The 70,512-nt window shown below is 51.9% G+C and overlaps 3 protein-coding genes and 1 pseudogene across 4 annotated transcripts; 1 reads left to right on the forward strand and 3 right to left on the reverse strand.

The window, feature by feature from the left end:
* Positions 1-2,006: 2,006 nt before the first annotated feature.
* Positions 2,007-7,426, reverse strand: LOC101202711 (Nuclear pore complex protein NUP98A). The gene is made up of 11 exons (NM_001324127.1): positions 7,259-7,426; positions 6,396-6,743; positions 5,553-6,047; positions 5,109-5,324; positions 4,324-4,832; positions 4,155-4,224; positions 3,989-4,049; positions 3,508-3,646; positions 3,222-3,335; positions 2,900-3,077; positions 2,007-2,806 (listed from the first exon to the last, which is right to left on the reverse strand). Exons 1-11 carry the CDS (start codon positions 7,275-7,277, stop codon positions 2,190-2,192), a joined length of 2,766 nt encoding a protein of 921 aa, NP_001311056.1. The 5' UTR covers positions 7,278-7,426; the 3' UTR covers positions 2,007-2,189.
* Positions 7,427-15,965: 8,539 nt separating this feature from the next.
* Positions 15,966-17,782, reverse strand: LOC100273374 (Tetratricopeptide repeat (TPR)-like superfamily protein). Its single transcript, NM_001147813.1, has 6 exons — positions 17,156-17,782; positions 16,922-17,053; positions 16,651-16,838; positions 16,471-16,582; positions 16,248-16,382; positions 15,966-16,166 (listed from the first exon to the last, which is right to left on the reverse strand). The coding sequence occupies exons 1-6, from the start codon at positions 17,774-17,776 to the stop codon at positions 16,089-16,091; spliced, it is 1,266 nt and encodes a 421-aa protein (NP_001141285.1). The 5' UTR covers positions 17,777-17,782; the 3' UTR covers positions 15,966-16,088.
* Positions 17,783-49,676: 31,894 nt separating this feature from the next.
* On the forward strand, positions 49,677-50,716 carry LOC100276575 (ribosome inactivating protein pseudogene; annotated as a pseudogene). Its single transcript, NR_157025.1, has one exon. The product of NR_157025.1 is annotated as a ribosome inactivating protein pseudogene (transcript).
* A 1,947-nt stretch (positions 50,717-52,663) lies between these two features.
* On the reverse strand, positions 52,664-55,729 carry LOC103651649 (uncharacterized). Its single transcript, XM_008677332.2, has 2 exons — positions 54,690-55,729; positions 52,664-54,589 (listed from the first exon to the last, which is right to left on the reverse strand). The coding sequence occupies exons 1-2, from the start codon at positions 55,545-55,547 to the stop codon at positions 52,751-52,753; spliced, it is 2,697 nt and encodes an 898-aa protein (XP_008675554.1). The 5' UTR covers positions 55,548-55,729; the 3' UTR covers positions 52,664-52,750.
* Between the last annotated feature and the right edge of the window lie 14,783 nt (positions 55,730-70,512).

Genomic DNA, 70,512 nt, shown 5'->3' on the forward strand with positions numbered 1-70,512 from the left:
GGTGTTTTTAAAATGTTTGCAACGGTCCACTATTGAGTTTGAAATACTGAACCTCAAACTCCTTGTCAAGGTACACCTCGTGTAGCGATTTTCTGACTTTCCTGAGTGAGGCGGCGTTGTTGGCTTTGGTAGGTCTTTCTCATGATCATGTTGTTTGGGTCTGAAAATGTTGAGTCGTGTCTCGTAATGCTATAATAACAATAACATCATTTTCGTGAGGATTTGCTTGTTACCCCAATGTAGTAATCATGTAAGCTTCATCAACCTAGAAAGATTTTGTAAGAATAAAGGGTTTTTTTTCTTTTTATGCATTTGTTTTATAGATAAATAGATGCACAATACTTGTTCTGGAGGTATCTACTTGCCCTTTATCAAAAGTGCCATGTTCATTTTGATTTATGTGCCAAATAGATTTAGTTTCGACTGAGCTGATAACAGTGGTGTAGATTATGCTCTCGACAGGCAAGTATAAACTCAACTAATTTTTCATAAACTACAATGTTGTAGCACACTAACACTATTTATTCCACCTTTCCGTCGTTTGTATTTTAGGGTCATAACCATATTTTTTGATTCTCACGACCGATTCAGCTCCCTTAGCAAGAGGATAATGGAGCGATATTTGGTCATGGAACAGACCTGCACTAGACTACATGGAGTTGTACCATTCTGCTCGCAAAGAGCTAATACCTTTTACCCAAGGGAAAATCATTTTTTATATAAATAATATTTTTTGTGTGTCCATTTTTCTTTTTGTGTTAGTGTGAGCAAGATTGTAGGCGTACCAGCAACTCAGTAATGTAAGTTTGTTAATGTTATTTTCTAATTTATTATTTTGGAACCGGTGTCGGTAGTATCTGCAAGTCCAGTAACCAATATGGTTTTCTTAGATGAAGTGACAAAATAATATGAGGGTTGTTAACCTAAGATCGTTGTTTTCATGGTTTAGTGTTATTGCTATACACATGTTTTCTTTATTGCATATTTTATTTGTGTATTAGTATTTTATCGAATAATTTGTGTGCCGTCGCATCGCACGGGCACATACCTAGTTAATATCATATAAAATATAATATGATCATGCTTTTTTTGTCAGAGATTGAGATCCATTGGGTATCCGATACCCGAACGAGGATGGGATCAATATTATACCCATGATGAATATGAGAATAAAAATAGGTGTAGCTTCATGAGATACCTATGAAGTGTCTAAACCCGATAGGGAATTTTCATTGACACCTCTATTCCTGAGTGAGGGCTACAAATGTGAGTTTCCAGTGAAACTGGTTACAGTGGAAAAGTGAAAAATAAAATAAATAGATAAAAGAAAAAGAAAGAGGAGCCTCTATTGTCCATCAGTATCCAGGTACACCTGGGATGTCGTTCTTGGGCAAAGTCGCGCTTATATTATGTTATATTATATTTGAACTATTTTAAATTGTATTGATCATGCCGTGCGATGTTTGAACTGTTTTAAATTCCGTTGCTCAAAGTCGCGCTTATATTTATTTATGTTATATTTGAAATACTTTAAATTGTATTGCTCATGCCCGTGTTAGGTTTGAACTATTTTAAACTCCGTTGCTCGGTTAACTTGTGATAACTCGCATAAAAATGGTGTAAGAGACGGTTTCGTTGTTTTGAAGCTTTACCTTTTTAATTATGGATCATCTGTTAGAAGTGAATTATTTTGAGGTCTCTTTATGTGTGATCAATAGATAACTTGGTCTCTATGGTAAAGTCAAATGACTAAAAGAATATGTTCATAATGAAGTTAAATTGAACAGTTTTGTCGTAATGTGTATCTCAAGCATACAAATATACATGGAATATAAAGTTATAATCATTTGACATACTACTATTATGACTTTTATAGCAACATACTAAAAATATGAGCTCCTTTAGATTTTTTTTAACATAATAAATACCCCCTCCAATCTAAATTACATAGTATATATCTAAGTGCCTAGCAAAATTCATGTGTTTAGGGAAAAAATCATGTGTTTAGAAAAACTAAAACGTCTTATAATTAGAATACGTTCTCAGCAGCAGAGCAGTGCAATTTGCAAGCATTTTAACAGCAGCAACATTGTACAAAGCAGCACAACAGAATCAAGCATGATACTATTTGACAAGAGCGTAAAGCGTGCAACTTAGTTATCACTGCTCCATCAAAACAAACAGAATACTTAACAACAAGGGAGCCCATAGGCGCTGAAATGCTTCACCCTGAACTTCCACTCTCCCTTGGCAGCATCAAAGGACACAAACTCCGCGCCCTGCTCCTCCGCCTTCTTCATCAGCATCTCCCTGTACCTCTCCACCCTTGTCCCCTCACAGTACTCCTCCCCAGTCTTCTTATTTACGCACTTGATGTTCAGTAGAGTCACCTCCGCAGCCTTGTTCAGCCCCTCACCCACAGGGGGCTTCTTGCTGTCGTCCTTGTAAACAACCACCTCCCGGTTGTTAAACTCCACTATTGACTCCAGATCCAGGCACCTCACGTCCGTCTCCCCAAGAAAAATGATGCTGCCGTAGCCATGTCGCCCCACAACAAAGTCCCTCACTCGACCGCAGTAGCCTGCCTCCGCACGTTCTTTGGCCGCAAGCTCCTCTATACTAGGCTCTGTGAAGTAATCTGCACGTGGAAGCTTAGGCAATAACCTCTCGACTGAAGTAGCATTCCCATTCCCATGTTGAGCCATGGCCCTAGCCTCATGCTGATTGTCATTTTCCACTGCAGGAGGCCTGCTGCTTGGTGACATGGCAGAGGCAGACTTACCACGCTCACTTTCAATGGAAGCATCTGCACAAATTAATGAGATCAGTAACTGACATTTGGCCTTTGCTGGGGACAATACTTATATGAAAATTCCAGTACTGCGATGAAAAGAATTACCTTCATATTTGTTCAAATCAGTAGCATTCTTCACAGTCAATTGTCGGTCAGTTTCTCTCCGCGAAGGCCACTGCTCAATTGGACGAATTACCAGATTCCTTGGGTTCTCTCTAGGGACAAAAAAAGCGTCTGCCTTTGGTGTTGCTGGAGATTCTTCATCATCAGCAAAGAATGGAACCTATATGAATAACAGAAGAAACTGAACAACATGTTCAATCGTTCAATGCTTTGTCAATGGCTTCCAAAAGCTCCATGAACAAAACGTAAAACGAAATTTTGCACACAAACTTATTATATTCTTACAGGTCAGGTCATTCATTACCTTGCCATCAGATATTGGATTATATTTTCTCGGCAGCAGTTTTATCCTTCTCTGTGCCAAATGCCTAGGAAACGCCATGGACAATGATCTACTTGGAAGAAGCTTCTCCACAACCTGCAAGGCAGTAAGAAGTTACAATCGAGCAAACCCCCTTCAGATGTAGTACCTGCTTATGGCACCCTTAGTACCACACCTTCCTAATCAACAACCACCATCTTGCTCCTATCTCTACTGTCCACCTTCTCTACATAAACAGTTAGAAATGCTAAGGAGAAACAAAACTAACCGGCAAACTTGATATTCCATATTGAACTGAAGGTGAAGATCCACCATTTCCAATGGACATGTGAGGCATTGCTGGAAGCATCCCAAATGGATTTGAAACAGGAGCAGGCTGCATGACCATACTGGACAGGGTAGGAGTTCTGGGTAAAAATGCAGCAGGATAGACCATGTTAAAAGAAAAAAAAACAGGAATCATTGCCAAAAACTCATTTCTGAATTATGATCTATGCCAAAACCATGCTCTTAGACTACAGATATAAAATAACAATCCAGCAGTCTCATGGCATCAAATATAAGCTAGTCTCCATGAACCATCAAGGTTTTTTCCCTTCTTTGCCTACACCATTCTCCACATTAGACTGATCATAATATTGTTTTTCCTTCACCTTGTTATAACTCATCAGCGTTTTAAAACATCAAAAGAAATTACTAAATAGGAAAGGAATAATGGTGTGCATTTGAAAAGTAGCAGAAGATCATACGGCTGTCCCATCAAGGCTTGGTTTGTAGTATTGGAAAAACCAGGGAATCCACCTGTAGAAGCTGATGTATCCATGCATGCATGCATTTGAACATAAGTTAAGCCCAAATTAGTGTTTGAAGATAAATTGTAAAAAAACAGAGAGGTTTAAATATAAACCTACTGACCTGGTTGAATTGGAGGTTGGAAGGAGAATAAGTTCGAAGTTTGAGCAGGGGCCGATGGTTGAAATGTTGGCTGAATCATTATAAGCAAAATAAATTAAGTACTAATAAATAAGAAATGATAACAAGAATCTAGTAATAAAATATGAGGACAAAGACATAGAATGCTTACTGTTGAAAAAAGTGAAGGACCGCTGCTGCTAAACAGACTGCCCGGATTAGTTGAGCCAAATAGGCTGCCAGAGGAGAAAGCCGGTGTACTTGATGTCGGTTGAGCAAATGCTGAGGGAAATAATGGGGCTGATTGAGTGTTAGCGAATAATGAGCCAGTGCCGAATGGACTTGGATTATTTGTCACTGATGTGGCAAATAATGATGATGTAACAGGAGCTGGATTGGTATTTCCAAACAATGATGGCGAATTACTTGCTGAAAGTGTAGAAACACCTGTTTGCCCAAACATTGTGGTACTAGGGGATGATGTGAATGGGCTCGAACTTGTAACTGATGCATTGTTAAATGAGGTGTTGAATGGTGAAGTAATAGTTGGAGCAGGCTTAGGAGCAAATGGATTGTTTGTTGAAAATGGATTGCTTGTCGAAAATGGGTTTGGAGCATTCTGTTGTATTAGTGACGGAAAGCTAGGTGCCACTGCTTGAGTTCCAGAAGTGTTTGGTCCACCTGCATGTCCAAAGAATGATGCACATGTTTCACAAAAAAAAAGTACATGGACCAAAGAAACCTAGCAATAATATAATAAATAATTAATAAAGGGGATAGCAGTTATTTGTCAATTCTATTCAGGATTCAATCTGTAACATAAGCCAGGGTATAACATAATGGTTACTCCAGTTCATACAAAACAAGTACGACAAAAGAATAAATGGAACTAAAGATGTGGTTAAAGAGTGTTTGCAAATCAAGCAAAACCCTTGATCTCCAAATAATTTTCCTCACCCTTATCTCCACGCTGGTAGTCTTCCCACCTCAATTCTTCATGACTCTTGTCTTTGTATTCAGGCATTGCCGATATGGAATCAAGTTTTGCAGCAGGCTGAGTACCACTAGTAGCACTGTCAACATCTGGTGTTTGAGAATAAGGTTTTATTCTGGTTCCTCCAGCTTGATTAGCAAACTGAGGTTGTCCAAAAGCTGGTGCTGCTGTCTGCGAGCCTGAAACTCAAAGGGAACAAACAATTGGTGAAACAGGTAAAAAAAAGATGGCCTAGCCAGTGTAAAAACAGTTAAAAAGGGAGATCTACAATAAAATAGGCCTGCTGGATTTAGAAAGAACAAAACAATCAGTAAACATCATATGCACTCAGAGTCTCAGACAATAATTCAGTGAGCATTATATCATAGCTAGCTAAACTAATGTGAACATCCAATGGGAAAACCTACCAAATGCAGGAACTGGTGCACCAAAGGGTGAAGGAGTTGTTCCAAAGGGAGTGCTGCCAGAAGAAACTGTTGTTTGTCCAAAAGATGGTGAAGAACCAAAACCGAACACGCTAGCTGATGTGCCAAATGAAGGTGTGCTTGAAGATCCAAAACCTGTAGTAGTACTACTCACACCGAATGCTGTAGTCCCTGAAGTTCCAAAACCAGTAGCAGATGTGCCAAAGGCTGTAGAACCAAACACTGGGGTGCTAGAAGCACCGAATAAAGATGTTGATGTTGAACCAAATGCTGGGGTAGTCGTGGCACCGAAGGCTGGTGCAGTTGTGGTGCCAAAGGCTGGTGTACTTGTACCAAATGCAGGAGTAGTCATGGTACCAAATGCCGGCGTCGTTCCAAATGTTGGTTGTGTTTGCTGGAACGTGCTACCAAAAGGACTTGACTGGCTAGGAGATGATCCAAAACCCCCAAAACTTGGCTTCTGTCCGAACAAAGACCCTATAACATGTGCAGAGCAGAGATATGACATCACAAATAATACAGCAGATCATGTTAAGCCAACCTAGTAAAACATGAACTAGCATAATTCTGCATGAGTAGCTACTGAAAACAAATGTAGCATGCAGATTGCAGAGAAACGCAAAGATAAATAAAACTTGTATGATATGAGAAAAATTGCCAATGGCTCATGCTGTTTCCAGTGCATAAGAAGCTATTTGTTTCCTAACAAAAAGAACAATTACACATAAAACTGGCATCATTAATTAGACAATCTATAAAATTGCTTCCTATGACAACCTAGTATGATCAGCATGGTGAACCAGCGATAGAGAATATAGTACATACCAGAGGATGTGGCACCAAAGGCAGGAGTGGGGGATGCACCGAAGGCTGGTGTAGAGCTCCCGAACTGAGAGGAGGATGGGGTGCCAAACGTGGGAGTGGATTGCTGCTGACCAAAGGCACCAGTGGATGTTGTGCCAAATGCGGGAGCGGATTGCTGCTGACCGAAGGCACCAGTAGATGTAGTTGCAAAGAGCGAGCTTCCAGTCTGTGCCCCAAAAGGCGTGGTCGGGCTGCCAAATGGTTTTGGGGCAAAGGGATTGTTGGCAGCAGTGGAAGACTGGCCAAATCCCTGGGGAGTTCCAAACGAGTTGTTGTTACCAAATGGGCTTGTGGATGACTGCCCAAATGCTGCAATTGAGATAGAAGGTGAGAAGATAATCAACATTGCAAAAAAGAAACAGAAAAAAAAAAGTATGCTCTGTATACAGCCATGTAAGCGTTTGCAGCTTACAATCAGTCAGGTATTGCATTGTATGAGCTAGCATATATATAAATGAAAACGATGAGCACTGAAGCGTTGTTCTGTTTTGTTTGTAAGGTAGATAAAAGAGACAGTGAGGTCCGGACCCTATCGGGTCGTCCATATGCACATGGAAGCTTAGGTTGGGTGTTCCATGGATCCTGGATGTTGGGACTGCAAGCAACCTATTTGATTGAAATAGATAAATGAAACCCTAGTTTGCGAGGCATATGGGCAATCCATCGAAATATATGTAATCGAATAGTCAAACCAAAGGGAAGGAAGCGCAACAGTAGCAATGCATACATACATAGGAGAACAGAATCGAGGATTTAAAAAAGTCATGGAATCCAATGTGATGAAATCGACGAGAATAGGAGGGGGTTAGAGGGTGAGCGCTTACGATTGGTGGAGCCGAACATGGCTTCCGAATGCCGAAGCTTATTGTCTTCTAGCTTGAATGTAGCGCCGACGCGACTCGATCACCGGCGGAGGCGGAGGCGGTCTGGGTCTAGAGCTGCGAGGCTGCGACTCTTGCCTCTCCCTCTTTCCCTGTCTCTCTTTCGTCAAGACTCAAGAGGAGGGGACGAAGCCCGAAGGGGATCCCAACTTTTTTAGATTTTAGCCCTTTTGGGTTTTTTTTACACAACTATACCCTTTACAGTTTCATTTCAAAAAATGGACCCCAACCTCGGCGTCATCATCATTGGCGCCGAGATAACACACATCGACGCCAGTACCATTGGCGCCAACTTTTCCTACGTGGCAGCCGATGTGGCAAGTCCCAGGGGGTCGGCGCCATAGATCTTGGCGCCGACCCCCCTTGACGGTGGGGTCCGGTGCTATCCAGGGGGGTCGGCGCCAAGATCTATGGCGCCGACCCCCTGAGACTTGCCACATCGGCTGCCACGTAGGAAAAGTTGGCGCCAATTATGTTGGCGCCACTATGTGTTACCTCGGCGCCAATGATAACGGCGCCAAGGTAAGGGTCCATTTTTTGAAATGAAACTACAAAGGGCATAATTGTGCAAAAGAAACCCCAAAAGGGCTAAAATGCAAAAAAGTTGGAAGGGGGTCTGTCTGGCGAAGTGGCGATACGACACACGAGTCTGTCCCAATGAAGGGTGGGCCCCTGGTTGCACCGCGACTTTATGTATACACAACACATGCCCTATTTTGCACAGCTGCTGCTTGTTGAAAAAATAGCTTATCTGATAAGCTGGTAAAAAGCAGTTTCTGTTTGTTGGCTGGTTTTAGTTCATTTTGAGAAGCAGCTGAACTGATAAACTGTTGCAGAAGCTATCTGTTTGACAGAACTTCTGCTTAAATTTATCAAGAATCTGAAAATAAGTTGTGCCAAATAGGGTCATAACATCCGACGTTAGATGTACAAAAACTTTTTAGATCAGGTGAAACAGTCTGTTTTTTATCTCAATACAATACTAGGAAAAGTGTACTTGCTTTACAAAACTAGTCTAATACTCGTGTGTTGCAACGTTACCCGATAGGATATGATCTGCGATCACACGTTGATTTTGAAGAAATACAATGGGTTCTTTGTAAAAAGATGACGCGAGACGAACGTTGAAAAGTGTACTTGCGACACGCACGTAATTACAAAATTTTACATGCAATATATTTACATAATATCAAATTTATTGGTTTAAAACATATCTAAGAAAGGCATAATCAAGAGTTTTTGTTGATTGGTACATTTATCTCGGCTAAATAACTCCATGTTGTAGATCTCTAACGATTTGATGATGGGATTAAGATAATTGGATCATGTCATGTTGTGCTTGTATAGGAGCTAGTAAAGTTGTTATTGTTGTCGTGCAACGTGAATTATATATTTGCAAAAGACACGTTAAATAATAATAAACCAATAAGCGTTAGAGTAGTAGAGTTGTTATTGTTGTCGTGCAACGTTAATTATATATTTGCACAAGACACATTAAAGTAATAATAAATCAATAAGCGTTAAATTAATAAGCTGTACGGTAGTAGTATTCGTTACCTCGTTTTCTCTTGTTTCACGCCTCGTCGTTCAAGGGGCAGTGAGAGAGGAGGCGCCCCGCACGCTTCGTGACTCGTGAGGCCCCGCTCAACGACCTCAAGCAGTCTGCCCCGACACGGCAGTGGCACGGCAAGACACGACACAATTAGGATAAGACCCGTTTGATCTGTTTAACAGTCGTATCGTGCTAACACGACACTAGTATCTGAAACCAGACACAATCACGGCACTAAGCTCTCTTAGCCGTGTCATGCCAGTACGGTCGGCCCGAACAGCCGTAGTGTCAGGGTCAGTCTGAGCACTACACAATAAATCAGCATCAAACTTACCATAATCTTGTACATTCACAAAAATACAGTTAAAAGCATACTAAATAGCTAATATTGAACTGTTTAGTACAATGGCTGCCTCATTAAAAAACTATCTACGTAAAAACTCACCCTCGTGATAAAACCCTAGATAAGAAAAAAGAGTACAACCCACAGCTTATTTAGTGTTCTTACATATATCATAGACATTGTTTAAAGTTGTAGTATAGTTATAGGCACAGGCACACAACCATAGTTCAAAGTTCAAACTAGCTAAATAAGATCAGTCATCCACATGTGGTTGTGGTATACATGTCCAATGGGCCGTGCCGGGCCGGCCCGGCCCGGGCACGGCTTGGCCCGGCACGAGAGGCACTAGTCCAAGCCCGGCACGGTTTGGTATCGTGCCGTGCCGGGCCGGCCCGCGGGCCGGCTAACGCGGCCCAAGCCCGGCACGGTTATTCTTACACGGGCCGTGCCGGGCCGGAGGCACGGCGGGCCTGTCGTGCCGGGTCGGGCCCGGTCCCATAAACAAAAAAAACACTTCAAAATTCAGAATTTAAATGTTATATTCAAATTTATTTTAGATTTAATTAATTATATTTATAATTTTAGATACATATTTAGACAAAAGAATTTTAGATACACATATAAACACATATTACAAGTCAGAATGCTCTCATATAATAACATATCATAAGTATTATAGCTAAAAATAGACTGACCGTTATAAAATCAGTCCCTCAAACGGGCCGTTACCGTGCCTACCAATTAACCGTGTCGGGCCCGTGCCTGCACCGCGGGCCCGACGGCTAGCCCAAGCCCGGCACGGCTATTGAACCGGGCCGGCCCGGGCACGCCTCTAGTCGGGCCGTGCCGTGCTCGTGCCGGGCCACGACCGTGCCGGGTCACGGGCCCACTACCGGGCCGGCCCGTTTGGACATCTCTAGGTTGTGGATCAGTAGGTGTCTGAGATTGAGATGTATGAGAGGACACTGGAGTGTCAACTGGAACTTGTTCATCATCAAGATATAGCTGAGAGAATGAGTCTTCAAGTTCTTTATCCTCAACAGTGTGTTGGGTCCTTGCATTCCCTTCCTCCCAGTCCTTGATGCAGGTCAGCATCTCGACAATCTCCAAGGTCAGTCGACGCTCCTCGATAATCCTGCCAATGAGACTAAAAAGCACATTCTGATGAAATTGTAAAGACAAACACAGTTAGTACATCCTTAGCCAACATAGAAAGAGATGGGTAGGTCAGGTTGTGATCATGCCACCACGTTAACAGATTAAAGTCATCATCATACTTCTGTACAGTAACACTATCCAAATATGTTGATATCTTAGAACCAGCCCTAAGAGATGCACAATTGCTTGCTGCTTGCATCAAAGCACTAGCTGAAGTGTGTCTAGATAGAGAAGCAAATGGAGTGGGGTTGGAGAAGAACCTGTTCCACCAACTGGGGTTGAAAACAAATCATCATCATCACCATATATCATACCCCAATTAGTCCTATTATCCTTTTTCCAATTCCCATGCAGAATTAACATAATGCACAACAACACTCAAGCAATCCTCTTTAGCATTCCCAGACCATATATCAGATGTCACAGCAATAGAGGAAACATAATTTTTAAATGTGTCAACAAGCTTAGCACGTGATTCATTGTAATACTTTTTAATATCTCTAGTGGTTGTTTGTCTAGAGACAACTGAAAATCTAGGATTATGAGCCTTTTTAATGTACTCTTCAAAAGCAGATGATTCAGCCAAGCAAATAGGTAGATCAAGCCTACATATCAAATGACACATCTCAGACCTAGCAACATCAGCATTGTACTCCCACAATCTAGCACTACCATCAGGATTAAACTGGAGCAGGGACTCGGCAAAGGCAGTTCTGCCATGCTTCATTTTGCATGCATTTCTATGACGATTAAGATGACCAGTGCCACCAGATGATTTAGCAGACAAAACACACTTGCAAACTTTGAACTTAGCCTGACACCTAACCCTCACACCATCAACGACCTTATATATTTTGACAAAGTCATTCCACACATCAGATGTGGAAGCTCTATTTCTTACCCGAGAACTAGTAGGTGTGTTGTCTCCTCAGCATCGGGCACATCAGTGTCAGGATCTATGTTGATGGGCTCCGTTGAAGGAATAACAGCCTCACTGCCACCAATTTGGTCAGCCACGGTGTCGTCGTCGGCCATCAATCACAGATCACATAGCACAGGGCACCAGATTAAGAACTTATCAAAGTCGGAGCACCAGATCGGTCCCTCACTACTACAATCACAGAACAAGAAGACAGTTAGATTAGGGTTCGAACATAGATCACAAGCACAGATCACAAGAACAAGCACCAGATTAAGAACTTACCAAGCCAGAGCACCAAATCGGTCCCTCACGGGCGGCTACAATCAAAGATCAAGAAGGTAGTAGAGTAAATTAGGGTTTAGGGTTGTTACACAGATCACAAGAACAAGCACCGGATTAAGAACTTACCAAAGTCGGAGCACTAGATCGATCCCTCACGGGCAGCTACAATTAGAGAACAAGAAGGTAGTAGAGTAGATTAGGGTTTAGGGTAGCATAGATCACAAGAACAAGCACCTGATTAAGAACTTACCAAAGCCAGAGCACCAGATCGGTCCCTCACGGGCGGCTACAATCATGGAACAATAAGGTAGTAGAGTAGATTAGGGTTTAGGGTTCGAACACAAATAACAAGCACAGATCACAAGAACAAGCACCAGATTAAGCACTTACCAAAGCCGGAGCACCAGATCGGTCCCTCATGGGTACAATCTCAGAGCAAGAAGGTAGTAGAGTAGATTAGGGTTCGAGCACAGATCACAAGACCAAGCACCGGATTAAGAAGTCTCAACCTAGTCGGAGACGTCGACTAGAGGAAGAAGACGACGAACACCGAAAGCTTACCGTAGCCAAATCTGTGACTGAACCACCAGCCAGGCAGCCACTAGGTGAGGGGAAGCCAGGGGACGTGAGGTGGAGCGGTGGAGGACCCTACCGGAGGCTGGAACTCGAAGGCAAGGCGGCGGCGGAGTCGAATCGCCGCCAAATCGCAGACGGAGAGAACGAGGGAGAGAGACAACGAGCGCGAGTGGGTGACTGACAAGGCGGGACCCGAGGGGGATGGGGCCACGAGAGTTTAGGTTACCCGGAAGCGAGCCTAAACGTGCTTTGGAGCTAATGAGGTCGTGACTGTGCCGACCCAGCATGCTCGGCACTCGACCCACACACGACGCTAGCCATCGGGCCATGCCGGCACGAGCCCGGCACCGACCGTGCCATGTCGTGCCTAGGCACTACGGACCGTGCCGTGCTCTAGGCCGACCCGATTAGCCCGGCACTATTGGCCATCTCTAGTTGCAGCGCGACGCCAACATCGACGTGCCAGGCATGGGTAGCGGCTATGATAGTCCTGCCTCGAGATCGTCAGGTCGGGGCGCGTCGCAGTGCTCCGATCCCCTTCGATGCTAGCGGCTGTCGTCGCCGCTGTAGGGCCATATGTCCTCACCACGGAGAACATCTCGAGGATGTTGGACAGGTGGGCCGGCCGAAAGGGCCATGACGCGTCGGATGTTTCATCGTCGCATCGTCCGCGCCGACCGTCGCTGGTGGGCCGGTCTTCGAGTACGGGAGGAAGCCCGAAGCCGGTTGTATGATACCTCCGGACAACTTGTATCGATGTCAAAAAATTCCTCACCACAGACAACTTGTATCGATGTCAAAAAAATTCTTTTGCATTCCTGTCGTGTCTTCGCGACGGTGGGAGGAATAGACAAAATCTAAAATTTTAACTTAAACGACATAACTTGATACAAGATATTTATACAAGTGGCTTCTCCTGGAAGAAGTTATTGTATCGTAGTAGAACGAAGTGTTCTACCCCTGGTAGAATCATGCCTATTAGTATTCGCCTCGGTCGTTTGAGCCCTCTGGTCGGGCTCTTTAAGTCTGGTTGCACGTGCGCGGTGAGGTACTCAAACGTCATCACTATTTTTCTTGTGCCACACCGACCTCTAGCCTTCGTAGCCTGAGCCTCGGCGCGACTCATCATGTTATGGGTCCGGTAGACCACCAGGTGATGCAGGCCTAGGCTCGATAGGCCATAAGTGGGTCGCAGGCCTACGACCTCGCAGGTCGTGAGTGCGGTTCTAGCCCGAGTTTGCGAGTGATCAGTGGAAAGAGGACCGACTTCCATGTTGTGGCTCGGCGCCAATCGTATTTAATGTGTCCAGTCATTTATGGCGGGCCAGTCCTGGGTCGGGTGCGGAATTTACTCGAGTGGCTTCCTATCGATTCACCTGACCCTGAGCTCGGTGCGTCAGGGTTACTCGGGGGCAGGTCCTCCGGGGCGAACTCTTCCTCTGCCCTCCTTCTGACTCATGGGCCCAGGGGCCCGAGGATCTTATCCTCGATAGAACTCTAAGCAAGAAGAACACCTCTTCCTTATTTCGATTGTTCTTATTTCCGTTCTAAAGCTAACCCGGGGTTGAAGTTTGTGAATTTAGTTTTAAAATTTAGATTTTTCTTATTCACCCCCCTCTAAGTGACTTTAAACCCTATCTAGTAATTTAATGCAAACAACAAATCAAAAAGAAAAAGTTTGGGGAGCCTTCATGTACCTAGAGGGAGAGGGGGAGGCAGAGGGGTGAGGGTAGGCTTGGAGAGGATGTTAAGAGATGGTGAGCGATGAGCAGTGGCAATAGCACTGTAGGGGGCGTTGATGATGTTGGAAGCGATATGTGACTAGGAAAAGAGAGGGAGGCCACACGTGATGACCTGTATTCCTCTGTCGTGCCAGACGGTGTGATACGACAAATATACCATGTCACATAAAAATGTAGCTGATCTATCATGTTGTTAAACTAGCCATGCTAAACGAGTCAACACAATACCAAAGTTTTACCATGTGAGGGCTTGTTCGGTTAGACCGATCCAAAATAGGATTGGAGGGGATTAAATCCCTTTCTATTCAATTTTGACAAGAAGAGGATTTAATTACCTCCAACCCCCTTCGATCTAAATGTAACCGAATAAGCCCTTAGGGAGATTGACACTATCACACGATCAAAGGGTTAATTTTGAAAATAAAATTGGCATTATTTTTAGAAATATATTTGTAAAAAGATTAAAATCGATTATAGTTCAACTAGAGGTCTAAACACGTTTGTTTAAAAAGGCTATAATGAAAAAGATGTCACCAATCTATCTATATATACTATAAAAGATTCATTTTTGCTTGTATCTATCATAGCCTAGTTCTAGTGAATACCCATGATGGGTGGGATCAACAGACACCTTACGCACAACCACGTCCAACCATTAAAATTGAGTCCTCATCATCGTTATCTCATAATTCTATCGTTTACCCTCAGAGGCAATTGAGATCATCTGCCTTATAATTGACACTTGCAAACCCATGTGGAGTATCCCCTCAACAAAGATATCATCCACATTTGCATCGCAATGTAGCTCTTCCCTACTTCTAGCAACCAACTCACTAAACGATGGTCAACCATTGAATAACATAGCCTCGATTTCAATAAAGGAAACATTTTCATAATCATATTTGTCCACACTATCTCAATGATATAAGGTTACTGATTGCCCATCTATTTCGTACAAAAACTTAGTCCCTTCAAATGATTTTAGATACAAACGACTAAATACCAATTATGTGTGATGCAATTTTTTCCTTTTCAAAATGATACCACTTTTCCTTAGTTTTGGTTTTCCTCCCTTCCATAAGGCAGATTATAAGTCATTCTAAGAGAATCGATCTTAGAAAGTTGACGAGTGAGCTAAGGCTGGATCCAACGGTACCCTCGAGCACTCCCCCTCGGCGGACGCTCTCCCTCTATTCAGTGAACTGCTCATCACTGAATGGCCCCAATCGTTTCCCATTTCTTCTACCCGATCTTCTACCCCTCCATCGCGTGTGTCAGATTTCCCCTCCCTATACCATTTGAAATGGAGCTCCCCCTCCTCCCTTTTAACGTTGTAAAAATCTTTATGGTGTTGTACTATTTTTTTATGGTAGTTAGTATAGAGTAGAGATATAGGGAGAATGGTTGGAGATGGGGAGAAATAGGGGAGGAATAAAATAGGGAGAGATATTTAACGATGAATAGAAAGTACAAATAGTGGGAGAAAAGAGAGGGAACGATTGGATTCAGCCCAACTAAATAGTCGCATACCATCATCCTTTCCAGCAACAACAGTTTTAGATTTCCATCGATCTCTAGATAAATGTGACTCATCCCTTGGATGGGGCCATTGGAATTAATTTTCATCAGAAATTTGGCATGACATAAATAGGTCTTCGATCCAGCGACCCGGCATTCACCATGCGGTCTCATGCACGAACAGCTCGGTTATGATTATCCACACTCTGTTTTACACAGTTGTGATTCTTGGCAAAACTTATTATTTGTAGAAATGAACCTTATGCAAACAAAAAAAAAAGAGTTTGTTTCTTAAATCGTAGTTTATTGTCTAGTCCAAAATATTGTTGTAGTAATACCAGAGACCTACATTTTTTATCCTGCAAATGTACTTGACACTTGACAGTCCAAAATATTGTTGTAAATTGTAATACTACTACTAGAGAACTGGTAGGCTGTTCGTTTCAGCTTAAAGTCAGCTGTTCGGACTGCTACAGCTGCAGTCTATAGAGACAAAACACTGTAGAAACCAGTACCGACTCCAAATGTACTTGACATGGATCAGAGAAATAAAATCAGTGGATAACCAGATTTTCCATACACGATGAGAAACCACAGCATGATTTTCCCCCTCTCCATTTCCGACAAGACTTGATCTGACATATACTGTTATAATAAGAAGAAGACAGAGATGAATAGGGTTATTGAGAGAGCAACTGAACCCGCCTTCTTAGCTCTTCAAAGGCATGCATTGCTTCGCAGTCAAGGCCCCCAGCAAACTGCACACATATCAGGTTGAGTAGTATCCATCAGGTTAAGGTTTTGGTTTTGATTTTGAGCAGCATGCAATGCAAACTGACCTGGTGGACTCTGTAGGTGAAGCGCACGCTCTGAGCAACCAGAGCAGCCTTGTTCCCCGTCGTCCCACTTGCATCCAGTTCCTTGAGGACTGTCTTGGTATACAGTTTCGCAAGACTCACCGATGCCAATCTCATCTGCACAAAAAAACCCACTACGTACGTACTTAACATGTCTTGTCTGTTATACAGATATATAGGAATGTAAGTAGAGCTAGCTATCGACCTTTGAGGCCATCCCTGAATCAAGCATCCAGTTCGTTGGAATCCTCAACTCTTTGTAGGACGGCATCGCCGATCTCCTTAGATCCACCAGTCTGCTCATGCTCTTCTCCAATCTGAATAATATCTTGGGTTAATTTTATAAGTACTTGTGTACATATAAAATGAAGTATTGGAGACATACTTATCTAGCAAGCTTGAAATCTTCCTGAGAGTGCTACTGCTACCACCATCGTCTTCGTCTCTTCTTAAGGAGGAAGAGATCTCTGTTAGAAGACAGTTGATGTGTCGGTATTCAGATGCCGCTTCACGAAGCGCATCGGCTTTCCTCTCAGGCCAGTTGAAGTGCTTCAAGACGGCTGACTCATCAGTCTGACAAAAAAAAAAGGAATTAAGTACATTAATTGGTAGCAAAGCAAGCGTAGATCATCAAAATAAAAACTCTTTATCTTCACCAGAGTCGAGAGTTGTTGGTCCAGCCAGTCCACAAAGGTGAGTACTTGTTCCACGCCGGTGTAGGTACTAGTGTGGATTCTGTCGATGAGATAGTTGATGAACTCGGCTTTTGTTTCCACGTCTGCTTTGATCTACGTAGCACACATAGTTTGTATGTGATTCAGAAAAAAAAGATAATGGCGGCATGTATAATGATTCTAGAAAGAACACAGGGAAAAGGAAAGGCACCGCACCGCTAGCAAGTGCCTGGAGCGGTTCTGCAGCTCGTCAACGATGCTGCTATGGCTGCTACTTTTGTCTGTGCGCTTTGACGGCTTGTTGCTGGCCTGCAGCGAGTTGTACATGTCGACCAGCGCAGTGGCCTTGCTCGCCGGGCTTGTGCTCGGAGCTGAAGGGAAACGGACTCCTCGCTGCTTTAGGTGCGGTGGCGGTGGCGGTGGCGGCGGGGGCGGCGGCGGCGGCGGTGCAACGACTACTCCGGAAGCCGAAATCTTGCTGGGAGGTTGTGATCTGTTGCTGGCTGCAGCGTCATGGTTGGTCCGGAGCTCTGCGTTGAGGCGGAGCAGACGCTGCACCTCTTTCTGCAAGGCATCAACCTCCCCGCGCAGCCGCACCACCTCCTCCTCTGCCGTCTCCGACTTCCACACGGGCATAGGCACGGCAGGCTGCCTCCTCGTCGCTGCCATGGTGGTGGCGGCGGCGGCGGCGGCAGCCGATCTTGGTCTGGCCTTCACCCCTGGGCCTGGACCTGGAGTAGCAGGATTGACTTTGGGCGATGGTGCTCTTGATGCCCGCGTTTGCACAGCTGCCTCAGACTTGGAACGCGTGCTGCTGCTTGGAAATCGTTGCTTCATGCTCTCCCGCTCCCTCCTGGCCAACACCAACACGAGGCAAAGAGAAATACTAGATGGTTGGCTTGGCTGTAAAATTGGGTAAACTGACGCAGACAACTGAATCTTGAAGAATGCAGGCAAGAGACCAAATTCAGAATGGGAAATTAGTTGAGAATTGCCTTGGTTGTTGCAACTTATACAGCTCCAACAAACCACAAAGCTAGCCAACTGTTGGAAACTCAGTGGGAAAGTAGGTGCATGTGGATGGAACAACACCAATCCCTCCCTTGATGATGGCTCAACCATATATCAACACACAACCGTAGCTTAAACAATCTGGAGCAGAAACAAAAGTGCAGAGCAGTCCTAATCATATGCCACTTATTTGCACTCAGTGAACTAGTTAGTGTTCTCTGGAGCAAAAGAAAACTACTTACGTGCAGTGCGGTTGCTGTTGAGCAACGGGTAGAACAGCAGTCAATACTGATCACCTAAAATCTTCTGATGGTTCAACTGAAAACGCACTCAACTGAACATTTGTGGTTTACATTTTTTTTTCCTATCAAACTAGTAGCTCCAGGGCAGAACATGAAAACAATAGCTAATTCGAGTACAGCTCATACATTTTGACAACTGACCAATAGGTTCTGTTGTTCCAGACTTATGTTCAAAAACTGATTCCGGTACACGCCAAAATCATAAAGCTACCCAATCGGTTCTATATGCCTGTTTTGTTAAGTGTTCAAGTTGTGAGACAATTGAATATTTGGGTCTACAAACATGGTGCTTCGCAATATTGCCATCATAAACAGTTAAGTCGCAAAAATAGAACTATAAACATGGTCTAGTTGATTAAGCTGCCATAATCGTATTCCCTTTCTTTTTATAATCCTTTCACGTGTATTTCTTCCTCATGAGACAGATTTACCCTTATCTTAGCACGGCTCGTTCGAAAGATCTCCCTGTTCGTGCAATGGTGCTCGTTTGAGATCTCCCTGTACGTGCTGCCGAACTGGCCACGAAGGCCACCGCACCCCGTCTGCCACGGCTGCCCCCGTGCCGGTCCCTGCCGCCCTCACGCCGAGCACGGCCCAAACTCTGCGTGGTTCTCCCTTACGCCATGGCCGCGTACTCTCCTCCCCTGTCCTCCATGATGGAAGCGCAGGCCAGCCGCTCCGCCGAGCACCAACTCTCTAGGCACCGTCTCGATCTTCCCCTGTCGTCATGCCCGCTGACTCCGCTCCCCTGTCTCCCGTGACGATGGAAGCACACGAGCTGGAGACACCGGCGCCGAACAGCAGGCTGCCCACGGCCACGCTGGCCTCGGACGAGCTGGTGTCAGCCTTGCCCACGGCTGGCCATTCGACTGAACAGCCTGGTCACGACTGCCTGCGCGTGGCCGGCACATTGTTTGGGCGTATGGCATTGTTCGCGTATTGCTGTTCATACCACTGTTTTGTGTTCGTGCGACTGATGTTCTCATTCATGCTGCTGCTGTTCCTGATGAGCGCATATGTCGTGCTGTGTCACGTCCTGCTTTTGTCTGTTCCTAATCTCCTCTCGTCCAGCGGCGCTTTACGTACAGAGAGATCTCACGTACAGGAGACTAACGAGCAGAGCGGTAACATGCAGAGATAAATCTGTATCACGAGGAGGAAATACACATAATAACTTGTTCGTTTATTCTAATTCCATGTGTATTAGAGTGTATTGGAATGAATTGAGATGTAATTTGATTTGTTATGGATTTAAACCGACTCAATACCACCCAGTCTATATGGATTAACGGTAAAACGAACAAGTCCTAAATGAATTATAAAAATGAAGAGAATACAATAAATGGCAGTGTCGGCGTTTCGAGACAGGGGGTCCCTAAGCCGACGAGTGAGTGTGCTGCGTGCCCCAGCCCAGATGGGTCGAGCGCGTGGGCGAGCGCGGAGGGGGGAGAGGCGAGGCGGCCGGAGCCGAGCGTGAGAGAGGTGGAAGTCCCGCGGCCTTCGTGTTCGTCCTGCGCCCAGGTCAGGTGCGCTTGCAGTAGGGGGGTTACAAGCGTCCACGCGGGTGAGGGAAGCGAGCGGCCCCAAGAGAGCGCCTGTCCCGTCCTCGGTCCCGCGCGGCCAACCTTCTCTGAGAAGGCCCTGGTCCTTCCTTTTATAGTCGTAAGGAGAGGACCCAGGTGTACAATGGGGATGTAGCAGAGTGCTACGTGTCTAGCGGAGGGAGAGCTAGTGCCCTAGGTACATGCCGATGTGGCAGCCGGAGAGATCTGGGCATCCTGCTGGCGTGATGTCGTGGCTATCGGTGGTGCGGCGGAGCCTGATGGAGGGACAGCTGTTGGAGCGGTCGAGTCCCTGCTGACGTTGTCCTGCTGCCGTAAGAGAGCTGGGGGCCACCGTCGTCATAGAGCTCGTGGAGCGCCATCATTGCCCCTCTGGCGGAGCTGGCCGGACGAGACGCCGGTCTTGTTCTCCGTGACCCGAGTCGATTCGGGGTAGGGTGATGATGACGTTTCCTGTTGACGTGGCGGTCTGTGCTCTAGGCAGGGCGACGTGGGGTTTCCTCCGAAGCCGAGGTTGAGTCTTGCCTTCAGTTGCCGTGGCCGAGCCCGAGCCAGGGGGTCGGGCGAGGCGGAAGTCGTCCGGCCGAGGCCAGGGCGGAGTCCGAGCCCTGGGGTCGGGCGAGGCGGAGTTTCGTCGTCTTCCGGGTCTTAGCCTGAGTCTGAGCCCTGGGGTCGGGCGGAGCGGAGTTCGCCGTCTTCCGGGTCTTAGCCCGAGTCCGAGCCCTGGGGTCGGGCGGAGCGGAGTTCGCCGTCTTCCGGGTCTTAGCCCGAGTCCGAGCCCTGGGGTCGGGCGGAGCGGAGTTCGCCGTCTTCCGGGTCTTAGCCCGAGTCCGAGCCCTGGGGTCGGGCGGAGCGGAGTTCGCCGTCTTCCGGGTCTTAGCCCGAGTCCGAGCCCTGGGGTCGGACGGAGCGGAGTTCGCCGTCTTCCGGGTCTTAGCCCGAGTCCGAGCCCTAGGGTCGGGCGGAGCGGAGTTTGCCGTGGCGCCTTCGGCAAGGCCTAGTTGCCTGTCAGACTCACTCTGTCGAGTGGCACTGCAGTCGGAGTGGCGCAGGCGGCGCTGTCCTTCTGTCAGACTGGCCAGTGGAGCGGTGGAGTGACGGCGGTCACCTCGGCTCTGCCGGGGGCGCGTGTCAGGATAGAGGTGTCAGGCCACCTTTGCGTTAAATGCCCCTGCAATTTGGTCAGTCGGTGTGGTGATTTAGTCAAGGTTGCTTCTGAGCGAAGCCAAGGCCTTGGGCAAGCCGGTGATGTGTCCGCCATAAAAAGGGGGGCCTCGGGCGAGACGGAAGTCTCTCGAGGTCGGCTGCCTTCGGCCGAGGCTAGGCTCGGGTGAAGCGCGATCGAGTCACTCGTGTGGACTGATCCCTGACTTAATCGTGCCCATCAGGCCTTTGCAGCTTTATGCTGATGGGGGTTACCAGCTGAGAATTAGGCGTCTTGAGGGTACCCCTAATTATGGTCCCCGACAGTAGCCCCCGAGCCTCGAAGGGAGTGTTAGCACTCGCTTGGAGGCTTTTGTCGCACTTTTTTGCAAGGGGACCAGCCTTTCTCGGTTGCATTTCGTTCCGGTGGGTGCGCGCGAGCGCACCCGCCGGGTGTAGCCCCCGAGGCCTCGGAGGAGTGGTTACACTCCTTCGAGGTCTTAATACTTCGCTTAGCGCTTCGGCTGGTCTGGTCGTTCCCTCATGCGAACTGGCCGTAGCCCGGGTGCACGGTCGGGGCCCAAGCTCTCGGGCTGGTATGTTGACGCTGTCAACGATTTGGCCGGAGCCGGTTTTTGCGAGAGCAGCCCCCGAGCCTCTGCACAGGGCGAGAGGACGATCAGGGACAGACTCGGCTTTTTACATACGCCCCTACGTCGCCTTTCCGCAAGGAGGAGGGGGGGAGTGCGCCATGTTACCCTCGATGGGCACCGAACATGGTGTCTCCGGTGAGCTGCAAGCGGGTAATCCGAGTGGACGTCCGTGCCCCGTTCGTTGGGGGTCGGCTAGGGGCCAGAGGCACGCCCAAAAGTACCTGCGGGTGACTTGCCGGACCCGGTCCCCTGGCGACGGGGTCCGAGGGCTCGATGCCTCCCTCCGATGGGATTCCGTTACAAGATCGTTCCCGCTGGTCTCGGATATGTCCTAGGGTACCTCGGGAGCGCAGCCCAAGCCTCGGTTATGTATCGAACGTACCCCTGGTCATCCCTCGCTCGGTGTCTGAGGCGACTGTGAACCCTTCGGGGGCCAGCCTTCGAACCCCTGATCAGTAATGGGCGCGGAGCCCGAGTAGCCTGAGGCGGCCATGGAGCCCTTCGGGGGGCTGGCCTTCGAACCCCTGACCAGTAGTGGGTGTCGGGCCCACGCGATCTGAGGCGGCTGTTGAACCCTCGGGGGGCCAGCCTTCGAACCCCTGATCAGTAATGGGAGGCGCGGAGCCCGGTTCCTTCGCGGAGAAGGATCCCTCTCGGGGTATCCCCCTTCCCCGGTCCCTGTTGCAAGAGATAGAGAAAGAGGAAAACGGAAAAGGATACGAAATCAGATGACGTGGCGTACCTTTTCTGATGCGGTTATTAAGGCGAAGGTGAAGCGTCGCGCGCTCCTCCCGCCAGAAGCGCCGCGTGTCCCGCCGCGGAGTTAATGCGACGGGGCGAGTGGTTGGCGGGGCGGCCGTTGCGCGCGGGTGATCCATTCGAGGAACGGGTCACGGGTGCACCGTCTTCACGCCGTGAGAGGAGGCTCTCTTGCTGTCTCAGGATGGGACGTGAGCCTGGCTGACGACGTGACCGCTGCGCCCGCCCGCCTGCCACCGCTATTACTGCCGGCCCACTTTCGGTCGCTTTGACCGACGCGCCAGTCTGGCGCTGTTGGGTCGCCTCGAGTCGTGGCATAGGCTTCGCAACCGAAGAGGCGCGACGGTGGCACAAGTGGCGGTGCGGTTGCTTGCATGCAGCGACTGGCGTGCCAGTTGCTCGACGCGTGGGCCTGGGCCCCAGGCTGGCGTGTCAGAAGTTGGAGAAGCGCGTCCATCTGGCGCGGTTGTATGCCGCCTGCATGGCTGCTCGCCCCTTCTGCCCGTTGGTCTGGGCGGAAATGGGGGGTCGCCTGTAACCGCTGGACGGTCGTGCGCACCATGCGCGGCGGTTTGGCTTCTTCTGCCCTGAGCCGGCTTGCATGACATGCGGGACCCAGCCCCCGAGTCGCAGGGGAGGGCCTTGGAGCGTGTTGGAGAAGACTCGGCCCGCGGCGCCTGGGGGCGCACGTAGGGGGAGTTGCCTTTAAAAGGAGGGAGGCTCCTTTCGTAAGGCGACCATGTCTTCTTCCTCCCTTAAGCGTCGGGTCTTCCCGTCTTCCAAGCCCCCGGATGGGGGATATCCGCCGCCTTTCCGCCTCCTCGTTGGAGGAACGCAACTCCATGGGAGTTGGTACCTCTCAGCCATCGTTCGGCTTCAAGGATTTTCCTCTTGTTTCGAGCATCTGGACTCTGTCGGTAATAGGGATGTTTGTGTGAGCGAGAGTTGCTTTTCGCGGAAGGGACGAGTGAGGTATCCGTATCCCAGAGGCGTGGGAATCCCTCGGCTCGGTCGGCCTTGCCGCTTACGCGTACTTTCACCCGTCCATGAGGCCCTGTCCCCGATTTAGTCGAGAAAGCTTGAAGGACTGCTTCGGCAGGAGAGCTTCCGAACGTGATGACTCGTTCGGTCCACGGAGTCGCTTTATCCGAGCGCAAGTTACTTATCGCAGAAGGGGACGAGTGAGGTATCCGTATCCCGGAGGCGTAGGAGTCCCTCGGCTCGGTCAGCCTTGGCTGCTTACGTGTACCTCGTCTTCGTGTATGTAAGTTTGGCACGGAGCCGTGTTTTTTCCTCATTTCCGAGCACTAAGTCTCGCCTGTTTTATTATCTAAACCGCTTTACCAAGCATGAGTTGCCCCGTGTCAAGGTGACGGGTGAGGTATCCGTATCCCGGAGGCGTAGGAATCCCTCGGCCCGTTCGTCCTTGTTACGTGAGGCTCCTCTAGCTTAGTTGAAGGGACCCCTCGGCCGCCCTTTGGTGGATCGAGGCCGGGGGTAGCGATATCAGTATGAACAGAGGCGGAGTTGGCTCGAGAATGGGGAACCTGGTTGGCCGGAGCCTAGCCGTGTCGCCCGTCAGCGGTGCCGACGCCCAAGTCGGTCAGTCGAGGCCTCGGATCGGGCTAGCGCCCTTGGAAGCCGGTTGCCCGAGGCCCCAGGGGTAACCGGTTGAGCCGCCTGCTCGGGCCGGATTCCCGGAGGTGCCCCTGGACCTCGGCGCCGCCCGAGGCTGGGTCGGGCTTTGTTGTAGACGTCGTCGATGCCGAGGGTGCTACGGCTCCCCTCGGCGTGAAGACCCGAGCCTGCAGGATCAGATCGTCTTGTAGCGTGTGTTTTCTGCGGCCGCCGAGGCCAGAAGAACACGCCCTCGCCGCGCTTGCGAAGCTGCGTCCTTTTTTCCTCTTGTTTCGAGCATCTGGACTCTGTCGGTAATAGGGATGTTTGTGTGAGCGAGGGTTGCTTTTCGCGGAAGGGACGAGTGAGGTATCCGTATCCCAGAGGCGTGGGAATCCCTCGGCTCGGTCGGCCTTGCCGCTTACGCGTACTTTCACCCGTCCATGAGGCCCTGTCCCCGATTTAGTCGAGAAAGCTTGAAGGACTGCTTTGGCAGGAGAGCTTCCGAACGTGATGACTCGTTCGGTCCACGGAGTCGCTTTATCCGAGCGCAAGTTACTTATCGCAGAAGGGGACGAGTGAGGTATCCGTATCCCGGAGGCGTAGGAGTCCCTCGGCTCGGTCAGCCTTGGCTGCTTACGTGTACCTCGTCGTTTCCAGGATCCGCTTTCCAAAGTAGTCAAGAAGCACGGAAGAAATCCTGCTAAAAAGAGGTCCTTTTTCGAGGAAAAAATTCGATGCAGAGGGGGTCTCCCCCCTTTTAGCCCCCGAGGTAGGGTCGGGCTTTGCCGAGGCTAGGCCGACCCTTCCTTGACAACTAAACTTTGCGTAGGTGCGAGGTATGTGAACAACTTGAAAACATCTTAAGGGTAGAAGCGACGTAGCTGTTTGATGTTCCAAGCGTTGCCGTAGATCTCGCCTTGATTGTTGGCCAGCTTGTATGTTCCGGGCTTCAGAACTTTGGCGATGACGAACGGCCCTTCCCAGGGGGGCGTGAGCTTGTGCCTCCCTCGGGCGTCTTGTCGCAGCCGAAGCACCAGGTCGCCCACCTGGAGTTCTCGGGACCGGACCCCTCGGGCGTGGTAACGTCGCAGGGACTGTTGGTACCGCGCCGAGTGTAGTAAGGCCCTGTCCCGAGCTTCCTCCAACTGGTCCAGCGATTCCTCTCGGCTGGCTTGGTTGCTTTGCTCGGTGTAGGCCCTCGCCCTTGGGGAGCCGTATTCCAGGTCAGTGGGCAGGATAGCTTCAGCCCCGTAGACCAGGAAAAACGGCGTGAAGCCCGTGGCACGACTCGGCGTCGTCCTTAGGCTCCAGACCACCGAGGGGAGTTCCTTCATCCATCGCCTGCCGAACTGGTTGAGGTCGTTGTAGATCCGAGGCTTGAGCCCTTGTAGAATCATGCCGTTGGCACGCTCTACTTGCCCATTCGACATGGGATGAGCCACGGCGGCCCAGTCCACCCGGATATGGTGATCCTCGCAAAAATCCAAGAATTTTTTGCCGGTGAACTGGGTGCCATTGTCGGTGATGATGGAGTTCGGGACCCCGAAGCGATGGATGATGTTGGTGAAGAATGCCACCGCCTGCTCGGACCTGATGCTGTTCAGAGGTCGGACCTCGATCCACTTGGAGAATTTGTCGATGGCGACCAGCAGGTGCGTGTAGCCCCCGGGCGCCTTTTGCAAGGGACCGACGAGGTCCAGACCCCATACAGCGAAGGGCCAGGTGATGGGTATTGTCTGCAGAGCCTGAGCGGGCAGGTGTGTCCGCTTCGCATAGAATTGGCACCCTTCGCAGGTGCGGACAATTCTAGTGGCGTCAGCCACCGCCGTTGGCCAGTAGAAGCCTTGCCGGAAAGCATTTCCAACAAGGGCTCGGGGTGCTGCGTGGTGGCCGCAAGCCCCCGAGTGTACTTCTTGCAGCAGTTCCCGACCTTCGGCGATGGAGATGCATCGCTGGAGGATGCCCGAGGGGCTGCGATGGTAGAGCTCCTCTTCGTCGCCCAGCAAGACGAATGACTTGGCGCGTCGCGCTACCCGCCGAGCCTCGACTCGGTCGAGGGGTAGCTCTCCTCGACGGAGATATTGCAGGTACGGGGCCTGCCAATCCTGGTCTGGCGTGGCCCCGCTTTGCCCTTCCTCGACGTTCAATGCCCCGCCCTCGGGGGCCGAGAGTACCTCGGGCTGGGCCGAGGGTGCCTCGGGCTGAACCGAGGGTACCTCGGGCTGAGCCGAGGGTACCTCGGGCTGAGCCGAGGATACCTCGGGCTCGGGCGCGTCGTCGAGCTTGACGGAGGGTTGATGCAGATCCCAGGAGAAGACGTCCGGGGGGACTGTCGTTCGCCCCGAGGCTATCTTCGCCAGCTCGTCTGCGGTTTCGTTGTAGCGCCGAGCGATATGGTTGAGCTCGAGCCCGAAGAACTTGTCTTCCAGGCGCCGAACCTCGTCGCAGTAGGCCTCCATCTTCGGGTTGCGGCAGTGGGAGTTCTTCATGACTTGGTCGATGACGAGCTGCGAATCACCGCGGGCGTCGAGGCGTCTGACCCCTAGCTCGATGGCGATCCGCAATCCGTTGACCAGAGCTTCGTACTCGGCCACATTGTTGGACGCCGGGAAGTGGAGGCGCAGCACGTAGCGCAAGTGCTTTCCGAGGGGCGAGATGAAGAGCAGGCCCGCACCGGCCCCCGTCTTCATCAGCGACCCGTCGAAAAACATGGTCCAGAGCTCCGGTTGGATCGGAGTCGTTGGTAGTTGGGTGTCGACCCATTCAGCCACGAAATCCGCCAACACTTGGGACTTGATGGCCTTCCGAGGGGCGAACGAGATCGTTTCGCCCATGATCTCCACTGCCCACTTTGCGATCCTGCCCGAGGCCTCTCGGCACTGGATGATCTCCCCCAGGGGGAAGGATGACACCACAGTCACCGGATGGGACTCGAAGTAGTGTCGTAGCTTCCGCCTCGTCAGGATCACAGCATACAGCAGCTTTTGAACTTGTGGGTAGCGGATCTTAGTCTCGGACAGCACTTCGCTGATGAAGTAAACTGGCCTCTGAACGGGCAATGTATGCCCTTCCTCCTGCCTTTCGACCACAATCGCGGCGCTAACCACCTGAGTGGTCGCGGCGACGTAGACCAAGAGGGTTTCTCCGTCCGCCGGCGGCACCAAGACTGGCGCCTTTGTAAGGAGCGCCTTTAGGTTGCCGAGGGCTTCCTCGGCCTCAGGGGTCCAAACGAAACACTCGGCTTTCCTTAAAAGGCGGTACAGGGGCAGACCTCTTTCGCCGAGGCGTGAGATGAAGCGGCTCAGGGCCGCGAGGCATCCCATGACCCTCTGTACCCCTTTTAAGTCCTTGATGGGCCCCATGCTGGTGATGGCCGCGATCTTCTCCGGGTTGGCCTCGATGCCTCGCTCAGAGACGATGAACCCTAGGAGCATGCCTCGGGGCACCCCGAAGACACACTTCTCAGGATTAAGCTTGACTCCTTTCGCCTTGAGACACCGGAATGTCACTTCAAGGTCGGAGAGGAGGTTGGGAGCCTTCCGTGTCTTGACTACGATGTCATCGACGTAGGCCTCGACTGTGCGACCGATGTGTTGGCCGAACACATGGTTCATGCACCGCTGGTACGTCGCGCCTGCATTCCTCAGGCCGAACGGCATGGTGACGTAGCAGTACATGCCGAACGGCGTGATGAAAGAAGTCGCGAGCTGGTCGGACTCTTTCATCCGGATCTGGTGATACCCCGAGTAGGCATCGAGGAAGGACAGGGTTTCGCACCCAGCAGTGGAATCCACGATTTGGTCGATGCGAGGCAGAGGGTAGGGAACCTTCGGACATGCTTTGTTGAGACCAGTGTAGTCTACACACATCCGCCATTTCCCCCCTTTCTTCCTCACAAGCACAGGGTTGGCAAGCCATTCGGGATGGAATACCTCTTTGATGAACCCTGCCGCCATTAGCTTGTGGATCTCTTCGCCAATCGCTCTGCGCTTCTCCTCGTCGAATCGGCGCAGAGGCTGTCTGACGGGTCGGGCTCCGGCCCGAATATCCAGCGAGTGCTCGGCGACATCCCTCAGTATGCCGGGCATGTCCGAGGGACTCCACGCAAAGACGTCGGCGTTTGCGCGGAGAAAGTCGACGAGCACTGCTTCCTATTTGGGGTCGAGCCCGGAACCGATCCGGATCTGCTTGGTGGTGTCGCCGCTGGGGTCGAGGGGGACGGCCTTGACCGTCTCCGCTGGCTCGAAGTTGCCGGCATGGCGCTTCACGTCTGGGACCTCCTTGGAGAGGTTCTCCAGGTCGGCGATGAGGGCCTCGGACTCGGCGAGGGCCTCGGCGTACTCCACGCACTCCACGTCGCACTCGAACGCGTGTTTGTACGTGGGGCCGACGGTGATGACCCCGTTGGGGCCCGGCATCTTGAGCTTCAGGTAGGTGTAGTTGGGGACGGCCATGAACTTCGCGTAGCATGGCCTCCCTAACACGGCGTGGTAGGTTCCTCGGAACCCGACCACTTCGAACGTCAGGGTCTCCCTTCGGAAGTTGGAGGGTGTCCCGAAGCAGACTGGGAGGTCGAGTCGCCCGAGGGGCTGGACGCGCTTCCCAGGGATGATCCCGTGGAAGGGCGCAGCGCCTGCTCGGACGGTGGACGGATCGACGCGCAGGAGCTTGAGGGTCTCGGCGTAGATGATGTTGAGGCAGCTGCCCCCGTCCATCAGGACCTTGGTGAGCCTGACATCGCCGACAACGGGGTCGACGACGAGCGGGTATTTCCCCGGGCTCGGCACATGGTCGGGGTGGTCGGCTCGGTCGAAAGTGATGGGCTTGTCGGACCAGTCTAGGTAGACTGGCGCCGCCACCTTCACCGAGCAGACCTCCCGGCGCTCTTGCTTGCGGTGCCGAGCCGAGGCATTCGCCGCATGCCCTCCGTAGATCATGAAGCAGTCGCGGACCTCGGGGAATTCTCCTGCTTGGTGATCTTCGTTCTTGTCGTCGTCGCGGGCCCTGCCACCCTCGGCGGGTGGCCCGGCCCTGTGGAAATGACGCCGAAGCATAACACACTCATCGAGGGTGTGCTTGACGGGCCCCTGATGGTAGGGGCACGGCTCCTTGAGCATCTTGTCGAAGAGGTTTGCACCTCCGGGGGGCTTCCGAGGGTTCTTATACTCGGCGGCGGCGACAAGGTCCGCGTCTGCGGCGTCGCGTTTCGATTGCGACTTCTTCTTGCCTTTCCTCTTGGCGCCGCGCGGAGCAGACGTCTCGGGAGCTTCTTCCGACGGGCGGCCCTGGGGCTGCTTGTCCTTTCGGAAGATAGCCTCGACCGCCTCCTGGCCGGAGGCGAACTTGGTGGCGATGTCCATCAGCTCGCTCGCCCTGGTGGGGGTTTTGCGACCCAGCTTGCTCACCAGGTCACGGCAAGTGGTGCCGGCGAGGAACGCGCCGATGACATCCGAGTCGGTGATGTTGGGCAGCTCGGTGCGCTGCTTCGAGAATCGCCGGATGTAGTCCCAGAGCGACTCCCCCGGCTGTTGCCGGCAGCTTCGAAGGTCCCAGGAATTCCCGGGGCGCACGTATGTGCCCTGGAAATTGCCAGCGAAGGCTTGGACCAAGTCGTCCCAGTTGGAAATCTGCCCCGGAGGCAGGTGCTCCAACCAGGCACGGGCAGTGTCGGAGAGGAACAGGGGGAGGTTGCGGATCATGAGGTTGTCGTCGTCCGTTCCACCCAGTTGGCAGGCAAGGCGGTAGTCCGCGAGCCACAGCTCCGGTCTCGTTTCCCCCGAGTACTTTACGATAGTAGTCGGGGGTCGGAACCGGGTCGGGAATGGCGCCCGTCGGATGGCCCGACTGAAAGCCTGCGGACCGGGTGGTTCGGGCGAAGGACTCCGATCCTCCCCGCTGTCGTAACGTCCCCCACGCCTGGGGTGATAGCCTCGGCGCACCCTTTCGTCGAGGTGAGCCCGACGGTCGCGTCGATGGTGCTCGTTGCCGAGGTGGCCCGGGGCCGCAGGCGCGGTGTTCCGCGTGCGCCCGGTGTAGACCGAGGCTTCCCGCATGAATCGGGAAGTCGCGGCATGAGGTTCCGAGGGATATCCTTGCCTTCGGGATGCAGTGCTCTCGGCCCGCCGGGCCGCGGCGCCTTCCAGGAGATTCTTGAGTTCTCCCTGGATCCGCCGACCCTCGGTGGTTGACGGCTCCGGCATCGCGCGGATGAGCATTGCTGCGGTTGCCAGGTTCTGACCGACCCCGCTGGATGCGGGCGGCGGCCTGATCCTGACGTCGTTGGCGACGCGGTGCTGGAGACCTTGGGGCAGATGACGTATTTCTCCGGCCAGGGGTTGGCCCACCCATGCCTGTCCGACGTCCCGACGGATCGGCTCAAGCGCTCCCGTTCCCTCGTTGAGCCTAGCCTGCGCCTCGCGGACTTGCTCGAGTTGTGGGTCGTAACCCCCCGCCGGAGCGGGGACCACAGCTAGCTCCCGTGGGATGTCGGCGCGAGGCACCGGCCTAGGGAGATCACCATCCTCCGGCATGCCGAGATGGTTGCCTTCGGTGGGATTCCCTAGCTCGATGTGGAAACATTCGCGGCTTGGGCCGCAGCTCTCGTCGCCAAGGCTGCGGCTTGCATCGGAACAGTCGGACAGACAGTAGTCACATGCGGCCATGAAGTCCCGCACGGCACTGGGGTTGCCAAGTCCGGAGAAATCCCAACCGATGCTGGGATCGTCATCTTCCTCGGACCCAGAGGGCCCGTAGGTCGAGACGTCCGTCAGTCGGTCCCAAGGCGATCGCATACAGAACCTCAGTGGGGTTGCACTCGCCTCAATGAGGGCGCCCGCCAAAACGAGGTCGTTTGGCGGGTTGAGGCCGAGTCGAAATGACGCAAGATGGGAGTTAGTCGTTACCTTTTGGTCGACGAGGAGCGACGTAGTCACATCGGGGTCTGGTTGCGCCGTCATCTCTGGTTCGAGGGCGACGTCCTGCAGGCTTTCCGCGAGCGCGCCGGCGTCGTCTTCTTGCTCGGGGTCATCGTGCCGCGGGGGGACGGCGCTTGCCTCCGTCTTGAACGCGAGGTCGATGTCCGGCGTGCCTTCCGTCGGGGCGTCGGGGGCGTCGATTCGCTTGACGGCCGGTGAAGCGCGGCCTCCCGTCTGGCCTTGACGGCCCCGCCTCCTCCGTTGGCGGGGGAGAGAACGGAGTGAGCCCGAATGTTGCTTTTCCACCACGCGGGGTAGACGTCGTCGATTCCGCCGCCGGCGGGCGGGTTGTCGGCCGCCATTGTTGTGGTCGCACGGCGGTGGAAGAAGTATCATGTCGTAGCTGCCGTCGAAGGACATGAACTCGAGAGCCCCGAAACGAAGCACCGTCCCGGGCCGGAGAGGTTGCTGGAGACTGCCCATCTGGAGCTTGACGGGGAGCTATTCGTCAGCACGCAGCAGGTCCCCTACCTGGCGCGCCAACTGTCGGCGTTTCGAGACAGGGGGGTCCCTAAGCCGACGAGTGAGTGTGCTGCGTGCCCCAGCCCAGATGGGTCGAGCGCGTGGGCGAGCGCGGAGGGGGGAGAGGCGAGGCGGCCGGAGCCGAGCGTGAGAGAGGTGGAAGTCCCGCGGCCTTCGTGTTCGTCCCGCGCCCAGGTCAGGTGCGCTTGCAGTAGGGGGGTTACAAGCGTCCACGCGGGTGAGGGAAGCGAGCGGCCCCAAGAGAGCGCCTGTCCCGTCCTCGGTCCCGCGCGGCCAACCTTCTCTGAGAAGGCCCTGGTCCTTCCTTTTATAGTCGTAAGGAGAGGACCCAGGTGTACAATGGGGATGTAGCAGAGTGCTACGTGTCTAGCGGAGGGAGAGCTAGTGCCCTAGGTACATGCCGATGTGGCAGCCGGAGAGATCTGGGCATCCTGCTGGCGTGATGTCGTGGCTATCGGTGGTGCGGCGGAGCCTGATGGAGGGACAGCTGTTGGAGCGGTCGAGTCCCTGCTGACGTTGTCCTGCTGCCGTAAGAGAGCTGGGGGCCGCCGTCGTCATAGAGCTCGTGGAGCGCCATCATTGCCCCTCTGGCGGAGCTGGCCGGACGAGACGCCGGTCTTGTTCTCCGTGACCCGAGTCGATTCGGGGTAGGGTGATGATGACGTTTCCTGTTGACGTGGCGGTCTGTGCTCTAGGCAGGGCGACGTGGGGTTTCCTCCGAAGCCGAGGTTGAGTCTTGCCTTCAGTTGCCGTGGCCGAGCCCGAGCCAGGGGGTCGGGCGAGGCGGAAGTCGTTCGGCCGAGGCCAGGGCGGAGTCCGAGCCCTGGGGTCGGGCGAGGCGGAGTTTCGTCGTCTTCCGGGTCTTAGCCTGAGTCTGAGCCCTGGGGTCGGGCGGAGCGGAGTTCGCCGTCTTCCGGGTCTTAGCCCGAGTCCGAGCCCTGGGGTCGGGCGGAGCGGAGTTCGCCGTCTTCCGGGTCTTAGCCCGAGTCCGAGCCCTGGGGTCGGGCGGAGCGGAGTTCGCCGTCTTCCGGGTCTTAGCCCGAGTCCGAGCCCTGGGGTCGGGCGGAGCGGAGTTCGCCGTCTTCCGGGTCTTAGCCCGAGTCCGAGCCCTGGGGTCGGGCGGAGCGGAGTTCGCCGTGGCGCCTTCGGCAAGGCCTAGTTGCCTGTCAGACTCACTCTGTCGAGTGGCACTGCAGTCGGAGTGGCGCAGGCGGCGCTGTCCTTCTGTCAGACTGGCCAGTGGAGCGGTGGAGTGACGGCGGTCACCTCGGCTCTGCCGGGGGCGCGTGTCAGGATAGAGGTGTCAGGCCACCTTTGCGTTAAATGCCCCTGCAATTTGGTCAGTCGGTGTGGTGATTTAGTCAAGGTTGCTTCTGAGCGAAGCCAAGGCCTTGGGCAAGCCGGTGATGTGTCCGCCATAAAAAGGGGGGCCTCGGGCGAGACGGAAGTCTCTCGAGGTCGGCTGCCTTCGGCCGAGGCTAGGCTCGGGTGAAGCGCGATCGAGTCACTCGTGTGGACTGATCCCTGACTTAATCGTGCCCATCAGGCCTTTGTAGCTTTATGCTGATGGGGGTTACCAGCTGAGAATTAGGCGTCTTGAGGGTACCCCTAATTATGGTCCCCAACAGGCAGGTTAATCAACTAGACCATGTTTATAGTCCTGTTTTTGTGACTTAACTGTTTGTGATGTCAATATTGCGAAGCACCATATTTGGAGACACAAATATACAATTGTCTCTCAAGTTGTAGGCCATAAAACCTGGTCAAAAGAAGAGTGGACTAGTGCATCTCAGGAGGTAAAAAAAAACCAATTTGCAGAGAGCACTAGCGCACAGGTTTCAGGTTAGACTGTCTCCAGCAATATCCTCTATATACATCCTCTATATCTGTCCTTTACAGTCTTCTCTAAAAGATTCTACCCCCTATATCTATTTCCTCTCCAACAACGTCCTCTAAATCACGTCCCCTATATGTAAATACCTATATTAAAGACATTTTTATTTTTAAATTTTTGTACATACGTGTTTGTCATACTCTCAAATGTATTGTACATATTTTAGTTTTACTAAAACGGTTGTTTAAAGTATTCAAATAGATAGAGAACCGTTTAGAGGAACTCTATACATAGAGGATCCAGCAGCGTCCTCTAAATTTAGAGGACCGTTTAGAGGACGTTGTTGGAGGGGTAGAGGACGTCCTCATCCTCTAAATTTAGGGTACAGGAGCATTTAGAGCTCCTTGTTGGAGCTAGTCTTAGTTTTGGACTTTTGCTAGTCTTGTGCACATTACTCACCTTACTCTTATGGCAAAGCTGAACACTATATGTGAAATAAAGGCCACGCACGGGCTCTTTAATTTGGTCGGTCATCATCTTTTCTTTTCTTACAGAGTTGCATAGACAACTATTTAGGACTACTAGCATATAGCCATATAATATGTGCTAACGCTATGATCCCAGAGAGGGATAGGAGGGGTCGATAGCGGTGGAGACGACACAAGAGGAGGGGTTGATGGTGACGACAACGGCGACATAAATGACGACGAGGGGGGCGGCGACATAAATAGCCATCTTGTATTCATGGTACTGCTCATTAACATAAAGTTTACGTCTAGCATCTAATTCAGTATACATCCGGTCCAGGGTCTTCCATAAATCACGAGCCACTTCGTGGTGCATGTGTATGTCATATAGTTGATCTGACAATAGTTTCAAGACTAACACGTAAAACCTAGATCTACTGGCTGATATTATCCATGTTAATTCTATCAGGTTTCTGGATTGTTGGAAAATTAATAGGGCCTAAGATTAATTTGATAATGCAACATAAAACGTAAAACCCAGATCTACTTGCTGATAGTATCCATGACGTTAAAACAGAACAGATCTGAACTAACTCGACGATTAAAGCATAAAAGAAAAATCGACAATAGATCTAACCATAAGATCGTCATCGCAATAAACTGAAAACTTGCAATGATTTCCACGAGTGTTGGTGAGGAATTCGAGCGGACGTGCGCGAAGCACTTCCCAGAAACCTGATTCGCCGGCACCCATGCAAGTCGTCAAAACATCGGCGGTGGTTCAGAGACACCACTCTCTTTTGATCTACTGCACGACAGACGAAGGGACGACAGGGCAGAGAAGTGGCGGCGTAGAGAATTAAGATGGAAAAGACGAGGCAGTTATGTTTTCCATACACCCCTGGTCCAGCTGACATCGTCATTAAATAGAGGATCCACCTCGACTAGATAACGGTTCGATCTGCTAAATTCCAGAAAACGTCCCCTGAAATATCTCTACGTGCAACTGCCCGGAGGTCTCGCATGTAACGTGCGTGTTCATTACTCCTAGTTGACGTGGCCGTCTAGGTGTGTTATTGATAACCAAATAAACAAAAGATAAAAATTAAAATGTCGTTTAGAACATGTCACGACGCGATTGCGCATTGTCCCAAGTCACAAGTCACGCGATAAATAACGCGAAAAACACGAAAAGCGAGCGAGCGCTCGTGCGTGTGGCAACCTCCATAACCCTTTATTTGTCTCATGTGAACAGTAGGAAACACTCCCATATTTAAGTTGGTTCTCTCCTACCAAGATGAGCAATATTGGACTAAAGCCCCATGCCATGTCTACACACCATCTTGGTTTCCTTATTGAATTGGGTCAAACACTAGTGGGCTTAATTCCAACAATCTCCACTAGAGCCAAGGTCTCCAATTGACTTAATCTTTACGCTTTCATATACCAGCTTTATAGTGCAGACCCCATACAGGTTGAGCTACATCTTGCATTATAAGATTCACCTCCTCACGACTTTGCAATGAACAAAGTCTTGAATTGCAAGTCTTGTGTAAGTTGGTTTCACCTATATGCATCACTGATACTAGACCACCTAAAGCTATGTCTCTGATTGGAGCGTTACGGTCATGCTCCTGTGTCTTTTAGTGAGTTTATTTGATATTACCCACATCTCATAGACCACAACCTCACAGTCAAATCCACATAAGTGTATTATTACAAGTGTACCCTACAGGACAGTACCTTGCCCGTTATAGGTCTCAGAATACATTAAGACAAAAGTCAACCTCCCTTGCAATATCGAGAGTATGCATCTTCTAGCGGGAAACGACTAAAATAATGTACTCCCTTGTTATACAAAACAGTTTGTTCTTCCCAATTACTAATTCACGGGATCTCCGATCACATAGATTGGGTTACTACTATATGATAACATCATGTGGGCTTCAATCCCATTTCCCTTGATGCTTAATCAATCACAGCATATGCTAATCCCTTTGTAAAAGGGATCGTCAAGTTTTGAGCAGTATTAATAATCGACAAGATTAACGCATAAAAGACGAATCGACAACAGATCTAACCATAAGACCATCATCGCAATAAACTGAAAATGTTGATTTATTTATAGTGATTTCCACGAGTGTTAGTGAGGAACATGAGCGAACGTGCACGAATTATTCTTATTCATTCTTAATCTTCACATCTCTTTGACTCAACGTCGTTTAGAGGCGTCTTGGGTAGCCTGCCGACCCTAAGGCAACCCTAGGATCTTTACTCCCTGACGGGGTCCCTCCTGGGGGGCGAGATTCAGATTCTGCAGGAGATTCATGAAGCCCTTTGTGCACGCATGGACGGTCCGGACGTCCTGAGCTGGGGACAGTGTCGGCGGATACAGATAGTTCAAATACTCGTTGGGTACCAGATATAGATAATTCAAATACCTATTTTTTGGATATAGATTCGAGTATTTTTATATCCAGGATAGATATAGGTAGTACCATGATAGTGAAGCTTCAGATTCAAGTCGGATAGGGAGTGAGCAGTACTCGATAAACACCTGAATATTCGGGTCATTTTGGTACCCATTTCTTCTACATAATATTGTTATAAAATCTTAACTTTTACATATGAAATTGGATGAAGATAAAATTTATATAAAAATCGTAGAGCTCGAAGAAATCTATAACTTTATAGTACATCACATTTTTGTTTGAACAAATCTTAAGGCAAAATAACTGAAACAATGTCCAAATTTATATCAAATCAATAAATGTTCTCATTTTCATGTGGGGACATAAGGCTATCTTCTTATATACTTGTCGGGGACCATAATTAGGGGTACCCCCAAGACTCCTAATCTCAGCTGGTAACCCCATCAGCACAAAGCTGCAAAGGCCTGATGGGCGCGATTAAGGTCAAGGCTCAGTCCACTCAAGGGACACGATCTCGCCTCGTTCGAGCCCAGCCTCAGGCAAAGTCAGCCGACCCCGGAGGATTCACGTCTCGCCCGAGGGCCCCCTCAAGCAACGGACACACCTTCGGCTCGCCCGAGGCCCAGTCTTCGCAGAGAAGCAACCTTGGCCAGATCGCCACGCCAACCGACCGTGTCGCAGGATCATTTAATGCAAGGATCACCTGACACCTTATCCTGATGCGCGCTCTTCAGTTGACAGAGCCGAAGTGACCGCAGTCACTTCGCCGCTCCACTGACCGACCTGATAAGAAAACAGCGCCACCTGCGTCGCTCTGACTGCTGTGCCACTCAACAGAGTGAGGCTGACAGCAGCTAAGTCCAGCCTCGGGCGCCATAGGAAACTCCGCCTCGCCCGACCCCAGGGCTCGGACTCAGCCTCGGCTCCGGAAGACGACGGACTCCACTTCGCCCGACCCCAGGGCTCGGACTCAGCCTCGGCTCCGGAAGACGACGAACTCCGCTCCGCCCGACCCCAGGGCTCGGACTCAACCTCGGCTCCGGAAGACGACGAACTCCGCTCCGCCCGACCCCAGGGCTCGGACTCGGCCTCGGCTCCGGAAGACGACGGACTCCGCTTCGCCCGACCCTAGGGCTCGGACTCAGCCTCGGCTCCGGAAGACGACAAACTCCGCCTCGCCCGACCCGGGGCTCGGACTCGACATCAACCTCAGAAGACAGACTCGACATCGACCTCGGAGGAGCCTCCGCCTCGCCCAACCTAGGGCTCGGACCGACCACGTCACAGGGGGGCCATCATTACCCTACCCCTAGCTAGCTCAGGCTATGGGGAACAAGACCGGCGTCCCATCTGGCTCGCCCCGCTAAACAAATAATGATGGCGCCCCGCGTGCTCCATGACGACGACGGCTCTCAGCCCCTTACGGAAGCAAGGAGACGTCAGCAAGGATTCGACAGCCCCGACAGCTGTCCTTCCGCAGGGCTCCAGCTCTCCTCCGACGGCCACGACATCACATGAACAGGGTGCCAAAACCTCTCCGACTGCCATGACGGCATGTACTTAGGGCTCTAGCTCCTCTCTGCTAGACACGTTAGCACACTGCTACTCTCCCATTGTACACCTGGACCCTCTCCTTACGCCTATAAAAGGAAGGTCCAGGGCTCTCGTACGAGAAGGTTGGCCGCGCGGGAGAACGGGCCGGCGCGTAAGGCTCTCGCTCTCTCCCACGCGGACGCTTGTAACCCCCTACTGCAAGTGCACCCGACCTGGGCGCAGGGCAACACGAAGGCCGCAGGATTCCCCTTTGCCTGTTCTCTTCCCCCCTTCGTGCTCCGTCTCGCGCCGACCCATCTGGGTTGGGACACGCGGCGACAATTCACTCATCGGTCCAGGGACCCCCGGGTCGAAACGCCGACAGTTGGAGCGCCAGGTAGGGGCCTGCTGCGTGTTGACGAACAACTTCCCGTCAAGCTCCAGATGGGTAGTCTCCAGCAACCTTTCCAGCCCGAGACGGTGCTCCGTTTCAGGAGTCTTGAGTTCATGTCCCTCGACGGCAGCTACGACATGATATTCCTTCTTCCGCCGCGCGACAGCGACAACGACGGTCGTCAGCCCGCCCGCCGACGGCAGAATCAACGACGTCTTCCCCACGTGGCGGAAGAACAACATTCGGGTTTGTCCCGTCACCTCCCCCGCCGACGGAGGAGGAGGCGGGGCAACCATGGCCAAGCAGGAGGCGGCACCTCGTCGGCTGTCGAGCAAGTCGACGACACCGGTGCCCCAGCGGGGGACACGTCGGGCTTCGACCTTGCGTCTGAGATGAAGACGAGTGCCGTTTCCCCACAACACGCCAACCCGAAGCAAACGAACGACGCCAGCACGCTCGCGAAAGACTTGCTGGGCGTCGCCCTCATACCCGAGACAACGGTGCAGTCCGCCCCTGACGCGACTTCGTCACCGCCCGTCGACCAAGAGGTACCAACCGATTCCCATCTCGTGCCTTTTGGATTCAGCCTCGACCCACCAAGCGACTTCGCTTCGGTGGAAGCCTTCATAGAGGCATGTACCAACCCTCCGGGGTACCGTATGCGGTCGCCCTGGGACAGACTGACGGCCGTCTCGACCTACGGACCCTCGGGTTCCGAGGAAGATGACGAGCCCGACTTTTGTTGGGATTTCTCCGGGCTCGGTAACCCCAGTGCCATGCGGGACTTCACGCATGCGACTACTGCCTTTCCGATTGTTCTGACGGTAGCCGCAGCTTCGGCGACGAGGACTGTGGCCCAAGTCGTGAATGTTTCCACGTCGATATAGGGGGTCCCGGCGAAGGCAACCATCTTGGTATGCCGGAAAACGGCGATCCCCTAGGCCTGCGCCTCGCGTTGACATCCTTCGGGAGCTAGCTGTGGTCCCAGTCCCTGCGGGGGGTCAGGACGCACAGCTCGAGCAAATCCGCGAGATGCAGGCTAGGCTCGACGAGGGAGCAGGAACACTTGAGTCGTTCCGAGGGAACATCGGGCAGGAATGGGCAGACCAAGCTCCAGCCGGAGAAGCGTGTCATCTACTTCCAGGGCATCCAGCACTGCATTGCCGACGACGTCAGGGCAAGGCCGCCACCAGCTTCCAGTGGGGTCGGCCAGAACCTGGCTGCAGCAGCACTACTTCTCCGCGCGATGCCGGAACCATCGACCACTGAAGGGCGGCGTATCCAGGAAGAGCTCAAGAATCTCCTGGAAGATGCCACGGTCCGACGGGCTGAAAGCTCTGCCTCCCGAAGGCAGGCGTACCCCTCGAAGCATCGCGCCGCGACTTCCCGATTTATGCGGGAAGCCTCGGTCCACACCGGGCGCACGCGCAACACGGCGCCTGCGGCCCCGGGGCGCCTCGGCAACGAGCACCACCACCGCAACCGTCGAGCCCACCTCGACGAGAGGGTGCGCCGAGGCTACCACCCCAGGCATGGGGGACGCTACGACAGCGGGGAGGATCGGAGCCCCTCGCCCGAACCACCCGGTCCGCAGGCTTTCAGCCGGGCCATACGACGGGCGCCGTTCCCGACCCGGTTCCGAACCCCGACTACCATCACAAAGTACTCGGGGGAGACGAGGCTGGAACTGTGGCTCGCGGACTACCGGCTGGCCTGCCAGCTGGGTGGAACGGACGATGACAACCTCATCATCCGCAACCTCCCCCTGTTTCTCTCCGACACCGCTCGAGCCTGGCTGGAGCATCTGCCTCCGGGGCAGATCTCCAACTGGGACGACCTGGTCCAAGCCTTCGCATGCAACTTACAGGACACATACGTGCGCCCTGGAAACTCCTGGGATCTCCGAAGTTGCTGCCAGCAGCCGGGAGAGTCTCTCCGGGACTACATCCGGCGATTCTCGAAGCAGCGCACCGAGCTGCCCAACGTCACCGACTCGGATGTCATCGGCGCGTTTCTCGCCGGCACCACCTGCCGCGACCTGGTGAGCAAGCTGGGTCGCAAGACCCCCACCAGGGCGACCGAGCTGATGGACATCGCCACCAAGTTTGCCTCTGGCCAAGAGGCGGTTGAGGCCATCTTCCGGAAGGACAAGCAGCCCCAGGGCCGCCAGCCGGAAGATGTCCCCGAGGTGTCCACTCAGTGCGGCGCCAAGAAGTAGGGCAAGAAGAAGTCGCAAGCGAAACGCGACGCCGCCGACGCGGACCTTGTCGCCGCCGCTGAGTACAAGAACCCTCAGAAACCTCCCGGAGGTACCAATCTCTTCGACAAGATGCTCAAGGAGTCGTGCCCTATCATCAGGGGCCCGTCAAGCACACCCTTGAGGAGTGTGTCATGCTTCAGCGCCACTTTCACAAGGCCAGACTACCTGCGGAAGGTGGCAGGGCCCACAACAACGACAAGAAGGAGGATCACAAGGCAGAGGAGTTCCCCGAGGTTCACGACTGCTTCATGATCTACGGTGGGCCAGCGGCGAACGCCTCGGCTCGGCACTGCAAGCAAGAGCATCGGGAGGTCTGCTCGGTAAGGGTGGCGGCGCCAGTCTACCTTGACTGGTCCGACAAGCCCATCACCTTCGACCAGGGCGACCACCCCGACCGCGTGCCGAGCCCGGGGAAATATCCGCTCGTTGTCGACCCCGTCATCGGCAACGTCAGGCTCACCAAGGTCCTCATGGACGGGGGCAGCAGCCTCAACATCATCTACGCCGAGACCCTCGGGCTCCTGCAGATCGATCTGTCCTCGATCCGGGCAGGCGCGACGCCTTTTCACGGGATCATCCCCGGAAAACGTGTCCAACCCCTCGGACAACTCGATCTGCCTGTCTGCTTCGGGACTCCCTCCAACTTTCGAAGGGAAACCCTCACGTTCGAGGTGGTCGGGTTCCGAGGAACCTACCACGCAGTACTGGGGAGGCCATGCTATGCCAAGTTCATGGTCGTCCCCAACTACACCTACCTCAAGCTCAAGATACCGGGCCCCAACGGAGTCATCACCGTCGGCCCCACGTACCGACACGCATACGAATGCGACGTGGAGTGCGTGGAGTACGCCGAGGCCCTCGTCGAATCCGAGGCCCTCATCGCCGACCTGGAGAGCCTCTCCAAGGAGGCGCCAGACGGGAAGCGCCACGCCGGCAACTTCGAGCCAGCAGAGATGGTTAAGTCCGTCCCTCTCGACCCCAGCAACGACGCCTCCAAGCAGATCCGGATCGACTCCGAGCTCGACCCCAAATAGGAAGCAGTGCTTGTCGACTTTCTCCGCGCAAACGCCAAAGTCTTTGCGTGGAGTCCCTCGGACATGCCTGGCATACCGAGGGATGTCGCCGAGCACTCGCTGGATATCCGAGCTGGAGCCCGACCCGTGAAGCAGCCTCTGCGCCGATTCGATGAAGAAAAGCGCATAGCCATAGGCGAGGAGATCCACAAGCTGATGGCCGCACTGTTCATCAAAGAGGTATTCCATCCCGAATGGCTTGCCAACCCTGTGCTTGTGAGAAAGAAAGGAGGGAAATGGCGGATGTGTGTAGACTACACTGGTCTAAACAAAGCATGTCCAAAGGTTCCCTACCCTCTGCCTCGCATCGATCAAATCGTGGATTCCACTGCTGGGTGCGAAACCCTGTCTTTCCTCGATGCCTACTCAGGGTATCACCAAATCGGGATGAAAGAGTCTGACCAGCTCGCGACTTCTTTCATCACACCTTTTGGCATGTACTGCTACGTTACCATGCCATTTGGTTTGAGGAATGCGGGTGCGACGTACCAAAGGTGCATGAACCACGTGTTCGGCGAGCACATTGGTCGAACGGTCGAGGCTTACGTCGATGACATTGTAGTCAAGACGAGGAAACCTCCGCCCTCCTCTCCGACCTTGAAACGACATTCCGGTGTCTCAAGGCGAAAGGCGTAAAACTCAATCCCGAGAAGTGCGTCTTCGGAGTCCCCCGAGGCATGCTCTTGGGGTTCATCGTCTCCGAGCGGGGGATCGAGGCCAACCCAGAGAAAATCGCGGCCATCACCAACATGGGGCCCATCAAGGACTTGAAAGGCGTATAGAGGGTCATGGGATGCCTTACGGCTCTGAGCCGCTTCATCTCGCGCCTCGGCGAAAGAGGCCTACCTCTGTACCGCCTCTTAAGGAGGACCGAGCGCTTCACTTGGACCCCCGAGGCCGAGGAAGCCCTCGGGAACCTAAAAGCGCTCCTCACCAGCGTGCCCATTTTGGTGCCCCCCGCTGCCGGAAAGCCCTCTTGATCTACGTCGCCGCTACCACTCAGGTGGTCAGCGCCACGATCGTGGTTGAGAGACGAGAAGAAGGACATGCATTGCCCGTCCAGAGGCCGGTCTACTTCATCAGCGAGGTACTATCCGAGACCAAGATCCGCTACCCACAAGTTCAGAAGCTGCTGTACGCGGTGATTCTGACGCGGCGGAAGTTGCGGCACTACTTCGAGTCTCATCCGGTGACTGTGGTGTCATCCTTCCCCCTGGGGGAGATCATCCAGTGCCGAGAGGCCTCGGGTAGGATTGCAAAGTGGGCGGTGGAAATCATGGGCGAGACAATCTCGTTCGCCCCTCGGAAGGCCATCAAGTCCCAAGTCTTGGCGGACTTTGTGGCTGAATGGGTCGACACCCAGCTCCCGGCAGCTCTGATCCAACCGGAACTCTGGACCATGTTTTTTGACGGGTCGCTGATGAAAACAGGGGCAGGCGCGGGCCTGCTCTTCATCTCGCCCCTCGGGAAGCACCTCCGCTACGTGTTGTGCCTCCATTTCCCGGCGTCCAACAACGTGGCTGAGTATGAGGCTCTGGTCAACGGGTTGCGCATCGCCATCGAGCTAGGGGTCCGACGCCTCGATGCTCGCGGTGACTCGCAGCTTGTCATCGACCAAGTCATGAAGAACTCCCACTGCCGCGACCCGAAGATGGAAGCCTACTGCGACGAGGTTCGGCGCCTAGAAGACAAGTTCTATGGGCTCGAGGTCAACCACGTCGCTCGACGATACAACGAGACTGCGGACGAGCTGGCTAAGATAGCCTCGGGGCGAACAACGGTTCCCCCGGACGTCTTCTCTCGAGACCTACATCAACCCTCAGTCAAGACCGACGACACGTCCGAGCCCGAGAAGGCCTCGGCCCAGCCCGAGGCGCCCTCGGCTCAGCCCGAGGCACCCTCAGCCCCCGAGTGTGAGGCACTGCGTGTCAAGGAAGAGCGGAATGGGGTCCTGCCTAATCGAGACTGGCAGACCCCGTACCTGCAATATCTCCACCGAGGAGAGCTGCCCCTCGACCGAGCCGAAGCTCGGCGACTGGCGCGCCGCGCCGCGCCAAGTCGTTCGTCTTGTTGGGGGACGGGAAGGAGCTCTACCACCGCAGCCCCTCAGGCATCCTCCAGTGATGCATATCCATCGCCGAAGGTCAGGAGTTATTACAAGAAATACACTCGGGGGCTTGCGGTCAACACGCAGCACCTCGAGCCCTTGTTGGAAACGCCTTCCTACAAGGTTTCTACTGGCCGACTGCGGTGGTCGACGCCACTAGAATTGTCCGCACCTGCCAAGGGTGTCAATTCTACGCAAGGCAGACCCACCTGCCCGCTCAGGCTCTGCAAACAATACCCATCACCTGGCCGTTTGCTGTGTGGGGTCTGGACCTCATCGGTCCCTTGCAGAAGGCACCCGGGGGCTACACGCACCTGCTGGTCACCATCGACAAATTCTCCAAGTGGATCGAGGTTTGACCCCTAAACAACATCAGGTCCGAACAGGCGGTGGCATTCTTCACCAACATCATCCATCGCTTTGGGGTCCCGAACTCCATCATCACCGACAACGACACCCAGTTCACCGGTAGAAAGTTCCTGGACTTTTGCGAGGATCACCACATCCGGGTGGACTGGGCCGCCGTGGCTCTCCCCATGACGAATGGGCAGGTAGAACGTGCCAACGGCATGATTCTGCAAGGACTCAAGCCGAGGATCTACAACGACCTCAACAAGTTCGGCAAGCGATGGATGAAGGAGCTCCCCTCGGTGGTCTAGAGTCTGAGGACAACGCCGAGCCGAGCCACGGGCTTCACACCGTTCTTTCTAGTCTATGGGGCCGAGGCCATCTTGCCCACAGACTTAGAATACGGTTCCCCGAGGGCTAGGGCCTACGACGACCAAAGCAATCGAACAAACCGAGAAGACTCACTGGACCAGCTGGAAGAGGCTCGGGACATGGCCTTACTACACTCGGCGCGGTATCAGCAGTCCCTGCGACGCTACCACGCCCGAGGGGTTCGGTCCCGAGACCTCCAGGTGGGCGACTTGGTGCTTCGACTACGACAAGACGCCCGAGGGCGGCACAAGCTCACACCTCCCTGGAAAGGGTCGTTCGTCATCACAAGGTTCTGAAGCCCGGGACGTACAAGCTGGCCAACAGTCAAGGCGAGGTCTACAGCAACGCTTGGAACATCCGACAGCTACGTCGCTTCTACCCTTAAGATGTTTTCAAGCCGTTCATATACCTCGTTTACATATGAAGTCTAACCATCAAGGAAGGGTCAGCCTTGCCTCAGCAAAGCCCGACCCTCCCTCGGGGGCTAGAAGGGGGGAACCCCCTCTGCGTCAAAATTTTCCTCGGAAAAGGTCTTTCTGCCAGAACGTCTTTCGTGCTTTTCGACTACTTCGAAAGTGGGATCCTGAAAACGACGGAGTACACGTAAGCAGCCAAGGCCGACCGAGCCGAGGGACTCCTACGCCTCCGGGATACGGATACCTCACTCATCACCTTCTGCGATAAGTAACTCACGCTCGGATAAGCGATTCCGCGGACCGAACAAGTCTTAACGCTCGAAAACTCTTCTGCCGAAACGATTTTTCTTGCCTTCTCGACTATATCGATAGCAGAATCCTACGGACGAGTAAGAGTACACGTAAGCGGCAAGGCTGACCAAGCCGAGGGACTCCTACGCCTTTGGGATACGGATACCTCACTCATCACCTTCCGTGAAAAGTAACTATTGCTCGGATAAACAATTCTGTTACCGACAAATAAGTCCAGATACTCGAAACAAGAGGAAAAGAAACACAGCTTTACAACGCGACGACAGTATGTTTGGGCCTCGGCGGCCGCAAAAAACATATGCATACTACAGGCGAACCGATCCTGCAGGCTCAGACGTCGATGGAGGAGGAGCAGCAGCACCCTCGGCGTCAACTCCACCTTCGGCGAAGTCCGACCGAGCCTCGGACGGCAATGCGGTCGGAGGATCTCCGCTCCGAAGTACGACATCAGCACCACGCCCGGGCCATCGCCGCCGGGGTCTCCTCTAGGGACCCGGCCCGAGCAGACGGCTCGGCCGGCCGCCCCGAAGCCTCAGCCAGTTGTCCCCCAAGGACACCAGCCCGGCTCATGGCCTCGACAACCCGACTCCGACGCCGGTCCCGCCAGTGGACAGCCTGGCCAGGCCCCGACCAACGAAGTCTTCTTTTCGAGCCAACTCTGCCTCTGTCCATGCTGACACCGCTGCCTCCGGCTCCGGCTCATCGAAGAGCAGCCGAGGGTTCCTTTAACTAAGCAAGAGAAGCCTCGAGCGGCAAGGCCGACCGAGCCGAGGGACTCCTACGCCTTCGGGATACGAATACCTCACTCGTCACCTTCGCACGAGGCAACTCACACTTGGTTAAGCGGTTCAGTTAGCCGACAGGCGAGTCCTAGTGCTCGAAATGAGGAAAAAACACGGCTCCGTGCCAAAAATACATACATGTTCAGGCCCCGACATCCACAATGAACAAGTCACCGGCACTCAAGGTGCCATTACAAACGGAACTCCGGTTCCACCCCCGCAGGTACGAACAACCCCCCACATTGGAGGGCCTGCGGGGCGACGAAACCCCAGGCGGCTCACCACCGCCCGCTCCGGCAGCAGCGACAACGACTTCCGCTCCGGGCGGCCAAACAGCGGCAGCGATGACCTCAAGGCAGACGCTGCTGCATCAAGGCCCTCGCCCACGTCCCCACTCGAGGGGCGAGGACATGCAGGAGGTCGTAGAGTTGGAGGTCAGTCCGCGGGTGGCACCAACTATCTCGTCGGCGGAGAAACCTCTTTCAGCTGCCTCGGTGAGAGGTGGCACCGAAAGCAGCGCCGAAGCCACTCAGACCGGAGAGCCAGACACGCGGTAGCTGCCAGCGCCACGAATGGCGAACGCCCTTCCCCCCGATCACTAAAGGAAGGAGCGGGCCGCTGCCCGCGCGGAAACAGGCCCCAACTCGGCGCACTCCCCTCCCCAGCACTAATGATGAACATCCTTGAAGCTGAGGGAGGGGCAGAGGCCGCAACCCGGCTTGCTTCTCCCCACCCTCGGACTGGTGGTCACCGTCTTGGGTGACCACCGGCGAGGGGATGCAGCCGGGCTGCCTGAAGCAAATTCTTGAAGCCGAACGATGGCTGAAAGGTACCAACTTCCGCGAAGTTGCGTTCCTCCAACGAGAGCAAGATGAAAACGACGCGAGTGCTCCCCATCCGGGGGCTCGGAAGGTGGAAGGACGCGATGCATGGAGGGAGTGCGAAGACATGGTTGCCATCCAAGGGGGGTCACCCTCTTTTTAAAGGCGACTCTCCCCACTTGCGTCCTCAGCCGTCGCGAACCGAGTCTTCTCCAACACGCTCTAAGGTCCTCCCCCTACGACACGGGGGCTAGGTCCCACGCGTCATGCAAGCTGGCCCAGGACAGAAGGAGCCAAAACCGCCGCGCGCGGTGCGCGCAACTGCCCAGCGGTTACGAGCATTCCTCCACTATCGCCAGGACCAGCGGGTGAAAGGGCGGACCGCCATGCAGGCGGCATGCAACCGCACCAAGGGGCGCACCCTTTCGACTTCGACGCGTCCAGCATGGAGGCCCAGGCCCACTCGTCATGTAACCGGTGCAACGGTTACTACGTGCGAGAAACTGCACCGCCACCCGCGCCAGTACCGCGCCTCCTCGACTGCGGAACCGGTGCCACGACTCGAGGCGACTCTGCGCATGACCCGACAGTGCCAACCGAGCACATCGGTCACGGGTCGGTCAGCCGTGGGAGAAGGCGCGACGGTCGATACGGCCAGAAATGGGCCGGCAGTAATGGCGGTGGCAGGCGGGCAGAAGCAGCAGTCACGTCGTCAGCAAGCTCACGCCCCCTCTTGGGACAGCGAGAGAACCCTCTCCCACGGTGTGAAGACGAAAGTTGTAGGTCGTGAAATGTAATGAAACTTTGTAATTTATTTTTTTTATTTAAAATCATCTTATCATTGAAAAATTCGTGTGAAGTTTTCAAATTTGAAATTCAAATTTTGTAAAAGGCCTCGAATATAGAAACTATAAAAATAGAATTTCTAGATCTCGAAAAGTTATGCAACTTTATAGTTGGTCACATTTTCAAATGAATTCGTTTAGTGTCTTAAATAATCAAATTACTCACGGTTTGTTATAGTACATGAGGAATGAAAACGTAATATACACATAATTGATGTAGTAGTGTAGTGTTAAAGAAAGGTATGCGCGAGAGAGAGGTTGCGAGTTCGAATCTCACCACAATTCACGCAACATGTAAATTTGATTCAAAATAATAGTGAAAAATGATAGTGCGATGAGTATGGTAATAGGTGTAGTGGTTGGAGAGTTGTTACTATAATTTTAAAAAATGTTTTGCAGTTTTTTTTGGTTTTTTCGATTCTTAATTTGTCGAGTGCTTTTCGACACTCGGCAAAGTCTTTGTCGAGTGCCCGAAAAAATGTACTAATTCTTTGCCGATAAAATATTTGTCGAGTGTCTTAGACACTCAGCAAAGAACATGATTCCGGTAGGCCTACCCATGATCGCAACCGCGAGCCGATCAACACTCGTCGATGCGAGTACGGGGTGAGTCGGTCTTGCTCCTAGCCTTTCTCCGTGTGTGCCGCTGAGGAGGACATGGTGGCGTCTGCCACGCTTAGGTTATCTTGGCGATGAGGAGTCCAGGTCTGAAATACTTGGACAACCAAGGCCCGTAGCGCGGCAACAATCGGCATATGCTACGGAGTTGGTGGTGTTGTCTCGCCTCGACGGGTCTAGGGTTGGGAAGGCACTCGCATTCTCTCGCCCTTCTCGGACTGACGCATGGTGCGGGTGCCTCTTGGTTTGGAGATGCTCCGCCTGGGCTTCTTTGTTCGCTTGCGTGCTCTCTCCCTATATGTATCTAGCGGTATACTACCTATGTCGCCTCTAGATGCACAGGTCTTCGTTGTGTCTTTCTCTGGTAACGAACAGGTATGCCTGCATCTTCTCTTCCCTACCTTCTCTACGGAACCTTGGAAGTGGGGGAGGCGAGGGATGGGGTCCCTGATTTGCTGCCTATGGTACCCGTTGATGGCTTGGCATTGCCTATCTACCACGGTGTCGACTCGGTATGCTTCTACCGCTTCTATGTACCTGTCACCCATCCTTCTGTCATTGCAAAAAATATTGTGTTGTTCCTTTGTTGTTTTGAGTGTTAGTTTTTTTGTTGTGCTAAGGACTAAACATAATTTGGATGTGTTAATACTTTATTTATTGTTTGCACATGGTTTGTGTTTTTCTGATGGTGGCTCATGGATCCTGCAAAATATGTGTTAGGATTTGGAGATCCATGCGGGCACTACCATAGGGTGCTCGTCCCTTGTGTTCTTGGCTCTTGCATGTATTAGGCCGTTTCTAAGACCACATTGGCGCAATGGACTCCATGGTGTTTGAGGTTGCTGAATTGGATGGAGCAACAATGATTTGTCACGCTAACAGTAAAAGAAAAAGTTATTTGTTGGTTTTAAACGTTAGTAATTGCTACGAAGTACCATAATTTGTATGGAGCGCATCTAGTTTTTATTGACGCGTGACTTATTTTAGAAACTTGAGCTCACAAACTTTCCTCTTATTTGGTCTATGTGTGGTGGAATTATGTCATTCTATAATCTCTGTCAGTCGTTGTGAACTCTCTTCGAATCGCTCCTTTCATTGGCGTGTTGTACCAAGACATACTGAATGGAATAAACAACAACATCAGTTAGTCAAAAAAAAATTTTATGCGAAGAGCGGAGACAATCAATAAATAATCTTGAGATCTTTTTTGTGGATAGTTTATGTGAGTATTGTTATATTGTTATGTTAATATATTTTTTATGCAATGCTCTGTTTTATATGCGAACTAAATTGCAGTGAATGATAATCAACGCTAGCAAATCGAGGTAGTACGTAGTTGGACCGCTCCCTTTGCATGCCCTGACGCGGCCGGTAAAACATACGTATTGCATGCACTGATCGATGGGCGCGGTAAAAACTACCTGCATATATATATATATATATATATATATATATATATATATATATATATATATATATATATATATATATATATATATATATATATATATATATATATATATATATATATATATATATATATATATATATATATATATATATATATACCTGCAGGCAGCAGCAACGATGCCGCAGCCGCAGCCATGGTTAGTTGTTTGTATAATAATACTCTGCCGTTTTGCACCCCTGGTTAGCGCTACAACTCCTCCGCCGCGCCTATCCACCACATCTATTTCGCCCTATCCACCAGGACTTACGATGATCTGTATAGCGAGCTATCGAGGCTGCTCAGGGACTCGAGCAGGCCTGCATATACGATCCCCCAGTCCCCCACACGTGATGCAAAGATAATACATCCATGTCGTCGGCGCCGGGGAAGAAGACAAGGTAACTCTGAACATCGATGGCCTTATATATTATCGGCTTCAGTAACGGCACTGGCCATTGGTACAAGTTTAGTGGCGGAGACTCGTTCTGGTTCAAAGGTCTGCCGGTGCCGGGAGCCACCGAGCTCCCCGGTCACAATGAACTATGGACAACTGATCCAGGGAGGGCACGCCGATCGAGCTTTGGCGGGTTCCTCTGGGGAAGAAGTCAGCCATACATGCCACCAGGCAGCTTGCGACGTACGACCCCGCCGTCACCCCTGAATCCCAGCTCCAGGACGAAAATGGGGTGCTACTGGAGGTCAGTACCGGTGGATGGCTGACGCGAAGTCGAGGATAATATAGTCAGGTCAAAGGTGCCAACGATGCTTCGGCGATCGTTGGTTTTCTGCTTCGCTCAAAAGAAACAGTACCTACTGATAATTAGTTAGTTTCCACACATATGATTAATATAGTTTTCTTTCTTTTTTGCATCATCGATGCCTGAATCGACTTGTTATGCAAAAAAAAAAAAATGTAATCAGGGGGTATCCAAATCCAAACAAAAGAAGAAGAAAGAAACATATAGTGTGTAGGTGCTTTCAGCTTCAAGTCCAGTATATGTCGTTAACTCTGAAGATCTTCAGATTTAGACTGAAAGAGAGATATAGAGACAGTGTCAGAGGCACCCTGCTGAGTAGTCATCTCAGTATGCTACTGCTAGCGCTACCTTGTATCAGACGTAGTCGTGGTAGGCAGAGGCAGAGGCAGAGGCAGTCATCTCTCGTAATATATCTGACAGTTTTTTCAAAAGAAAATCGTTAGACAAAGTTTTCAGAAATGGAAGAAGCGTTCCACAGTTGAATTAACTAAATTTAGCTGCCTATGAGGATTGATTGAGCTTGGGATTAATATTATATACTAGCAAACAGATACGCTTATATCTTTTTTTGTGTGTATGTGTGAATATATACATTTCCTTCTCTTTAAAACGGTTATTTTTAGTTTGCGATGCATACGAACAGGGGGATCTCCCTTAAACTGAAAGAAAAGGAAGAAATGAATTGGAGAGTATATATACCACCAATATATGCATCAGAATTGTAGACTTTTATAGTGTGTTTGGTTTAAGGAATGAAGTGATCCATCTTCTTCTCACTCCTCACTTTTTTTATTTGGTTTGTGGAATAGAATGAGTTGATCTATCACCACCACATTCCTCATAAGCTAATAATTAGTATATACATGAGGAGTAGGTTGATTCCACCAAAATTGATGGAATAAACTTATGATGCATCACCTCATGAGGCATAGAGTGACTCCACAAACCAAACACACCATTAGTCGATGACTTGTAGTATTTTAATAGTTCAAATCCCTAGAGAACCGTAGTTGGGATAGTTATCATGGAATCAGCTCTTTTTTTTCTCACCGCCTGAAATACATTGCATCTCCCACCATTATTATGTCAAGTCCCGTGAGCTTATTTGCTGGTAGCGCGGAAGTTTCTATTTAATTTATAGAGTGAACCAAGAGCATGCATGCATGTTTCCTTAGGCAACAATTAAGACGTACTCCGTATAATGTAGTATGTTTGCATGCTCCTTTCTAAACCTTCCACTGACATGTCCATTAGAATTGAAGTAGAATTTGTGGTAGTGTGTTAACCTGGGCACAATAACATCTCTGACTTTTCAATTCAATGTAGCTAGGAATATCTCTGCTATTTTATAAGAGTCCAATACACCGTGACTCTGACTTCCCCCTGCGCATAGGACCCATCGTGCGCTCCCACCCCCGTCGTGCGTCCGCACTCCACCGCGCTCTCTCGACTCCCAGGCAGCGAATCCCATGGCCCCCGCTAATTAGCACGCGACCGTGGCAAAAATCAAAATATTTGTAGCCTTGAGAGATCAAATACTGGTTGTTAATACCAAGCTCACACCTTCCAACCAATACAGCTCAAGTACTTCTATAAAATATGTAGTAGTTGTTTTGTATTTGTATGTATATACATGCCCTCGCCACTATAAATCATTTTTATCCTTAATTTTTCAAAATTTTCAAACGATTTTTTATGATGAAATCATCAAAATAAAAGTTATAAATTTCTAAAAGTTATGAAACTTTGTAGTTGACAACTTTTTTATATAAACTCATTTCGATTCTCAAAAATTGAATCTAAGTATGTCAAATTTAAAATTTAAAATTTGCAAACTACCTCAGATGAAAAAGTGTCAGAATAAAAGTTGTAGAACTTCAAAAGTTATTCAATTTTGTAGTTGACAACTTTTTTACTTAAATTCGTTTACGGTCTCAAACAAGCAATTTAGACTCAGTTGGTTGTAATATGTAATGTGGATAAAAAAAACTACAAATTAGACATAAAGTATGCCATAGACAGAGTGTTAGCGGATGGTACGCGCAAATGTGACGCGTAGCACGTGAAAAAATGTGATAGCTTGCGAATTCGACGGAGATAGGTGGGCTGAGTCCACTTCCAGTCTTCCTAAATAATTTTTTTCTATTTCTATTTTTAAAACCCATTTAATATTTCTGAAAATAATTTTTACTAGCGTTATATTACGTCGATTGCTATTGGAAATCGTTTTTCACTGGCATTCATCAGTTATCCGCCTGTAAAAATGATGATCTTTACTGGTTTATAGCACCGACGGTTCTAAAAAAACGCTAGTGAAAATATGTTCACAACAGTCACTATAGAGTTTCTTTGTGCTAGTGTGATTTTTAAACTCTCGTAACAACGTACGAGTACATACCTACTGTATAATTATACAGTAATAATGGATGATGTAATATATATTAGAAGCAGTACATGTGCATATGGATCTATCAATTAATCTCTATAATATATCAGCGAGTGCTGATTTGAGTTGCAGGTTGTTGTTGAGGTCTAGGATGTGCGCCTCCAGCCGCCGGGCCTCCTTGAGGATCTCTTCCATGCACAGGACAATGGAGCCCAGGCAGCACACTGCCAAAAACCTCTCCTCCTCTTGTTGTTGCTCAACGCTATCGTCGTCGTCGTCATCGTTCAACAGCAGCTCTCTTGCCTGCGCTACGAAGGAGCCCACCACCTCGTCATCCCTGTAGCAGCAGCCACAGGCAGCCGCAGTCCCAGCCTCAAGGTCAACGACGACCTGGGCCTTGGGCTTTTTGTTGGCCTCCTTGCCTTCTGCTGCTGTCAGCATGTGAAGGCAGTGGCCGAGGGAGGTGGAGGCGAGGTTGCTGAAGCGCCGGTGTTGGATGGTGTTGATATCATCGTCCACGTCCACCTGCTGCTGGGACAAAGACACACTCATGTAGCGGCGTGCCTGATGGTAGAGCTGCAGCAGCTGTGCCATCCTGCCAAGGCTGCCCTGGATCGTTTCGTAGCAGGCCGCCGGGAACGGCGGCAGCCACAGGTAGGTGGGCTCGCTGCCGGCCTCCGCGGCGTGCTTCCTCAAGAGGGCCAGCTCCTGCTGCACCCTCTTCAATAATTCTGATGAAGCAGCAGGGTCAGCAACAACAAGGCGGCTGCAGGCTGCCAGCGCGGCGATGCAGCGGGCGAGCTGCTCCCTGGCCTGCACCGACGGCCTCGCCCCGGGCTGGAACACAAGGTCCGCCAGGACGACGCAGGAGATGCCTATGAAGGTCTCCACCAGGCGCGCGATGGTGAAGGCCATGGGAGGCTCGTCGTAGCGGCGCCCCATGATGATGACGACCGACAGCGCGGCCGCCACGCCGCCGGCGGGGCCGTAGGCGCGGCTGCGTTTGAGGAAGGTGGCGAGGACCATCCAGGGGAGGAGGGCCACGAAGCGCAGGTCCATGGCCACGAGCTGCTGCTGCGACATGAGCAGGCAGCCCAGCACGCCGTAGATGGAGCCCAGGGCGGTGCCGTGGGCGCGCGCCACGGCCACGGCCCAGGTGGATTCGCGCCCCGCCGTCATGGTTGTGGCGACGATGAGGCCCGACCAGAAGCCGTGGTCGTTGCTGAAGAGCAGGCCCAGCAGGACGGCGAGGCCGAGGGAGAAGCCGCACTTGGCCGCCGCCACGAGCCGGCGACAGCTGCGTGTCTGCCTGCTGTGCTTGTCCTTGGTCGCCGCCGCTGCCGCCGTCGCTGTAGCCTTCTCCTCTCCTGCAGTGGCTGCCCCAGCTTGTGAAGATGGTCCGTCGTCCTGCTCCACATGCTGACCTGCTTCTTCTTCTTCTTCTTGCTCGTCGTCCGGCAGTAAGTCGGCTGCTGGTTGCTCCAGTAGTAGTAGCTTTTGGCGTGTCGTCGTGGTTGCCGCCGGCGCTACCTGCTTGGCGTTGGGCAGCATGGTAGCTGCCGTCGAAGGCGTCTTGGGACCACCATCGCAGCAGCAATGATGGAGCTGGTAGAGAGAGAAGATGAACAAAAAAGACGCCCGCTGATGCTGCTCGTGGTTGCGATAGTCGAAGCTCGTAGCTGGCAACTGGTAGCTGGGCGTGCATGTTGATCTGCTCTGCTGCTTGTTGTTGGGCGTGAGAAGCGCGAGGCGTATCTGGTCCCTCATCGCCATGACAAGGCCGACCATGTTTATATTCCTCCCATGGCCGCCGTCGGCTTGTTGCATGGTCGCGAGTGCGATCTGCATTCCTGCCAGGAGCATCTCGATGCTGCCCTTGTTATCCTTCTCCTCCACCGCCACCGCCACTGCTCTCTGCTCCCACTGCAAATCCTCCTGGATGCATGCACACATACAACTGTGATATATATACATTGATGGGATTTTGCTTATTATATCTGCAAGTAATATAATGACACGTACGTATCGCTTTTACCTTGATGGCGTTCATGCGGCTGAGGAGTGTTGTACTTGCGGAGGCCAGCCGCTTGGCCTCCGACATGCACGCCGCTATCTGCCATCGCCGCTGCCTGCTGCACCCCTCATCGGCCTCCTCCACACCCACAGCAGCGGCAACGACGAAGGCATCAGCCAGGACCCTGACCCTCTCTGAGGCAACCACCTTGTACGTCCTGCTCTTGTCTTTGGCCTCCCGTGTGGCCAGCCTCGGCCAGGGAAGCAGCACGGCCAGCAGCGCCGCCGCCACCCCGAGCGCCGTGCACGCCACCACGTTGGCCGGGTGCAGCAGCACCCAGCCGCGGCTGGGGCGCTCCCCCGGCTGGAACCTGCGGGCCACGTAGATTATGATGGCCTGCCCCAGCGCGATCCGCTTCGCCACCGGGCCCACCGACTCCGGGAGCGCCACCGCGAACGCCGTCAGCGCCACCACGGCCGACGTGGCCACCGCCGACTCCGCGGCGCCCGTGCGGTGCGCGAGCCACAGCGCCACCACGGACGGCGCGGCGCCCATGAGGGTGCCGTGGAGCGCGCTCACCGCGCCGCGCAGGGCCGTGCCGAGTGTGGCGTCCGTGACGAGGATGACCGTGACGACGTAGGAGAAGGCCGGGAAGGTGATGTGTCTGCGGAGGGCGTCCGGTGCGTAGAGGGAGACGAGGCCCACGATGGTGCAGGCGAGGGCGGCACGGAGGCCTGACGATAGGGACGAACGCCAACGGCCCATAACCAGTTGCCGCACCACATCGTCGTCTTCATCGTCTTGTGACGAGGAGCTGCAGCAGGGTGGTGGCGGCGTTAACGGCTTGGCCACTAACTGTACTAGCTGCTTCATCGTCATCGATCCTTAATTTGCTTTGAGCAGGTGTTCGATCACACGTGCTAGCAATGCAGCATGCAGCTCAAGAAAGCATGCATGCAACACCGGCAAGCTAAGACATGCAAATACTACAAGTGAAGAGCTTGCCTATATATACAAGTGAGGAAACTGAGACGACGGCGGCCTAGCTAGCTAGCTAGTGCATGCATGCATAGTGGCAATGAGCGTGCGTCATCGACATCGATAGGTAAACCAAGTACACATATATATAGCAATGCAAAAGCAAGTTGTGCGTTAGCAAGTGCTTTCTTAGTAGATTCTTACTTTGTGCTCCACGATAGATCGCCGATGCATCTCAGTTAACCTTTTTGATTATATATATATTGGCGCAGCACATAAAAAGTAGGAGCTTGTTGCTACCTTAGTGGCCATTCTTGCTACTCCACTGCTTTTGGATCTAGGAACGTCAGCCATATATTGACTGACCCCTCGTTCATCCACAAATTATTCCACGCACATATAATAGAATTCATATCTATACTACTCTATCTATTAAAAATCTAAAGTACTAATACACTGTAGCATTAAAGTGTGCATATAACATTGAATATTATTGAATATTAATATGAACCAGACCCACATTAATTCAACAATCCGCACCAAATGCTAAGTCACACTAAGATGTTCTCATCATCTCAAATGTTTGATATACTGGTGTTTCGATGGAGACTGTTAAGTTGAACATCCACCTAGAATCTAGATTACACTTGACCACAACTGCACACAATGGACTAGGCCTTGAATTGACAGCTTTGCGTGGAATAAGTTTCATCTAAACTCTTTACCAGTACTAGATTACCGAGCGCATCCCCTCTGGTTGGAGCATATAAGTCAAACTCCATAGTCTTTCATGGGTATCTAGAGACCACCCAGATCTCATAAACTGTGACTAGCAGTTAACCCATATAGGTATATTCCTCTAAAGATGTTCTGTAGAATAACATTTTTGCTTTACAAAGCCACTTGGAACATATTAAGGTGTAAACACCAACCTACCTACAGCAAGGAAAGATGTGCATCTGAAAAGAACCTTATTAAGGGTCTTTCCTCTCAGTCTACCACTAGCTTGTTTCACCATTCTAATTCACGGGATCTCCGATTACATAGAATAGGTTACCACTATGATAAACTTTATGTGGGTCTCAAGCCCATTTCACTCGATGTACTATCTATCACACTATGTGATAGCCCCTTAGTAAATTGATCTGCTAGATTTTTAGATGTATGGACATTGTCGGAGAGGAAATCTTCGGCCGGGTGGCGGAATGCACCCGCCCTAAATCCTAAGATGAGGAGGGGCCTAAGCGTTTTGCTTGTCAGCTAAGCGATGAACGAACACAAGAACACACAAGGGTTTAGAGTGGTTCGGGCCGCCGGAGCGTAATACCCTACTCCACTGTGTGATGTACTGAGCTTAAGAGCTTGTATGAACTTGTGAGCCTGAGCTAGGTCTAAGTCTGTCTGAGCCTTGTAACGTTGCGTGCCTCCCCTTTTATAGCTGAAGGAGGACACGTACAAGGGTGCTGAGCCCCGACATGCGGGCCCAGGGACATAACGGATGTAATCCTTGGAGCAACTAATGCTGGTCGCCAGTGCCATCTCCTTGTGCCTGATATCTGCGGCATGTGTAGCATTGGCGTGCAGCGGAAGCTTTCCTGTACAAGTGATGATGAGCACCGTGCACACCGCAGCACGGGCGTACTGCCTGCCAACGGAATGGACAGGCACGCCGCCTGCGGGACGGCCTGGTCGCCGCCTACCAGTGGAGTGGACAGGGCACATTAAATGCCGAGACGGCACATCCCTGCCAGCGGAATGGACAGGGCTCATTAAATGCTGAGGCGACACATCGCCTGTCAGCGGGACGGACAGGCGGCGTGCCTTGTCCGCAATAAATGCAGGGGCCGCGTAACCCGGAGGCCTTACGTCAGGCTCCGCCCGCCGGCTTACGTCACGCGTAGTAGGCCACGTGGTAGCGTCGGGTCTCCGCCTGGGCGGGGAGCAGCGGCGCAAGCGGACAGGTCCGCACCAGACTGGGTCCGGACACGTGTCGTCACCGGACCACCACCTGGGTCCTGCCTAGGGTCTTGTGCATGTTCTGTCCTGGGACCTTGTTGTGCATGGCCTGGACCCTGCACAGGGGGTCTGGGGCCTGTCCAGGGGTCCGAGCACGCTCGTGGAGGTTCTGGACCTTGCTCGGAGGTCCGGTCCATTCGTACAGGGGTCCGATACTTCCCCATGGGGGTCCGGACTCACTGTTGTTACTCTGGAGTATACCGTCTTTTCTAGCCGCGTGGCGACCTGGGAGTCAACCACGTGGTGGGGTTGGGTGCTGTTTACCACGCGGCTAGAGGTAACCATATGGGCACCGCGTCTTCACACTGTAGTAAGGGGTACCCCTGTTTCAGGGTACTGACAGTGGCCCCCGGGTCCGCCTCACGGGAGGATGCGAGCCTGCAGGTGGGGCCAAAACTTGTACTTTGCGTCAACATGACATGACTGGTGACTGGGGCGCCTCTTCTGCGAGCGCCGCATTAACTCAGTGCATCTGGGGACGTATGCGTTGTCAGTTTGCCCTCGGTCACGTCGACTGCCACATCTGTCCCTGCGGCTGACTGACCCACGCCCCCACGTCTAGCGGTTCCATCGGGTCATATGCGGGGCACCTCGTTACCACCGCCTCGGTTAGAAAAATATCTTCCTGTAGTAGCCCCGAAGCGGCGCGCGGTCGTGCGGCGGTTTGTTCCCCGTGTGACGGTTCGCCTTCTCCGCACTTAGAGAACAGCACTCCATGTGTATGACATGCGGACCTGGGCCCGCATGTCGGGGACTGGGTCGCTGCGGGCGCTAGGTGTGCGTCAGACAGGATTTCCTAGGGGGCGAGCGGGAGAGTCTTCCCTTGAAAAGGGATCCACCCCATGGTCAGCAGTCACGCTTCCGCATTCTTTCCAACTGCTGTGCCCTTTCGTCTCTGAGCCCTCTGCGCCTCTTTGCACTCGCGCTCTTCTGCTTTCCACCGCCACAGTCGCCATGGCCTTGCTGGTTCGTTGTCACACCCGGTTTTAGAAGGCAAACCGAATGCGAACCATGTACGTGCCAGGATCAGTTATTCACGTACACAGCAGTTACATAATATGGACATCATCACACAGTGCTCAAAATAGTATTAATAAGGGAAATAGTCGATTACATCATACGTCTGAGACGTCCATATAGTTCTTACAATAAATCAAAGTGCGGAAAAGAAACGTAGATAACGCGGCCTTCACAGGCAGCCGACTGGGGGTTGCCACTAACCCACACCTAGAACTCGTCGTAGTCTTGGAACTCCTGGAAGTCTCCTTCCACAGCTTCATCTTCGCCTGAGCAGTGGTTGCAATGCTGACAACCTGGGGGGGGGGGTTTGGTGTGTAGAGCAAGGGTGAGTACACATCAACATACTCAGCAAGTATCCTGTTTGGCTGTAGTGGACTAGCTTTATGTGGGGATAAGTCAAGCAGTTGCTTTTAGTTGGTCAGGTTATTACTTACTAATAGAAAGCCAGGTTTTAACATTAACCCAAGTTATTAGCCCAATGTATCCTTTCCAAACGGAAAGAATACCACTTACCAATACCATAATCGTAATCAGAACCATCAATCTCATTGTCACCTGTACCAAAGTATCTCTGATCAAGTATCACTAATCTCTGGAGCTCCCTTGGCCGCTCATAACCGCGAGCACGGCTGATATATCAGTTTCATAACACTCTGCAGAGGTTGTGCACTTTACCCACAAGCCGTGATTCCCTCTCTGGCCCGGGCTTGCAAGACCCTTATTCACTCCCGAGGTGAATGGCCAAGGATTCACTACGAAGCCTTTACAAAGATTCCCCGGGGCTGTAGCCGCCCGTTAGGTTTCCTAAATGTACCGCACTCCTCCCCAAGGGACAAATCAACCTTGGCAGAGCGAGCCGCATACACCGAGCCCCATTGACGGCACAACGGCTAAGCGAACTACACCCCGGTTCCTCTAATTATTCAGCTAAGGGCGTCCCACTCCACCCTCATGGTTGCACTGTTTTCCCGGGCGGTCATCCATTGAACAGGTCCTTACGGAGAGGCACTCGAGAAACCGCTCGAGTCCCCTTAAATGCCACAAGTATAATCATAAATAAGAACGGGAAAAACAGCGTATCATAGATAACCACATCATGTTCATTGATTAAAGTTGAGCAATAGCATCAAACTAAGCAGTAATAATCCGACCCAAATAGGTAAACAAGGACATGGATAACAAAAAGCTAGTCAATCCTTAGGTATAAATGTGTAATGCGGGAGGTGAATTAAAGAATGATTAGGACAGAGATAGGTCAAAGGACACTTGCCTCCACCAACCGACTGCTGCTCAGGGGCTTCTCCTGCGAATTCCTCGGGCTCTTCGACCGGATCGTTCTCTATGCGAGCGCAAACATACATACATCCATCCACATTTAATATAAAAGAACAGTACACCATACAAGGGAACAAATAAAGTGAGTATGCATCAAGTATGACATTCGATATCGCATTTGTTATGGTTAGAAAGAAACGGGAAAGGGGTCTCGCAGGGGGTTAAAGTTTATGCACTAACGATCAATTACAATTGGTTCTTAACAAAAGAATTCTGTTATATGCACTAGTGGGAACCTAATCATTTTAAGTTGATTAACATTGCACGGGATAAACAATTAACTAAATGAATCAACTAGCGCAACGAAATTCTAAATTAAACTTCTCATTTCCATAGCATGAACCATGATTAGTCTACCCAAAATAAGGTAATTATGATCACAGAAAGTAAATAAAATAAAATAAAAAAAATAAAAAAAAACAGGGGGGGGCGGTTGAACCGGCCCTAGGGCGGTTGAACCAGCCCTAGGCTGGGCGGCCGAGCTGGGGGCCGGGGCGGCCGAGCTGGCCCGGTTGAACCGGCCGGCCAGGCGGGCGCGCGGGGGGGGGGGGGGGGGGGTCGGGCTGGCAGGCGGCCGAGTCGGCCAGGCGCGCGGCCAGGGCGCGGGCCGGGGGGCGGCCGGGGCCGGCTGGGGCTGGCCGGGGGCCAGGGCGGCGCGGCAGCGGCCGGCTGGGGGCGCGGCCAGGGCGGCCAGCGGCCACGGCGCGGCCGGGCGCGGGCTGCCGAGGAGAGAGGAGGGGAGATGGGAGAGGGAGGGAGGAGGGAGAGAGGGAGGAAGGGGGGGCTCACCGGCGAGGGGCGGCCGACGGCGAGGGCGGCGGCCGGCGCTAGGGCAGGGGGTAGGGGCGGCGACGGCTTAGGGTGGGGGAGAGAAAATGAGAGAAAATGAGAGGGAGGGAGAGAGAATTGGGGAAAAAGGGGAGGTGGGGGGGGGGGGGGCGGTTGGGCCTTTTTGGGCCCAAAAGGGGGCGCAAGGGGCGGCTGGGCCGGCCGGGGTCGGCCCACGGCGCGGGAGAGAGAAAAAGAGGAGAGAGAAAAAGAGAGAGAAAAAGAAAGAGAAGATCTTCTCCTCATTTTCGAAATCCGATCTTTCTACATGAATGCATTTGCACTTTCAAAGCAATCAAAAGAAATGCAAGGTTCGGCATGGTGCATCAAACAACATAAAGTATTTAGGGTTTTTCTTACACGGGAAAATCCAAACCGAATCCCGCTAGAACTTTGGAAAAGGTCAAGGTTTAGCGAGGGAAAAAAAGAAAAAGAAAAGGTAACGCCCGAATTTGGCGAGTAAAGAAAAGAAAAAAATTCAACTGCAAAATTCGGGGCGTTACAAACCTATCCCCCTTAAAAGAATCTCGCCCTCGAGATTCAGGGCTGGCTAGCAAAGAGCTCTGGGTACTTGGCCATCAAATCATCTTCACGCTCCCAGGTTGCTTCTTCCTCAGAGTGGTGATTCCATCTGACTTTGCACATTCTGATGGTCTTCCTTCGGGTGACTCTGTCTGCAATCTCAAGGATCTGAGCTGGCTTCTCAACATAGGTCAAGTCCTCCTGGACCTCAAGACCTTCCACTGGCAACTGCTCTTCTGGCACACGCAAGCACTTCTTCAACTGAGACACATGAAAGACATCATGCACAGCAGACAAATTCTCTGGCAGGCTGAGCTGATAAGCCACTTCTCCACGCTTTGAGAGGATCTGGTACGGACCAATGTAGCGGGGTGCTAGCTTGCCTTTCACTCCGAATCTTCTGACTCCTCTGATCGGTGACACTTTCAGATAGACAAAGTCTCCGACTTCAAAACTCAGCTCTCTTCTTCTTGTGTCTGCATAGCTTCGCTGCCTCGATTGCGCTATCTTCAGATTCTCTCGGACCATCTTGATGTTCTCTTCGGCTTCAAGCAGAATGTCTGGCCCAAACACTTGCTTCTCTCCAGGCTGATCCCATTGCAACGGAGTTCTGCAACTCCTTCCATAAAGCGCTTGAAACGGTGACATCTTCAAACTGGCCTGGTAACTGTTGTTATAGGAAAACTCTGCATAAGGCAATCGCTTGTCCCATCCGGACTGATCTTGCAACGCACAGGCTCTCAACATATCTTCGAGAATTTGATTGGTCCTTTCAGTCTGGCCATCTGTCTGCGGGTGATAAGCTGAACTGAAATTCAGATGTGTGCCCAAGGCTTCATGCAACTGCTGCCAGAAATGAGAGGTGAACTGCGTTCCTCTGTCTGACACTATCTTTTTTGGCACACCATGAAGACAAACGATCCGAGACATATACAACTCTGCCAATACTGCACTGTTGTAGCTGGTCTTGACAGGTATGAAGTGGGCTGACTTGGTCAAACGGTCCACCACTACCCAAATAGAATCGTAGCCGGCTCGAGTGCGAGGCAATCCGACTATGAAATCCATACCAATTTCATCCCATTTCCACTGAGGGATCTGCAACGGTTGCAACAATCCAGCTGGTCTCTGGTGCTCTGCCTTAATTCTTCGACAACTATCGCACTTAGCCACATGCTCTGCGATTTCCCTCTTCATTCCGTACCACCAGAATTTCTTCTTCAGATCCTGATACATCTTCTCACTACCAGGGTGAATCGAATAGGCTGTCTCATGAGCTTCCTTGAGGATCAACTCTCGAATAGACTGGACATTGGGAACACACAAGCGGTCTCTGAACCATATCACGCCTTCAGCATCTTCTCGAAAATCTTTGCCTCTGCCATCTAGAATCAATCGCCGAATCTCACTGATCTTTTCATCATTCTTCTGCGCTTCTTTGATTTCGCGCTCCAAGGTAGGTTCCAACTCAACTGTGACTCCTCGCGAATTGTTCAAAAATCCGAGACTCAACCTGTCAAACTCTTTGGCCAACTCATAAGGCATCGGACGAGCAACCATCAGATTGACTTGACTTTTTCTGCTTAAAGCATCTGCCACTACGTTCGCTTTGCCTGGATGGTAATGAATCTCCAACTCATAATCTTTGATCAACTCTAACCATCTTCGTTGCCTCATGTTCAACTCTGACTGAGTGAATATGTACTTCAGACTCTTGTGATCTGTGTAAACATCGCATTTCTGTCCATACAGGTAGTGCCTCCATGTCTTCAGTGCGTGAACCACTGCTGCCAACTCTAGATCATGGATTGGGTAGTTCTTCTCATGAACCTTCAACTGTCGGGACGAGTAAGCCACAACTCTTCCCTCTTGCATCAACACGCATCCCAAACCTGTGTAACAAGCATCACAATACACCGAGAAGGGCTTGTGCACATCAGGCAAGACTAGGACAGGCGCTGTAGTCAACTTCTCTTTCAGCGCTTCCAAGGCCTCTTGGCATTTCTGGGTCCACTTGAACTCAACCTTGTTGCCTAGCAACGCTGTCATTGGTTTCGCAATCTTCGAAAACCCTTCAATGAATCGCCGATAATATCCGGCCATTCCAATGAAGCTCTTGATTCCTCTAGCATCTGTTGGCGCTTTCCAGTTCAGAATGTCTGCCACTTTCTTCGGATCCACAGCCAATCCTTCTTTGTTGATTATGTGACCCAAGAACAGGACTTCACTGATCCAGAACTCACACTTGCTCAACTTTGCGTACAACTGGTGCTCTCGCAATCTCTGCAACACCATCCTCAAATGATCTGCGTGCTCTTCTTCGCTTTGAGAATAAACCAGAATGTCATCAATGAATACCACCACAAACTTATCAAGGTAATCCATGAATACACTATTCATCAAGTTCATGAAGAATGCTGGCGCATTGGTCAAACCAAAAGACATCACTGTGAACTCATACAACCCATACTTAGAAATGAATGCCGTCTTCGGAATGTCCGAAGGTCGGATCCTGAGCTGATGATAACCTGACCTCAGATCTATCTTGGAGAACACACTGGCTCCTCTCAACTGGTCGAACAGATCTTCTATTCTGGGCAAAGGATACTTGTTCTTTATCGTGACCTCATTCAAAGCTCGATAATCGATGCACATCCTCTTGGTGCCGTCTTTCTTCTCCACAAACAGGACAGGGGCGGCCCAAGGCGAGGTGCTTGGCCGAATGTAACCTTTCTCTGACAGCTCATCAATTTGCTTCTTAAGCTCAACCAACTCTGGTCCGGATATTCTGTAAGCTCTCTTAAAGATGGGGGCGGTTCCAGGAAGAAGCTCTATGGCAAACTCAACTTTCCGCTCTGGTGGCATACCCGGTAAATCCTTTGGAAACACATCTGGGAATTCAGACACAACCTTGATACTCTCAATTGGATCTGCTTCACTGCTATCGACAGCCATCTGATAACAACTTCCTTTCTTCGGCTCAGGTGGGACTAACTCGGTCACCACTTCCTCTCCTAGTGGGGACACCAACTTGATTGTCCTTTCATCACAACTGATAACTGCCTGATACTTATCTAGCCAATTCATCCCTAGGATGACATCTATTCCCTGAGTACCCATTACTATAAGGTTGGCGGGAAACGCTATCCCCCTTATTTCCACACTTACATTCAAACAGATGCTATCAGCTCGAATTCTACCACCAGCTGAGTCAATTTGAATGGGGGTTGACATGGTAGTAGTTGGAAGATTATGTGCTTCTACCCATGATGCAGTAATGAAAGAATGCGTTGCTCCAGTATCAAATAACACTTCTGCAATATGGGAGTCGACTGGGAACATACCTACTATCATGCCGGGGGTCTCCTGAACTGCTTCAGCCTCCAAGTGATTCAATCTTCCATGATTATAGCGCTGTTGAGGGCGGTTGCCTGCTCCAGGCTGAGACACATTCTGCTTTGCTGGGGCATTGGGGCCTGACTGCTGCTGGGCTGCCTTCTTCGGACATTGCATCACCCAGTGGCCTTGCTCTCCACAGTGGAAACATGCCCTGTTTCCAACCTGAGCTGGTGCTGCCTGACTGTTCTGCTGGTTTGCTGGGGCAGGAAGACGGGGTGCTTGCTGATTCTGCCTTTGAAACTGACCTCCTGACTGATTGCTCTGACGGTTCTGGTACTGATGCTGAGGATACTGCCTTTGGAACTGCTGATGCTGCTGACGCTGCTGAGGTGGACGCTGGTTCTGCCTGAACTGCTGAGGTTGATTGCCTGAGAAACGAGGACGATTGCTGCTTCCAGGCTGGGGTCCACTGATCTTGCGCTTACGATCCTCCATCTCCTTACGCTTCCTCTCTGTCATGATTGCTCTGTCAATCAGGTGCTGGAATGTCGGGAAGGTATGATTCATCAGTTGGTACTGCAGAGGGTCAACCAAGCCTCTCAGGAAACGGTACTGTCGCTTGGCGTCAGTGTTGACATCCTCAGGAGCATAGCGAGACAATTGCAGAAACCTGTCTCGATACTCACTGACAGATGATGACCCTTGCTTAAGGGCCAGGAACTCCTCCTTCTTCACTGTCATCAGACCTGCAGGCACGTGGTACTGACGAAAGCTACCTCTGAATTCTTCCCAGGTGATGGTGCCGGGGTTGGCATGGGTGGCGAGGTAAGACTCCCACCATGATTGGGCTGCTCCTCTCAACAGACGGGAACCATACAAGACTTTCTCCCTGTCATCACACTGAGCGGTATGCAACTCCCGCTCCACAGTGCGCAGCCAATCTTCAGCATCCATGGGGTCAGAAGAGTGAGCGAACGTTGGGGGATGACCTCTCATGAATTCAGCACGCTTGTCTCTGGGCATCTGAGGCATCTGAGGCTGGGGTGGTGCTTGCTGCTGTTGCTGCTGAATGGCGGCCAGAGTCTGACCGATGGCCTGAACTGCCTGAGTCTGCATCAGAAACATCTGCTCGATCGACATCGGGGGCGGGGGTGGCAGCTGCTGCTGCTGGGGCGCCTCATCTTGTTGACCGGCTTGCTCCTGCTGAGCACGCCTTCCTCCTCTGCGCCTGTTCTCTGACATCTGCAGAATGCAACCACACATCAGAACTGATCTGGCAAATCTTGCAGCATAAGAAAAGAGTATAGAATTCTTCAACAGCACTGAGCAGGTGAGCATCTTCACTGATCTCCAACACAGACCACACAACTTCTCAGATCAAGAGGAAAGTGGAATAAAAGGTTTCCCAACTATATAACTAACTCCATTAACATAATATGTAAACCAAAATGCAGGGGATACCCACACTCTGGTGACAATCATTACAAAGATCCAAACCAAACATAGTTCATCATGACAAACATAAATGCACAGGATATAGCAAACTACCCTGTCTAACTAAGACTAACTAAGACCGAGATTAACGCTAAGACTGAAGCTTCTATGCATATATTTCGTATTAATTACAAGATCCAACTCTAGCGATCTATGGTTCTAGATTTATCTTGGTCTTGCAGTCGGGATTGCCATAAGGCTGGTGTCCACGCTGAGGTGAGCGGTACGGGTGCTGAGTCCCGACGGGAGCGGGGGAACCACCATCCAAGTGACGACGTTCCGCGCGCTCAGCCCGCAGCAGGGCGATCTCAGCACGGGCCCTACTCAGCTCGTCTAATGCATGGTCCAGCTCCGTGTTTAGCACGGCGGCTAGGTTGACTGTGCTGCTCAACCTAGGATTGCCCTCACCGACAGGTGAGACAATCACGCCTCCTGTGCTGCCAGATGGACGGCGGGGGTAATACTTCAGGTCAAGACCGTCAGCTGCCCCACCGAAAACCGAGCAGTAGTGCGAAAGCGCACGCCGTGCAGCATCTTGCATGGCTGCCTCAGCTGAGTCCCGCTCAGAAATAGAATAGTGCTCTGAGCAGGCCTCCGCACCCTGGAGACTGTCCTCCGGGCAGCGCACCAAGCAAGTCGCCTCCCAGCGGTCCGGGTAGACCCCGCGACTATGCTGGTAGACCACACAGCGATACTCGACGGACCAAGTATGCCTGTCAAATGCCCGACGTAGCAGGGTGTCGAGCGCATCGTGGAAGTGACACCCGCGAGCAGCGTCGCGAGTGATGGGTCGAGCAACCCATCCTTCCGGCTCAGGGTTAGCAGAGAAGTCGGTGTCGTGGCTCGAGCTGTCGTCGCCATCTCCGTCGTCTGGGTCTCCTCCAGCAGCTACTCCAGAAGCTGGGGCGCCCAGTGGTGGTGCAGGGGGCGCCTCCAGAGGAAGCACAGGAGAGCAGCTCCTCACAGACTCTATCTCCTGGTGGAGCGAGAAAGAAGAGCCCTGCTGCTCCTGTCGTCGACGTTCCTGCTCCTCACGCAGGCGGTGGTGTAGTCTCTCCAAGTGGCTGGACTGTCCGGCCACGGGACGGCGAAGCGGACGCTCAGCAAGGCGGGAGGGTAAGAAGGGGATGACGGACTTTCGTGCAGTGTGTCTAAGTCGAGCCATCTACAAAAGACATCGCAAGCAAAAAGGGTGAGAACAGAATTAATATGACCAGCAAATAATGAATCATAAGTAAATGAAGGATTAGAATAAAACATGATTTTCAGCAAGATATTATATATAGTAGAACATAGGTTTGGTCGGTATGACCAACTTTTGAAGAGATATCAAAGTCAAGGCAGAGACAGAGGTCTATAGTCCTTAGAACGACCATTCTACTCTAGGTTAGCGGTCCTACAGTCAGCACGGCTCTGATACCACTTATGTCACACCCGGTTTTAGAAGGCAAACCGAATGCGAACCATGTACGTGCCAGGATCAGTTATTCACGTACACAACAGTTACATAATATGGACATCATCACACAGTGCTCAAAATAGTATTAATAAGGGAAATAGTTGATTACATCATACGTCTGAGACGTCCATATAGTTCTTACAATAAATCAAAGTGCGGAAAAGAAACGTAGATAACGCGGCCTTCACAGGCAGCCGACTGGGGGTTGCCGCTAACCCACACCTAGAACTCGTCGTAGTCTTGGAACTCCTGGAAGTCTCCTTCCACAGCTTCATCTTTGCCTGAGCAGTGGTTGCAATGCTGACAACCTGGGGGGGGTTTGGTGTGTAGAGCAAGGGTGAGTACACATCAACATACTCAGCAAGTATCCTGTTTGGCTGTAGTGGACTAGCTTTATGTGGGGATAAGTCAAGCAGTTGCTTTTAGTTGGTCAGGTTATTACTTACTAGTAGAAAGCCAGGTTTTAACATTAACCCAAGTTATTAGCCCAATGTATCCTTTCCAAACGGAAAGAATACCACTTACCAATACCATAATCGTAATCAGAACCATTAATCTCATTGTCACCTGTACCAAAGTATCTCTGATCAAGTATCACTAATCTCTGGAGCTCCCTTGGCCGCTCATAACCGCGAGCACGGCTGATATATCAGTTTCATAACACTCTGCAGAGGTTGTGCACTTTACCCACAAGCCGTGATTCCCTCTCTGGCCCGGGCTTGCAAGACCCTTATTCACTCCCGAGGTGAATGGCCAAGGATTCACTATGAAGCCTTTACAAAGATTCCCCGGGGCTGTAGCCGCCCGTTAGGTTTCCTAAATGTACCGCACTCCTCCCCAAGGGACAAATCAACCTTGGCAGAGCGAGCCGCATACACCGAGCCCCATTGACGGCACAACGGCTAAGCGAACTACACCCCGGTTCCTCTAATTATTCAGCTAAGGGCGTCCCACTCCACCCTCATGGTTGCACTGTTTTCCCGGGCGGTCATCCATTGAACAGGTCCTTACGGAGAGGCACTCGAGAAACCGCTCGAGTCCCCTTAAATGCCACAAGTATAATCATAAATAAGAACGGGAAAAACAGCGTATCATAGATAACCACATCATGTTCATTGATTAAAGTTGAGCAATAGCATCAAACTAAGCAGTAATAATCCGACCCAAATAGGTAAACAAGGACATGGATAACAAAAAGCTAGTCAATCCTTAGGTATAAATGTGTAATGCGGGAGGTGAATTAAAGAATGATTAGGACAGAGATAGGTCAAAGGACACTTGCCTCCACCAACCGACTGCTGCTCAGGGGCTTCTCCTGCGAATTCCTCGGGCTCTTCGACCGGATCGTTCTCTATGCGAGCGCAAACATACATACATCCATCCACATTTAATACAAAAGAACAGTACACCATACAAGGGAACAAATAAAGTGAGTATGCATCAAGTATGACATTCGATATCGCATTTGTTATGGTTAGAAAGAAACGGGAAAGGGGTCTCGCAGGGGGTTAAAGTTTATGCACTAACGATCAATTACAATTGGTTCTTAACAAAAGAATTCTGTTATATGCACTAGTGGGAACCTAATCATTTTAAGTTGATTAACATTGCACGGGATAAACAATTAACTAAATGAATCAACTAGCGCAACGAAATTCTAAATTAAACTTCTCATTTCCATAGCATGAACCATGATTAGTCTACCCAAAATAAGGTAATTATGATCACAGAAAGTAAATAAAATAAAATAAAAAAAATAAAAAAAACAGGGGGGGCGGTTGAACCGGCCCTAGGGCGGTTGAACCGGCCCTAGGCTGGGCGGCCGAGCTGGGGGCCGGGGCGGCCGAGCTGGCCCGGTTGAACCGGCCGGCCAGGCGGGCGCGCGGGGGGGGGGTCGGGCTGGCAGGCGGCCGAGTCGGCCAGGCGCGCGGCCAGGCGCGCGGCCGGGGCCGGCTGGGGCTGGCCGGGGGCCAGGGCGGCGCGGCAGCGGCCGGCTGGGGGCGCGGGCAGGGCGGCCAGCGGCCACGGCGCGGCCGGGCGCGGGCTGCCGAGGAGAGAGGAGGGGAGAGGGGAGAGGGAGGGAGGAGGGAGAGAGGGAGGAAGGGGGGCTCACCGGCGAGGGGCGGCCGACGGCGAGGGCGGCGGCCGACGCTAGGGCAGGGGGTAGGGGCGGCGGCGGCTTAGGGTGGGGGAGAGAAAATGAGAGAAAATGAGAGGGAGGGAGAGAGAATTGGGGAAAAAGGGGAGGTGGGGGGGGGCGGTTGGGCCTTTTTGGGCCCAAAAGGGGGCGCAAGGGGCGGCTGGGCCGGCCGGGGTCGGCCCACGGCGCGGGAGAGAGAAAAAGAGGAGAGAGAAAAAGAGAGAGAAAAAGAAAGAGAAGATCTTCTCCTCATTTTCGAAATCCGATCTTTCTACATGAATGCATTTGCACTTTCAAAGCAATCAAAAGAAATGCAAGGTTCGGCATGGTGCATCAAACAACATAAAGTATTTAGGGTTTTTCTTACACGGGAAAATCCAAACCGAATCCCGCTAGAACTTTGGAAAAGGTCAAGGTTTAGCGAGGGAAAAAAAGAAAAAGAAAAGGTAACGCCCGAATTTGGCGAGTAAAGAAAAGAAAAAAATTCAACTGCAAAATTCGGGGCGTTACATTCGTCCTGAGCGTTTCCAGACTGAGGAGGCGCTCGACATGGTGCACCGCCTGCTCGAATGGAGCACGCCGGTGTTCGCCAGGAGGATCTGGGCCAGTACCACTCCCCTCGGTGACCTCGCCGCCGGGGAGTTCGTGCTCTTCGTCTCCTACCTCTCCTGCGGGTTGGCGCTGCCGATCTCGCCGTTCTTCCTGCTGCTGCT

The sequence above is a fragment of the Zea mays genome, chromosome 3 (genome assembly GCF_902167145.1).
Source record: "Zea mays cultivar B73 chromosome 3, Zm-B73-REFERENCE-NAM-5.0, whole genome shotgun sequence".
Taxonomy (NCBI): Eukaryota; Viridiplantae; Streptophyta; class Magnoliopsida; order Poales; family Poaceae; genus Zea; species Zea mays.

Excerpts from the sequence above, each read along its gene's own strand:
- LOC101202711 (NM_001324127.1), bottom strand. Across the intron at positions 5,325-5,552 it reads TGCACCAGTTCCTGCATTTG|GCTCGCAGACAGCAGCACCA; the intron begins GTAGGTTTTCCC and ends TTTGAGTTTCAG. Across the intron at positions 4,833-5,108 it reads CTACCAGCGTGGAGATAAGG|GTGGACCAAACACTTCTGGA; the intron begins GTGAGGAAAATT and ends TTGGACATGCAG.
- LOC100273374 (NM_001147813.1), bottom strand. The coding sequence starts at position 17,776 with ATGAAGCAACGATTTCCAAGCAGCAGCACGCGTTCCAAGTCTGAGGCA. Across the intron at positions 17,054-17,155 it reads GCTCCAGGCACTTGCTAGCG|ATCAAAGCAGACGTGGAAAC; the intron begins GTGCGGTGCCTT and ends TGTGCTACGTAG. Across the intron at positions 16,383-16,470 it reads ATTCAGGGATGGCCTCAAAG|ATGAGATTGGCATCGGTGAG; the intron begins GTCGATAGCTAG and ends TTTTTTGTGCAG.
- LOC103651649 (XM_008677332.2), bottom strand. The coding sequence starts at position 55,547 with ATGACGATGAAGCAGCTAGTACAGTTAGTGGCCAAGCCGTTAACGCCG. Across the intron at positions 54,590-54,689 it reads GCCGCATGAACGCCATCAAG|GAGGATTTGCAGTGGGAGCA; the intron begins GTAAAAGCGATA and ends GCATGCATCCAG.